Here is a 72089-nt window from a genome sequence, read left to right on the forward strand (position 1 = left end):
AATATAACAGAGGTAAGATGCATTCCTATCAATCTTCTTCTCGTCTGCTCCAATATTTTATTTACAACTATCGCGTCGAATAATGTTTTTTAATTTACTATGGTTTTATGTTTTATTTTAGGATACGGGATTTACGTAAATAGCTCGTCCGGCATGGCGCATATCAATAACTGCACGGTGTTCGAGAACGGTGCGGACGGAATAAAGTACGCGGATGAGCGACCGGACGAAAAGCTGGATCGTAACGACGTGTACGATCTATGCACCTTCACCACAACGGCCAGTCAGACCTTCCCTGTCACTATATCTATGGAGCAGAATAAATACGCGCCTAACGTAAAACGATGTCCACAAGTGAGTTGACGATGTTTGTCACTGGCGAAAGTAATATTACGAAATTTTAACGATAACGCAAGACATTTATTACGAGTGGCAATAATATTATTCAGCATATCTTCACGAGGCCAGGCCACGTCCTGACGGTGCATTTTCTGCAAATGAAAACCGACAGGAACGACAGCGCCGTCATGCATTTCGTCATTTGCTCATTGTCCTTTTACAAACATTCGAAAACACGACAAACGAAAATATGATCGTGTCTCTAAAAAAAGAAAATGTTTCTCTTTATTGGATTCTCACGCTTACAAAGTTACTTTTTTACTAAATGAGTCATCGAGTCGTTAACTGTGTCTAATTAATCGACGGCAGTCTTGATGTCGCGCAGCAAGCATCAGCCGTTTTTATGACAATAAAAAAAACAATAATAAATGAAACCGAATACCACGAGTAAATAGAGAAGTGCTTTCGATCGGGCTGGATATTTATCTAATATTTTTTTTGTATAAATTAATATAAACTTTTCTACACCCGCAAACTGCACGCCGATTATTTGTCGGCCTTGAAACACAGTCTCGTTGGAGTAGAAAATTCATATGATTAAATCGATGATTGATTTAAACAACGATGCTAATAAGCCTTTAAATCACCGCAAAGAATTTACGCGGAAAAAAAGAAATGTCAAGTCAAGTTTTATATACTCGTATATACGCAACAATCTATAATCTTTCTTGAATGAAGTAATTTATATAGTTCAACCAAGAAAAAAAATTTTAATTTTTATAAGAAGATTATAGATTGTTGTGTATATACGAGTATATAGGTTTTGATTTAACACTTCTTTTTTTTCTGTGTATCGTGAAAAATATCACCATATGTCATTTATCATTGAAATAAAATATTCTTATTGTACTCTTTTTTTTTATTGCAAGGCATTAAGCACTTTAATGCAATTTGACGAAGTCGCGAGATACAAATTCCACGGGTATTTTTAGATCGGCCAGCAGCAGAAATTGCGGAGGATCATGGACGCGGACGCTACCACCCTTCGCATATCGGCGTAAAGGACGTTCAGCAAAGGGACATCCACGAGGTTTCGGGAGATGTGGTACCGATAAATATGGTAAAGGGTATCGGGCACCTCCGAGATCCCCGACTGAACAAGGTACCGTTGTCCCCCTTGAATTTGTCTTCGGTAGAGCGGACGCACGATCTCACAGCGTGAATATTCCCTGATAATAACAGGGCTTGGCGTTCACCCTGAAAGAAAGAATAGCCCTCGGCATACACGGGCTGCAGCCACCCCGATTTAAGACGCAAGAGGAACAGCTGGCTCTGTGCAAAGCCTCAGTAATGAAATACTCGGAGTAATTTGAATCGATACTTGTATCTCGTGGAACTTCAGGTAAATATAGTACCTACTCGGCGTCTACTCGTCCTTTGGGGAATCTGCTCTTAATTTCTTCGGAATAATTTTTAGGAGAGGAACGAAAGATTATTTTTTTCGCTTGTTAAGCGAAAACATCGAACAGATGATGCCGATTGTCTATACACCTACCGTCGGTTTGGCCTGCCAAAAGTTTGGCGTGATATATCGTAGACCTCGCGGACTTTTCATTACTATATACGATAAGGGCCATATTTACGAGATCTTGAATAATTGGTTAGTATCAAAGGAGAGATACTACGAAATATTATTGCCGTATCTGTAAAAGAGACGAGAGAGTTATGTTTGCAACCTGTCTTTTTACCGTTCTTTCACACGATTGATTAAAATGTAATCGCTATTCCAAGGGAAAAACAGTTTTTTAAAAGACACTGTAGAGTTTTAAACGGAAAGTGCGCGTTTGGCGTTGGTTCGCTAAAAATAGAATTCCACGCATCATACGCATCGCACGTTTTCACATTATAACAAGCGGAGCAAGAGAGAAAAGATCAATGGCTTTATGTATAGTATAACGTATTAATTTATTTTCAATATCCACCATAATTTCCATCGTAATTTTTAGGTCGGAACAAGCGGTGCGAGCTATCTGTGTAACGGATGACGAGGCGAATTTTAGGTCTCGATGACCTCGGGGCATGCGGCATGGGTATCCCCGTTGGAAAACTGGCGCTTTATACAGCTCTGGCTGGTATTAAACCGCATCAATGTCTCCCGATCACTATTGATGTAGGCCCTAATAACGAGCAGCTAAGAAACAATCCTCACTACATCGGTCTTAACAAGCCTAGGAGCCAAGGTGCTGAGTATGACGAATTAATCGACGAATTTATGGCTGCCTGCGTGAAAAAGTACCGACAAAACGTTCTTATTCAAGTAAGCTAACATACGCAACTATCGTGTGTACACTTTTAATATATATAATTTATTATGTCTTTGATTTAAATCTCGTGAAATTCTATGATTCTATGATTCGTACAACATGATAATATTATAATACGCTTTGTGTTTCAGTTCGAAGACTTCGGAAACCACAATGCTTTCCGTTTCTTAGATAAATACAGAGATAAGTACTGTACGTTTCAACGATGACATATAAGGTACGGCGGGCGGTTGCGGTGGCTGGAATCTTAGCGTCGCAAAGAATAACTAAGAAAAGAATGTCAGATAATAAGTTTGTCTTCCTCGGGCGCCGGAGAGGTTTGTTTTTTGAGTGTCGTCGTAGCCAAAAAACGACGGCAGGCGGTTGTCACTATCAGCAGGTATCTCTTATTTAACTTGTTCTTTCTTTCTATTAAATAAAACATCTATAAATTTTGTATTTAATATATATTTGACATATACTTTATTATGTATTTTATCATACATATTATAAGCATATCGCATCAATGCTTTATACAGATTTTTATAATACTAATAGTTATATATACGGTGATATCGTCGCTCCATTACATACGAAACGGACACAGTGTATTTTTCAATGTGTGGACACACTGTATATTTTAACCGCTCCCTATAATAAATGAGGATCTGCGATGCCATTTTTCTTTGTAAATAAATGAAGTCTGGGGTGCCATTTTTCTTTTCATCTTCCGTCGGCGTCGGGTGCGTTTCACGTTTTCGTTGCTGCGAGGAAATATTTCGATTCGAAGAAAGAAAGGTATGTTAATAAGATTCTCAATATCTCTACAGTTCTTCCTCAAAATTTCTATTACTATACTACCTATAGATACTACCTATACGTTTATTGTCTCCCTTCAGGGTTGCAAGGCGTTTTGGAGGGACGTTCCTAACCCTTTACAAACAAATATATACGCCTCTCCTTATCCACACATCCGGCGTTTTATAGGGACGCACCCAACCCTTTACAAGTCTCTTTCGTGTCCCGGCTTGGCCATAGCGACCCTTAACATACTAGCGCCCTCCCACCCTCTCGATACCCGCCCCAGTACTCCTTCCTGTCCCACCCTTCCCCGTCCTTCTCTCTCTCTCTCTCGTGCCATCTCCGACCTCTCCTCCGTCCATAACTCTCCTTTCTCTTCCTGCTTCCTTTCTTCTCTCCTCCAGTCTGCTCCCTTCTCCTACCTTCCGTGCCCCACTCCTCAACTCTCCACCTCCTCTTCAATCCCGCTTCTCTCTGTCTCTCTTCCCCCGCTCCTGAGCTGCGCCACCCCGTCACCCTTCTTGTCTCGTCTCTCTGCTCTCTGTTCCCTGCTTCTGCTTTCAGTCCGTTCTTCCGTCTCTCTTTACCTTTCTCCTCCTCCTACAAGCAAACTTTCCTCAGCACTTTCCTCTCTTAACCACCCCTCTCTCTTCCTCTCTACGCCTCCTCTAACCCCCGTGCGAGCGTGTGTGTGTATAACCCCTGCCTCTCCTCCTTCCTTACCTTTACTCTCTGCCTTTTTTACTTCTCTCCGCTCTCTCCCCTACGCTCCCTTCTCTTTGCCCTCCATTCGACCCTTTCCCTCATCTATCCTTTCACCGTTCTTCACTCTCTACGTTCTCCTCTCGCCTCTCTTCGTTCGCCATCTTTCACTCTCCGTACCCCATCTCTCCGTTCTCCCCCCGTTCCCCTCTCTCCGTCCTCTTGCCGTGCGGCGGCCAACTTTCTCGTTCCCGCTCCCCCCTCTCTGCCCCCATAATCTTCCTAATCTTCTCCAACTCCTCCCCTACCTTCGCTACCCCCCTTGCCTACTCCTCCACCAACTTTATATCCCTCGTTCTCCCTGATGTTCCCCTTTACTATACTACCTATATATTTAGTTAATTCTTGCTTTTCGGCTTTGGCTTTATATTTATTTTCCAACTTGGGAGATTAACTATTGTATTTACAATTTTTATAATTATGTTAGTTTTTGTTTAGCATTTATTCATTAAGTTGTATCAATCTTTTAGGATGAATGTAACAAATGAACAAAAGAATATTCTACTTGACTGGATGAAATTGCATCCGGAGGTAGCCAGAGGTAGAATACGACAGAAAGGAGAAAGTAAAAGCAAAATGGTAAATATTGTCTACAATTCTTAATATAATATATAATTAACACTAAACCTACCGACACTTTATGTCTACCTATTTTTACCGCGACCAGTCAAATAACCGGTCTTAAAAAAAGATATATTTTTTACAATTAAATGTAAAAATAATTTGGTATTGTATTAAATAATAAATAAAACATTTTTACAAAATGACACAACAAAGGACCCTGCATTAATTATATATATAGATAGAAAATGGGATCTTGGTAAAATTAGCTAATTTTTTAATATGTTGTAGCTTATGACCTACTGAACAAAAAAATGTAATAAGCTCAAAGCTAAATTATAAACAATTTTTGAGCTATAGCCAGTCAAACATGAAAAAGAGCCCGAATTTTTCGTGTTTGACTAGCTATAGCTTATAAGCTTATAAGCTACAACATATTGAAAAATTAGCCGATTTTACCGAGATCCCATTTCCTATATAATTAGTGCAGGGTCCTTTATTTCTTTTTTTCATTAGTCGTAAAGTTAAAAAATGGCGATAACGTTGTATGTAGGAAACTACACAAAAGTTTGAAAACGGTCATTTAACGGTAGAATAACTTTAGTGTTAAGGCTCCTGTAGTGCGATTCTGTAACTCGAGAATTACAGAATCGCACTACTGAGCTTTCGTGATTGATGTTAGATCGTCAGAGGCGAAAAATGATATACTGAGGATTCTTGCGTGCCATATGTGTCTAAATAAAAATATACTTAATTTGCATACAGTAACACTTGAGATCACTTCAGCATACTTCAAAAATACTCCGAAGTCTATCTCTTTCCCTTGACAGTTAATAAACAGCCCTAAAGTGAATATAAAACAAAGCCTAGTCACACGCCTGCGCATAAAATGGCATGCTAAATGTGTGTATTACATTTATTTTACGGCTGTTTATTTAAAAATATATTACTCATGATGTTACATTACATAAATATACTGTAATTGTACTAAATGTAGCTTCAAAATTTTAGAAACAATTATTAGAGGACATGGCGATTACAATTAACATGGCCAATAAAGGTCCCATTAAATCCAGTTCCGAATGGTTTAAGGTATTTACTAATTTTTCTTAGTAAAATGTTTATTAAGAGAAATTTTTTTAAATATATATATTTTTACATTGTAATATATCTGAATGAAATTTCACAAAATTATATTATCTAACTTAACTCAAGTGACATGTATTTCAAAAAAAAAGATGTAAAATCTTTAATTTCTTCTTCACAAAATTATATTACCTAACTTAACTCAAGTGACATGTATCTAACCTAAGTGGTAGCTTTATATCTTCTTCACAAAATTATATTACTTAACTTAACTCAAGTGACATGTATTTCAAAAAAAGATGTGAAATCTTTAAATTAAATTGCGCCAATTGTAAAGAGAATATGTATATTGCTTTGAAAGATAATTGTTATGCAACTACTTTAAAGAAATAAAACCCAAGTGGTATCTTCGTATTCCTATTCAAGGGTCTTCCTATTCTAAACCCAAGTGATAATAGCTTCTTAATTCTCTTTAACAAATTTTTAATATTACAAAGAATCATTTTAATTACAAAGAATTAAAGAAGTAACAGTACAAAATAAAAATATTTAATTAAAACAAAATAAATAAATTTTTCTTGTAAAAAAACTTGGCGCTGCTTTTTTACTCCTGTCGCATTCTTCCCTAAATTATGTTTATTGTTTTTTATTCAATCAAAAATCTTAGTACTAATGTTTAAATTTTAATGTTTAAATTTCAAAGTCTAGCAGCGCCAAGTTTTTTTACAAGAAAAATTTATTTATTTTGTTTTAATTAAATATTTTTATTTTGTACTGTTACTTCTTTAATTCTTTGTAATTAAAATGATTCTTTGTAATATTAAAAATTTGTTAAAGAGAATTAAGAAGCTATTATCACTTGGGTTTAGAATAGGAAGACCCTTGAATAGGAATACGAAGATACCACTTGGGTTTTATTTCTTTAAAGTAGTTGCATAACAATTATCTTTCAAAGCAATATACATATTCTCTTTACAATTGGCGCAATTTAATTTAAAGATTTCACATCTTTTTTTGAAATACATGTCACTTGAGTTAAGTTAAGTAATATAATTTTGTGAAGAAGATATAAAGCTACCACTTAGGTTAGATACATGTCACTTGAGTTAAGTTAGGTAATATAATTTTGTGAAGAAGAAATTAAAGATTTTACATCTTTTTTTTTGAAATACATGTCACTTGAGTTAAGTTAGATAATATAATTTTGTGAAAAATATATTTTTACATTGTAATATATCTGAATGAAATAATAATCAACGAATATTGTTTTAATTTTGGAAAAATATATATGCTATGTTATATATATAATTATATTATTGTAGATTAAACAAGAATTGATTATTACACGTAAATAAGAAAGAAATCTCTATAAAACATAAATACATTACAAAAAAAAAGTTTAATATTTGTAGACATTTGTATTTTATATTTTGTAGACATGGAAAGACTGGAAGATGTATGTATTAAAAAAGGAGACAAAGCGAAGAAGTTATCAATCAGGAACGGGGGGAGGATCTCCGATGAAAATAGATATGTCCCCGCTGGAAGAAGAGTTATTAGATTTTTTAACGCCAGAAGCGGCAGGTCTCGAAAATATTCCACAAGGGGGATTAAATTTAGATCAAGACGCAAGTTGTAGTCAGGAAGACATGCTTCCTTATCCAGATAATCTCCCTGGTAAAAATTACCGTTAGAAACAGTTAGAAACAGATAGAATTTCTGATGGTATGTAACGGAATCCTATCCGCTGTAACTGCAAGCTTGTCTAGCTCTATCCGTTTCTGTAAGCAGCACTATTGTATCTGCAAATACAGACAGAAAATGTAACGACGTATAACTGTATCTAATGGAAATCTATCGGCATACAGCATCTATAAGCTTTTGCAATAGAAAAACTTGTCTGTTTCTGTCCGCATTCTGTACGCATCAGATGCTGACGGTATCTATCCGTAATTGCGGATACCGCATCCATCTGCATCTGTACGCAATGTCGACTTATAGGAATTTGTCTGCAACTACGGATGCGAATCCTGTCTGTTTTTGTCCGCATTCTGTACGCATCAGATGCTGACGGTATCTATCCGTAATTGCGGATACCGCATCCATCTGCATCTGTACGCAATGTCGACCTACAGGAATTTATCTGCAACTACGGATACGAATCCTGTCTGTTTCTATCCGCAGTCTGTACGCATCAGATGCTGACGGTATCTATCCGTAATTGCGGATACCGCATCCATCTGCATCTGTACGCAATGTCGACCTATAGGAATTTGTCTGCAACTACGGATACGAATCCTGTATGTTTCTGTCCGCATTCTGTACGCATCAAATGCTGACGGTATCTATCCGTAATTGCGGATACCGCATCCATCTGCATCTTCGCGACGACGCCGCTAGGCGGCGCATGATGGAAAGCGTTTCTCACATTTAAAATACAACCAGCCATAATATATAAGCAGGCGTTCTGTCAGGCGACAACCAGAAAAATTACAGTGTCGTAACTAAAGGAATCCCTTCTCCTGGCGTTTAAAGGTAGAATCTACCTGATAACTACAAACCTCCCACAATGTACATGTATTTGCAGTAATAAGAAATGAATAAATCCTGTACGTGAAAATTTTATCTTTGTTCCACTATCAAAAGCAGAATTTAATAAATATATTGGCAGTGTAGGGACTACTCCTGAGGAATGGTTGTGGCGAAAATTTCAATATGATGAATTGACGATCAATATGCGTCAGCAAGGAGATAAATCTTATCGTGAATTACTCTCGAGAGTTCGTATTGGTTTATTGACAACTTCTGATTCTGAGATTCTCGAGAAAAGAAAAATATCATTGAAAGGTCAGTCTTTCGATGCAAGATTATACGAATTGTGTAATTTTATTGATAATTTGCCGCCTGATACTGTTTGTTTACTGCCTACTCGTTATTTGTGCGATGTTCTTAACACTGCAATGCTAAGTCGTATTGCTTCGAAAGAAATATTATTAATTGCTGAAGATACGCTTGACTGTGATAAATATATTAAACGAACAGTACAAAAGCGATTGACGGATAATGAAGACGATGATACTAATACAGCTGGGCTTTTGAAACAAATTACAATTAAAATTGGAGCGAAAGTTATGATAAGACGCAATATTGATGTCACTTTGGGCCTCGTAAATGGTACAATTGCTACAGTTATTTCTGTTGTGCAGGATATATCTACCGATTCTGTAGAAAAGATTAAACTTCTTTTACCGTCTGGTTTGGAGTATTCTATTGAAAGAGTAAGTGTCAAGTTTAAAGTAATGGAGAAAGCATATGTTATCAGAAAACAATTTCCCATAACTCTCAGTTATGGCATAACCGTTCATAAAAGTCAAGGATTAAGCTTGCGAAACGCTGTTATGGATATAGGCAATTCTATATTTAGTTGTGGTCAGGTATATGTTGCGTTATCCCGAGTAACGTCTCTGGATGGATTGCATTTAATTAACTTTGATCCTTCATCTGTAACGGCAAGTGAAAGAGCTATTACCGAATATAATCGGCTAAAACAAAAATTTCTACCGCAAGCACAAACGATTACTATTTCGAAAAAACGTTTTCGAAAAGTAAAAGATGTTCCGTGGACATTGTCGAAAATAATCAATGCCGGTCAAGAGTCAGACCAACAAGCTGGAAAAAGTACTGCTGAGCCGATACCTGCTTTGCAAAATAAAGATGGAGTTTCATGCTACGCAAATTCAGTAATACAATGTTTCTTGCAGTCAAGTATTATTAGGAAAGTGTTGCTTAAAGTTGATAAAGATGATTTAAGTATATTAGCGCATAAATATGACAAACGATTACCTAATTTGAATGCTGATGCGATACGGACAGATTTAGGAGAGCGCTTTACGAGTCGTGATGAAAAACCGGCAAAACGAGACGCTCTTGAATTTCTTATTGCCATTTGCACAAAATATAATTATATAATGGTCGGACATCAAGTTACTTGTACTACTAAGTGCATTAGCAACTCATGTGGTTATACGACAAAAATTATTACTGATAACAACATAGTTGTTCCAATTTCTATTAATAATTTGAAGAAGAAAAGTTATAATCTTAATAATTTATTAAAGGATACATTTTTAAATTGGGGTCCATTATACGGAAAAACATGCCAATCTTGTGCAGGAAATCTAGTATTTAGAAATGAATTAACGTTGACGAAAGAAATAGTTATCATTCATTTAATTTTGTTCTCGTCACAGGATAATAAATTAGTGAAAATACCACAGACATTTAATTTAACTGCCATACCAACGACTAAGATATCGATAGCTAAACAGCAGTATAAAGTAATAAATACTATATTTCATCAGGGTACATCTATTGAAGATGGTCATTATACAAGTATGTGTAGAGAAAGGACATTTTGGATTGAATTTGATGATGGAAAAATTATAGAAAGAAAACGATGGCCTACAGGTGCTAAAGGTATTTATATATTATTTTTGGAAAAAGTTGATAAGAAATAATTTATACAAGCAACATAATATATAATTTATACAAGCAACATAATATAGATGCATATTTTACATAAAAGCAATGTCCGGCAATGCATATATATATATATATATATATATATATATTAACAACTTCAGACACATTTCTTTATAAGGTGTAATTTTTTTCTGTTAAGATTAAGATGCGTAACACTACAAAAAGGCGTGATATCCGTACAAAATTACCTTTTTCAAAAAAAGGTAAAAAAATGCGCCAAGTACACGCATAGTAGTATATATGTATTATGTTGTTACCTCGAAAAAAACAAAGTGGTAGTATTATACCTCGAAATAACACCCTGTACTTACTGTTTATACAATGCGTAATACTACAAAAAGGCGTGATATCCGTACAAAATTACCTTTTTCAAAAAAAGGTAAAAAAATGCGCCAAGTACACGCATAGTAGTGTATATGTTGTTACCTTGAAAAAAAAAACAGTGGTAGTATTATACCTCAAAAAAATCTAAGTAACAAGTGGTAGACGTAATCTTTGTATTTCGAAAAATCTCGAAAAAACCTAAGCAGTAGTATCTTTACCTCGAAAAAACCGAAGTAACAAGTGGTAGACGTAATCTTTGTATCTCAAAAAATCTCGAAAAAACCTAAACAGCAGTAGTTTTATTTCCAAATATGTTGTTACCTCGAAAAAAAACAGTGGTAGTATTATACCTCAAAAAAATCTAAGTAACAAGTGGTAGACGTAATCTTTGTATCTTGAAAAATCTCGAAAAAACCTAAACAGTAGTATCTTTACCTCGAAAAAAAAAACAAAGTGGTAGTATTATACCTCAAAAAAACCTAAGTAACAAGTGGTAGACGTAATCTTTGTATCTCCAAAAATCTCGAAAAAACCTAAGCAGTAGTATTTTTACTTCCAAAAAATTATTACTCAAGTGATACACATCACAAAATTACGTTACCTTATCAAAAATGAGTCGCGCTTCAAGTGATCTATTATTACAATTACAAAAAAGAAATGATATCTCTTTTTAAATTACAGCGCCAATTACAAAGAACATACACTGAGAAAAAAAATTTGTCAATCCCAAGAAATATTTAGTCCGATACGTTCAACAAAACATTTTAGTTAGTTAACTAAACATTAGTTGAATTAATTAATTTTTGATTAAAGAAACGAAATAAATTGTTGAAACAACTGATATTTAGTTAACTAACTAAAATGTTTAGTTGAACGTATCGAACTAAATATTTCTTGGGATTAACAATTTTTTTTCTCAGTGTATTTTTCGAGATACAAAGATTACGTCTACCACTTGTTACTTAGGTTTTTTCGAGGTATAATATTACCACTGCTTTTCTTCGATTAGAATAAAAGATTGAATCATGAAGAATTACACAGAGGTAACAGTACAAAATACAAATATTTTATTAAAATATTTAAATCCAACAAGGGAATACAAGGTATTTAAATACAAAGTTTATATATGTATTTTAAAAGATTTAATCGCATCGCAACGAATTACAGAGGTAACAGTACAAAAAATAAAAATATTTTATTAAAATACATAAATTCTTGTCAAAAAACTTGGCGCTGCTAGACCTCAAAATTAGGTCAGCCTAGTGTGTACGTGCGAGCGAGTGAATGTGGGTGATGTGTGTGTGTGTGTGTGTGTGTGTGTGTGTATGTGTGTGTGACGGTGAATAATGCGGCTTATGATTAAGTATAGAATAAGTTAGGATAAGTTTATATTTTTAAAGCGATTAGAATTAAGTATAGAATAAGTATAGAATAAGTATAGAATAAGTAATATTTACATTTGTAAAAGGTCTCTCTCTCTCTCTCTCTCTCTCTCTCTCGAATAATGCGGCTTATGATTAAGTATAGGATAAAAGGTCTCTCTCTCTTTCTCTCTCTAGCAGCGCCAAGTTTTTTGACAAGAATTTATGTATTTTAATAAAATATTTGTATTTTGTACTGTTACCTCTGTGTAATTCGTTGCGATGCGATTAAATCTTTTAAAATACATATATAAACTTTGTATTTAAATACCTTGTATTCCCTTGTTGGATTTATGTATTTTAATAAAATATTTGTATTTTGTACTGTTACCTCTGTGTAATTCTTCATGATTCAATCTTTTATTCTAATCGAAGAAAAGCAGTGGTAATATTATACCTCGAAAAAACCTAAGTAACAAGTGGTAGACGTAATCTTTGTATCTCGAAAAATACACTGAGAAAAAAAATTGTTAATCCCAAGAAATATTTAGTTCGATACGTTCAACTAAACATTTTAGTTAGTTAACTAAATATCAGTTGTTTCAACAATTTATTTCGTTTCTTTAATCAAAAATTAATTAATTCAACTAATGTTTAGTTAACTAACTAAAATGTTTTGTTGAACGTATCGGACTAAATATTTCTTGGGATTGACAAATTTTTTTTCTCAGTGTATGTTCTTTGTAATTGGCGCTGTAATTTAAAAAGAGATATCATTTCTTTTTTGTAATTGTAATAATAGATCACTTGAAGCGCGACTCATTTTTGATAAGGTAACGTAATTTTGTGATGTGTATCACTTGAGTAATAATTTTTTGGAAGTAAAAATACTACTGCTTAGGTTTTTTCGAGATTTTTGGAGATACAAAGATTACGTCTACCACTTGTTACTTAGGTTTTTTTGAGGTATAATACTACCACTTTGTTTTTTTTTTCGAGGTAAAGATACTACTGTTTAGGTTTTTTCGAGATTTTTCAAGATACAAAGATTACGTCTACCACTTGTTACTTAGATTTTTTTGAGGTATAATACTACCACTGTTTTTTTTTCGAGGTAACAACATATTTGGAAATAAAACTACTGCTGTTTAGGTTTTTTCGAGATTTTTCGAGATACAAAGATTACGTCTACCACTTGTTACTTCGGTTTTTTCGAGGTAAAGATACTACTGCTTAGGTTTTTTCGAGATTTTTCGAAATACAAAGATTACGTCTACCACTTGTTACTTAGATTTTTTTGAGGTATAATACTACCACTGTTTTTTTTTTCAAGGTAACAACATATACACTACTATGCGTGTACTTGGCGCATTTTTTTACCTTTTTTTGAAAAAGGTTTTATATACAAAAACATTTTTTTTACATCTTCAATGTATAATAAAAAGACCCCTTAAAGCCGATTTTCAATTGCTCTATTCCTTATATGTTAAAAAAAATCGTGAAAAAGAGGTTAAATTTCATGCTCAAAGGTGGTATACCCCCTTAAGCAGTTATACCCTGATCTGGCAATACTTTAGACCCCACCTACAGGTCTGGCAACATTTGCAAGTACTTTACAATATTATATAGTACACGCAAAAAAATTTTTAGCCGTACACATATGACGTTTTTCATCCTCGATATTTTACAGCTAAGGGCGTACGCCCCCGCTAAACGCACCACCGGCCAGCAGCCAGACTTGCGCTTTCTTGATTTGCAACATTGCCACAATCGTTTGAGGTTGAAAATTTCCTTAAACAAATGACGTTGGTATTTTCGTAGCCAGCTCTCGGTCTATAAGGCGAGACTTTCGTAAATTAACCCTAGGTAGAGATGCAAATAGAAAAAAAACCAAATGGTTCTTTTTGTGGAACTAAAATACGTTCTTTTTGTGAAAAGAAACAACAAATCTCGTTTTTTCCTAAAATATTGTTGTTTTTTTTAGATATGTATTTAATATCCATATTTTGGTTATTACAAGTTACTTTTTCATGATTTTTTATTTTTTAAATGATATATTTAAACTACCATTATTTTAAATGTAGATTACATTAAAATTTAACTATATAGGGTGATTCAAAACCTCTACGACAAATTCTGAGGAACAAATAGATCTCGCAGAGAGGACCATTTTTTGTGAAGCAAGAAGAAGCAACCCATGTTCTTTGATGCGTCGTTTAGAAGCTATGCGACCGCGCAGATAGATCTTAGACGTGACATTTATTACAATTATGAGATGAATTATTTATTTACTATTTCAAGTACACTTGCGGGCAGTTTACAGAAGGTGTCCAAAATATCTACCCTGAACCTGATGATCTAATTAGTTGATTGCATTTATGACACCGTCGTAACACTCACAACATTGATTTTAAACCAATATAGCTGCGTAAATGGCAGCAAGAGGCCAATTGTAACACAGAATACAATCAGGTTCAAGATAGACACTTTGAACACCTTCTGTAAACTGTCTGCAAATGTACTTGAAATAATAAATGAATTTTTCTTATAATTGTAATAAATGTCACGTCTAAAACCAGTCTGCGTGATCGCGTAGCTCCTAAACGACGCGTCACAGAACAAGGGTTGCTTCTGCTTCACAAAAAATGGTCCTCTCTTCTGATCTATCGTTCCTCGGAGTTTGCCGCAGGTCGCAAGTCTTGAATCACCCTCTACAGTTATGTAATTACTATTTTCAATTAGGTAAAAAAATTCTCCCTAAAAAAATCAAAATTGAACTTAGCATGAGGCATGAGTATTTATTATAAAATTTGTAAATATAAAAACACAGTTTGTAGTTATAAAAAAATGTACTTTTTTTATTTTTTTATGATAAGTATTATTAATCAATTTTCGTCATCCTCTGAGTCTGAACTCTCTAAATTTATTATAAAAGAATCTGAAATTTTATCCTCATCGACTTCATCAGCTAGACTAATTAGGAATGTTCAGTGAAAACTCGGGGCAGATGGCGCCATGGCGTCTTGTCCTGTCATGGCGGCGTCACCAACACTAACTCAATATACATGTATGTGTTGGTGTATCTGTGAGCACATCCGTGAGATATAAGGTCTGTTTTCTGTTACTGCACTGCTAAACTAGTGCACTAGAGTGCACTAGAGTGCACTAGTTCAGGAGTGCAGCAACAGAAAACAGACCTTATGTCTCACGGATGTGCTCACAGATACACCAACACATACATGTATATTGAGTTAGGGTTGGTGACGCCGCCATGACAGGACAAGACGCCATGGCGCCATCTGCCCCGAGTTTTCACTGAACATTCCTAATTTCCCTTGCTCTGGACTCCGATATTGTCTCAGAAATTTCAGGCTCTTTAGATGTGCTGGTGCTTGCTTGAGGAGCAATGAATTGTTGTGAACTTTGCAACTTTAAATTGTGTGCAATATAGACAATTTTTGCCGCTCTATCATTTGTTAGTATATTTCTTTTAGAAGTGTGTATTGCACCATATGTATCTACTGAAACTCCTCTCGCAGGCAGCTGAGGTAGCGGGTAGTTTAAAAAATCGTAAAGCTATTTTTGAAAGCTCTGTGCTTTTGCACAAACCACTCCACCATGCAGTTGATGAAATTTGATCAACAGTTTGCCAAAGAAACTGTTGACTAAAAAAGTTTTCTTTGGCTTGGAAGTTGGACAAATCACAAAGAACTTTGTTCTCATCCAAATCTGGTTTTTTTTTGTTGAATCAAAAAATCAGCTCTATAGCTTCAGTTTGAAAATGAAAAGAAAAATTATCAAAATTAATGTTCCTTAAATATTGATAATAGTTTTTAGTGAATTTGTGAAATTTTTCATAGAAGAGGAATGTTGTTGTCTCGAGTAACAGAAATAGTACATAAATATTCTGTTATTGCAATTTTGGGTAAATATGCATAAAAGGTCAAACCACACATATGTTGTCAAGGTCATCATCCTGAGTGACCTTCAAAAAGTTTTAGCCGGCGGTCGTTGTTCATTAAAAAGTTATTAATGAAAGAAGTCCCTTACGGAAAGAAACTACAGCCAGTAAATATTACACTTGTGTAGTTACTACAGGACCACCTGTAGTTATCACAGAAAGGAACACAATAATCTGTAGTTATTACACGCTGTAATTACTTAGTGCGTAAAATCCCTGTAATATGGAATACACGTCTAATCATGAAGGGTGAAATCCACTACACGTGTAATCCACTATATATGTAATATACTACACGTGTGGTAAGTGACTTGTGTAGTAGACTACACGTGTAATCCATTATATGTGTAATATACTACACGTGTGGTAAGTGACTTGTGTAGTAGACTACACATGTAATCTACAAAATGTGTAATACACTACTACACATGTGTATTAAACGTAATGCTACCAGTAATCCATAAAATTTGAAATAGCGAGTCTTATCATATATGGAGGGGTAAAAGCCACAGTGGTGTAAGTCAAATTTTTAAAAATATTTTCTCGTGTGCATAGATGCAATTTATATATTGTACAGATTGGATCTATGCACACGAGAAATATTTTTAAAAATTTGAGTTACACCACTGTGGTTTTTACCCCTCCACCTCCATATATAGTATACTTTTACTTCAATGCAGCTGTATATATATAAATTATTTCTATAAATATTGTTTGAAATTTATTAAATTTAATGTATCACTTTTTAACCACATTTTATTATTTTTTAATTTCATATTTTATAAGTAATTTCATAATGAGCCGGCACTGGTTTCTGACATTCACCCGACTTTAAGAAATATTATATCATATATCCAATTTAAAATTTTATTACTCTTTTTAAACTGAATTTGTTTCTTAAGATGATTTTTGAAAAATTATATATTTGTGCTGGTTATGACATATGTAGACTATATATAACACTTACATCAAATTAAGAAGTAGTCTACCACGTAAGGCAGTTGGCTCACGATCCAGAGGTCCCGAGGTCCCGAGTTCGAATCCCACCAAGGTAAGTGTGTTTTTCAAATACAAGAAAATATTTATAATCATAGACTGCATCTTAAGAAACAAATTTAGTTATAAAAAAGTAATAAAACTAAGAAAAAAATAATTTTTTTTATGCCGGGTGAATATCGGAAATCAGTGTCCTCTAGTATTAAGAGGACTACAATCTTGTAGTCCTGTAATCCTGTAATATTTTCCTGTAATCCGAGCGTATAGTACGAAAATATTACAGTATATTACAATACTTTAGTCTGTAATTTTGTGTAATACTTTTATGTAGTTCCTGTAATATAATTTTCTGTAATCCGCTGTAGTTTCTTTCCGTAAGGGGTTTGAGAAATATAGCAGTTATTTTGAGTTTTGAAAGGCATAAACGACTATTATGTATATGGAAATAGTACATATATGCACAAATGAAAGTCATTTAAAGTAGTAAATCATTAATATTAATATATTGAAGTCTTTTATTTAATAAGGAGAAATAAATAAAATTAATAAACTGAGGTAAAAACATGTATTTTATCTTTTATTACAAAGAAGATGGGTAATATTTTGTTATATTAAAAAATGCTTCTATCCGTTTTTAAAATGTAAATTTTCACTTAAAAAAAAATTCTGCAAGATAACTAGCATAATGTTTTTCGCAAGTACCATATCGTGGAATGTTAGCACGAGTGTCTCTCCACGCTCTTTCAATATACTGAGTATGAGCTTTAGTATCTGGATCAATGAAATTGTACGAATGATTAACAGTTAAATGTTTATATCTTTCATTTTCTAGACATTTATATGCTTTCCAGCAATCGAATATAATTGTTGTACCAGGCTTGATTCGTTTTTTAATGACCGTTAACAATGTAGTTACAGAACGATCTAGTACACACTCAACAAAGAATTTTTTGTTTCTCGTTTAAAACCGCCAAATATCCACTGTTCTGTAATCAGTCGACCTTTTTCAAATTTTCTCTTATAGGTACCTATTTTTGCTTCATCTATTTCTACTATAGTGCCTTCTCCACCTAATATTTCATTATTATCCTCTAGCCAATTAAGACAAAGCTGAAAAAGAATTCTTAAATACAAAAAACGAAAATATAATTAAGTATACAAATATGAAAGTACCTCGCGAAAAAAATTTGACCAATCGACAACAGTGTGATGAGTAATATTTAGTTCATCCATGAGAAATATATGTCGAGGCGGACGTATCATTAAGAAATATACTAATCTGCATGAATCTTGTATACTCAAATGTGAGTGCGGAAACCATGTCTTATGAAACGGACTTATTGAAAAATTGCACAACCTTTTCTGTCGTTTTTACTTTTACATTGTTTATATGTTACATTATAACACAGAAAAAGCATACGCCCACGATTTAAACTAATGTTTGCTTCACATCGTGGACATTTAATTTCTGTATGAATAACTTTTCGCTCTCCCAAAAAATCTATTAACTTATTCTCATCCTCAACGAGGCTCAGAAATTCGTGTAGTCGCATATTGAAAGCTTTCAACAAACTGTGAAGAATCGGTAAATCTATGTTGATAAAACGTCCTTTCTCATGTAGCTACTTTTCAACTAATGTAAATAAAAACTTGGAATGTCTCATAAATAGATTACTACGTCATACATAAACATGACTGTTTCTAATATCTACGACTTTCCTATACCAACTATTCACACATACACACACAACCCACCTCACCCCTGCTTACAGGGCGAAACGAGGTCTGTCATTGTACGGTTCAGGTTTTCAACTTCCCACGCGAAAGGAGATCCACCCCCACCCCCTGCTTGCGGGGAAGGGGCTACGCCCGTCTTCTTTATATTCGTGTCTTTTCCTGCCACTCTAACCTAACTCGTCTTTTGAGTTTCTTTAGTGTCTCTTAAAATAGATTCCAATTTCCTACAATTGACCTACCGTATGTCCCCTTATTCTCCTGCCTCCGCTCTTTCCTACTCCCTGCCTCTCGATCTCCTCTCTCTTCCTACTGTATCCGCTACATCCTACTGTCTATCTCCGCCTGAATAACCACGTCCGCTCTCCTCAACAGTCCAACTCATTCCCAATGCCAAAACTATTGTTGCGCTGCGCTCCGCTATCTTACAGTCACTCGCGTTCGCGCCGCGCACTCCCGGACTCGCGTAGTAAAAGAGGGTGAACACTTTATTAAGAAAGGAACTCAGGTTTATTAGGAATTCTGTACAAGCGTTTCAGGTGGAGAACACGTCCGAACGATCGGAGTCTCCCCGTAGATCTGACAGTCGTTGTAATTCTAAACCGATCAATACATCCCGTCGTTAGGGATCGCGCTTCGGCTTGAAGCTATTCGTGAGCGAAGTTCAGGCTTCTCATGAGCGAAGTTTAGCGCGCAACGGGTGTCTCAGCACGGGCGCAACACTGCCGTCTTCTTCCTATAGATTGTCCTCCCGACAATCTTCAGAAGGGCAGCGCCCCGACAACACGACTTCCCGGGCATCAGGCTGGTCCCTTGTTGTGTAATTAAATATCGTAGTACAATTCTTACGCAATATTAGCCTTTGTTTGATTATCTGTCGCTCCTGGCTTGGGGTGTCTCTTCGGCATCCTTTTTCGGAATTTTCGGAATTTGCTTAGCTTGATTGCGAGCCTTCCTTTTATTATACGCAGCTTTATTTGGAGGGGTAAAAACCACAGTGGTGTAAGTCAAATTTTTAAAAATATTTTCTCGTGTGCATAGATGCAATTTATATATTGTACAGATTGCATCTATGCACACGAGAAAATATTTTTAAAAATTTGAATTACACCACTGTGGTTTTTACCCCTTCATTTATACTATCAATAAATTTTTCTTCGGTAATCTTAGCACCGCTCCAGTCACATGCCCAGTCTAAAATTATAAATAATAGCATGGTAGGGAATGGTAAATTATAATATATACAATACACACACACACACACGCACACGCACGCGCACACGCACACGCACACGCACACGCACACGCACACACGCACACGCACACACACACACACACACACACACACAATTTACCTTGCCTTTGCCGGGAGATGTATAGAAATCGGAAATCTGCAACAACAAAAATGTTGGCAAAAAATTGTATTTTCACAAAATCTCAAAGTTTCTATCTTACCGTAACGAAATTATTAATCGACTCAACTGGCCATGATGTACATCTCTTCCAACTCAGTAACTACGCGCCGAATGAGTTTTCCGAACTTTAAAACATAGTTTTATTTCTCGTTAGATAGTGAAATCATTAAATTCAAAATCGAATTGTTATAAAGAATTTATTGCAAAAAATATCACCTCAGCCAGAATTCGAACCTGGAATCCCCAACAATCTGTGCGAGTATCGTAACCAATTAGGATAATGTGATTTTGATTTTAATGATTTAACTATCTAACGAGGAATAAAACTTTTAAAGTCTGGAAAACCCATTCGGCGCGTAGTTACTGACAATGAGTTGGATATGTACATACATCATGGCCAGTGAGTCGATTAATAATTTCGTTATGGTTAATTATTTACTGGCAAAGTAAAAGAATTTCTAATGTGTTTTCTATCTTACATTGTGTTTTTATTAAAAAAAAAAAACAATATTACCCTGAGAGAAGATTCCTTTAAAGCTTCAATATTTTCAGGTATATACGTCGACTTCATCGCGGTAACCACTGTTTAAAAGAATCTGATGTTTGTTTCAGTTACCGAGAAAAGAAAACATGGTTAATAATGAGACTATATACTTTTTTAAATAGCGCAGAAATTAGTAACTGCAATGACTGAAAGAAAAATACAATAATCTATTTACCTTCCGGAGCAAGAGCCATGAAGGCATCCATAAATCTTTCAAACTTGTCTTTTGAACGATCACTATTATTCCTAAGATCATTTTCTGGTGTACATTTGGATTGTGAAAAATCAGGAAGTTGTGAACAAGATTGCAGTGGCTCACTAGATTGCGAGGCTTGTGAAGCTGATCTGTGTTTAGGCTGCCGTAGTTCTTGTGCCGTTGATTTGTCGAAGTACTGCTGTGTTGGGAGTGGCAGAGGTGGTGTAGTCATTGTCGGAAACTATTGCGGACTTTCTGTCACTACTGGCGAGTATGTAGTCACTGGCTGAGAATATCTCGGATTTAGTGTCGCTGTGTAATTCGAATCTGTGAATGAGATACAACTGGAAGGGAGCAAAGCCTGGGTTGATTGTGCTGTTGGAGCGAGTTTGCATCCAAATTTACTTGCTGTTGACGGACAAGCAGATAGTAGCTCTAGATTCTGGGGACTTCGAGATTTTCTTGGCGAAAGTGGAGATTGTGCATAAGAATTATTCGAATATTTCACAGTCGCAGTGGAGGGCGAGGCACAGAATGCGTTGCTGGTCATGGGTGGTGGATGAGTTCCTTGCGAAGTTAATGAAGAATTCACAGTCGCAGTGGAGGGCGAGGCACTGAATGCGTTGCTGGTCGTGAGTGGTGGATGAGTTCCTTGCGAAGTTAATGAAGGTACGGTTTCAAACGATCGTGGACTCGTGTCGTTTACGCTTGTGTCATCAAAAATCGATGTGTCTTTCGCAATTTCTGCGGCAACCTGAGCACTGGCTTTGTTCTGAGCAGTCTTTCTTATTTTTTTCCCCTGTTGCTGCTCTTTCTTTTTGTCGAGTACTTCGGATGAGAATATTTTCTCTGAAGGATCTGATATCTTTCCCGTGTTACTATTTATGCATAATAGTTCCAGAGCCTCTTTATCACCTAAAATAATACTACTATTAGAATAGCTCCTTAAGTACACATTTTCTGATAGAGATAGAAGTTCAATAAAAATAAATGTCTACCAGGGAATTTTCTAAATATACCAGAATACGTTTACTTTTACTGGCTATAATTTACTAACATTTATTGTAAAAAATTCAAAAGTACTTTACAAAAAATCGTAAATCCCATAAAACAATTTGTATTTGCCACAATTTACAAGGAAGTATGTTGATCGATTTTAGTTTCCTCATAGAGGAAGTTTTTTGAAAAGTGGATAATTATGAGGAAGTAATGTGCAAAAGTTCTATCTTACAGACTTATTTAAATACTATATACACTAGCTTATCTTGCTCAAAATTAGCTTAAATCTGCTTAAAATTTATTAACCACTTAACCAAAGTATCAACCAATTTTAAAAAGTTTGAACTCCTCCATCGATTCTCACCAAATTCAGTCCTGATAGATCTATAAGTCTCATTAATCTTTTTACAGAATTTCTGTTCGATAAAATCATGATTAAAGGGAGTCTTAATTATTAGTTTTGTCCGAACTTCAGTCCAAAATCTTAAAAATTTTAAAAAATTTTAACTGTCTTGCTAGTCAAAATTAGTCAAAACAAAACTTTCTCTAAGAGGAAGTAAATAAAGAAACATTCGATTTTAATTAAAATATAATGATAATATATTGAATAATTTGTACTATTAAATGTTAATAATCAAAATATTAAAAATTAAATAAAAACAAATGTTTCTTCATTTTTATTCTGGCAAGCGCAAATTATTTTATTTTATTTATGATTTGCTGTAAAGTATTTTCGAAAAATTTAATTTGTGTGTGTGTGTGTTATAATATTACCACTAATTACTTCAAAAATGTTTTATTTAAATAAGAAAATTAAATATATATCAAACAGGCTCACAAGATTAAAAATAAATCACAGAAAAAGGAGCTTCAAGCCGCAACAAGGTGGAAGTGTTGTAAAATTCTATATTAAGGAAACAAATTGACAAACGTTTCGGGCCCTTATGGGACCATCTTCAGTGTCAAATAACAATTAAGTCCAAATTTCGAAAAAGTTTACACGTTACATACTCTTACACTAAAATTAACGCAACTAAATTTTTTTTGTTTACGCGGAAGAGGGGAAATGCCTCGCGCATCTTCCCGGGCCCCGGCCACCCGGGGTATGTGGGACTTGCACCCACTAAAACCCCTCTCCCTAACAATTAGCACAATGGACCATAGTCACGTTACGTGGAAGCACACGTGGTATTACGTCACATAACGGGACGATCCTCACGCCGAGGCGCTAGGAAACACGTAATCCGACAATTAGACGACCACCGTGAGTCTAACCCTGGGGGGCTTCGTCCCCGGGGGAATATAATTCCCTAGTCGAGAAAGGCCGCGCGCCGTGCGCACGAACATTCGACCGCCTCGGACACTTCTCATGATAACGACCGCGAGCAGTCATATCATTAAGGAGTCTCCTCATTGGCTGCGGGGGAATTCACCCGGGGAACCCACCCCCCAACAGTAAGACGTACATATCCACAGGACATATACGTACCACACAAACAGGAACTCCCTCTATCCGGAGAGGGGTTTTACATATTAACACGAGCCCGAATCCACGGGCTCGTAAACATAAAGGGACATATACCCACCACCAACATAAGCCGGGCTCGAATCCTCGAGTCCGCATCACGGGCCGAGGAATTTCACTCGGCAAAATTAAAGCTGTGTCCATCCCCCAAGCCCGCCACCCCCGTGGGGGGGGGGGGCAGGGGACCCAGGGGAAGGGCACGAGAACGTGTAATAATCGGCGCAAACCGCCGCAAGGCCCCGGGAATCCCCCGAGGGGACGACCAACCGCGCCCCACCGCCACGAAGAGGCTTCCAGCCCTCATTGCCGAGGAGCAATGAGGCTGGAGCCCCAAAGAGCGGCGAGCGGCGAGCCACGGCCGACCGACCCCAGAGGGACCCAGCAACCAGCCACGGCGGATGCACCAGAACCGAAACAACAAACCAGACGATTACAAACAGCACGAAGAAACACGGTGCCGTCCGACAGCCCAGGGGACGCCGGGCGCCGACCGGCCCCGGGCTGCCAGCCCCCCAGGGATCCGGAAGCACCGCCAGGAGCGGTGCGCCGGACCCCAGGAGGCAGACGGCCCGCCACCGGCCAGAGCCCGACCGCCCCACAGGAGTACCGGGACTAGTAACCGCGAGCGCACGCCGCAAGTTGTCATTCAAATACCGCACGCAAGTAATACAGAGATATATAATTTCGGAATGCGCATAGTTAACAAATTAGGGAGGGAGATCGTCATTCCCAGCCGCAATTCCCACGATATTCGCAGGATCCGCAATTCCCTGCTGTCTCCTCCTTTCGTCCTCTTCTTTACAGCGAAGAACTCGTTCGACGAAGGTCGAGAAGGCGCACCAAGCTTCTCGAGAATTACACATTTGTCCAATGACCGCGGCCAGAGAGAGGTCTTGCCCCACTACCGCGGTCAGCTCCCCACGCTCCAAGTCCCAGTAGTTACACGCAGAGAGTATATGATCAGCTGTATCCTCAGCAAGATTGCAATAACGGCAGATCGGGGTTTCCTCCTTTCCGATTTTAAACAGAAAAGCCCCAAAGCAGCCGTGACCAGACAGGAATTGTGTTATGCGAAAGGTGAGAAAACCGGTCCGACGGTCCAGCCATGACTCAAAGTTCGGGGAGATGGCTTCCCGTATCCTCTTACCCGACAGTCGTTCGTCGTCAATATGTACAGCCCACTGTCTTCGCAGCTCCAGCCATTCCACGGCACGCTCCCCGGCAGGCGATTCGGCGGTGTAAGTGCCCAATTCTTTCAATTCACGCAGTCTCAGATATACGCGCTTCAGATACGCTGCATAAAGGTACACGGGAGGAATCTTGGACAGCAGAGTAGCGGCCTCGTAGGAGACTGTCCTATACGCCATAACAGTTCTGAGTGCCGCAAGGCGAAGTGCGCGGCGCAGAATCCGCTGTTTGCTCCCCGAACTAGCGAGTTCGTCGCTCCAGATCGGGGCCGCGTAGAGCACGATCGACATCACCACACTGTAGTAAAGTCTCCTCTTACACTCGATTGGATCTCTCAAGTTCGGGAGAATCCCACACAGGGCCCTACTTACTCTAGTAACTTTGTCCGCTATATAAGTGAAATGCGTTAAAAGACCATGTCCCATCTGTTAAGTATTTCGCATGCATATATAACTCAAAAGAGAGAGAGGATAGACAGAGCAGAGTATGATAAAGCAGAGTCAAATTAATAACTTAGCAAACTTTATTATCGACCTCTCGTAAGCAACACTATCGATATATTCTCGACGCCAATGTCGCCCTTGTCGTTTCATCGTGACGCTCGCGCGTCTCTGCGTAGCGCATGCGCGCTATTATTCTAGTATCCGCGGCGACGACCGCACCCCACTTCCTCTTCTCACTCGAGAGCTCGACCAGTGAGCACATATAGCTGCGCAGATGCGCTTCCTTTCGAGAACGTTTCTTTACCGTTAAAAAGTATCGGTACGCTGCATCGACAATCAAGTCGATTCCATCCTCAAGGAGAGGATTAGAGTAGCCTGATAACTACAATCAGACGCACTACTACCTGATTCTTGTTTAGAATCAGCTCAACGATACTGCCATTGCGTTGGAAAGTACGCAATACTCATATTCGAGAAGATTCCATTAGGAATCGTGCACAATCGACAGAGGCCAGTCTAAAGTACGAGATATCTATATTCTCGAATTCCTCATAAGGAACTAGCATGCCCCGTCTCGGCTTCGCCCGAGATTAGAGTGTGGCCAATCAATATCATTTCCAAAATTTATTAAAAATTATGAAACTTTGTTTACGTTCTTTACCCGACAAATTATTTCTACCGTTGTCCGACTCTCACCGCGAGAAGCTCTACGTCGAGATCAGTTTAGAAATACGGAAATTCAATGAACTTAGAAAAATTAATATACATTTTTTCTTTTTTATTGAACGTGTTCATGTTCATCCCGAAAACATTTCAAACTGTTCTTCTAATTTTATTTATTTAATCGAGTGCTTGAGAATACACGATATTTTTTGTTTTTCCGTTTGATGCGTAAACGAATAAATCATAAGGTTTTCCGACGCGTGAGCAGCCCACATACAGTTGTCCATGTGAGAAGCACGGATTCTCCAAATATAGCCCACACACTTGCAGCGATTGTTCTTGTGCTTTGTTGATCGTCATTGCAAAAGCGAGTCGCACCGGAAACTGCAAACGTTTGAATTCAAATGGCATATCTGTTGGGATCATTGGAATACGTGGCAACAGTACATCTTCCCCCTTGAATTTCCCATTCAAAATTGTAGCTTCAATGACATTGTTCATAATTTTTTTCACCGAAAGTCTTGTACCGTTGCAAAGTCTTGGTGGATTGATGTTTCGGAGAAGAATGATAGGCACGCCAATTTTCAATGTTAAACTGTGCGGTGGCATACCAGGCAAATCTAGTGAATTCAAGAATTCCGTTGGGTAATTGACAACCTCGTTTTGATTCATTACAGTATCGATGGACTTATACGTTGTCGCTTCGCCTGGTATTCCGTTTTGAATGCTGAAGTTGATGGCATTTACATCGTTGTTCCTAGCTGCTAATATTGCACGTGCACTGAGCCAGTGATGATTTTTGTAATTACGCGCGATATTTGGGAAAACTTTTAGAGTCAATTCTTCTTTAGTTGATGTCATCTTACAAAAGTTTGTTGACAACGTGATACATTGTGTAGATCTATCGATTTCCATCTTCCCATTTCCAATATCCAACAATTGTTTTGCGAAACTTTCGGCGGATGCATCATTTTGTAATTGAACACGCATATTGATTTTTAAAGTCAATTTCTTTACATGTTGCCATAGAACTGATGATTTGAGACATGCATTAATTTCATCAGCGGGGGTTGAACGTGGTATAACTGGCAGAGTTTGTCGAAAATCACCAGACAATAAAATTAGTGCTCCACCGAAGGGCTGTCCATTTCCCCTCAAATCTTTCAATGTACGATTAAGCGCTTCCAATGCTTTTTTATGAGCCATTGTGCATTCGTCCCATATGATAAGTTTACATTCTTTGAGAACTTTGCCCATTCCAGAATTTTTTGTGATATTGCATGTTGGCGTATCAGTGGTTTGCAAATTCAACGGCAATTTCAGTGCTGAATGCGCTGTTCGACCACCATCCAAAAGCGTTGCCGCAATTCCAGATGATGCAATTGCCAGTGCAATTTTATTCCGTGATCGAATGGTTGCCAAAATGAGTGAAATGAGAAAAGTTTTGCCTGTACCTCCAGGCGCATCTATGAAGTACAATTCGCCGCTTTGATTTGTAATTGCTTGCATTATTGTGTCGTATACAATTCGTTGTTCTGGAACCAATTTCGGAAGATTCGTTTCAACAAATGTACCCAAATCATCAATATCGAATTGTGTTTCACGTTGTAAATCACGATCATAAACGTCATTTGCAAATCGATTCGAAGCACACATTCCCAAATTTACCAGTCCTTTGTTAGCGATTACTAAACATATATCCTCAATCAAAACCAACGCTTCATTATACACGTTTGGTGTGAATTGCATATCTTTATTGTGATTCGTTGATTGTAAACGACGTAAGATGTCTTCACTCATATAATCTTTGTATTTTTCCCAAAGATCTTTCGGATTTGATGGGAAACACATTGTCAATATTATCGCAAATAACATACGTATTTGTTGTGGTTGAGCAGTATTCGATGCATCAGCGAGTGTTGTGTCCCAATGTGCATCGTTTTCAAGAAGATTCAATTTTTGGCAAGCTTCTCGATAGGTCGTACATAATTCACCATTTACTGTTCTCAGTTCTTGGAACGATTTCGGTCCACGTACGTTAACTAACAGTAATCGCAAGTAAAAACATTCTTGATTGTTAGGATGAACTGTGTACAGACGGCCTAACGCGTTGGATGAATATAAATTCGAATGTCCTTCAACTGGTTTGCCTTGTTTACGACGTTGAAACTTTTTCGCTGATGCATTCCATGTGTAGTATTTTGGCACTTCTGAGTAAAGTAGTGTTCTTGCGAACAAATCGTCTATGCACAATGAGAAGAACGCAGTTAACGTTGTATGCGGTGGCGATAATGCTCTTGCATGTACATTTTCCGTTGTGAAATACACGCGCTGTCCATTTTCAAGATGTACTGCCAAATGAATAACTGTTGGATGACGTTCATGAATTGGAAATGAGAAAATACGCCAAACAGCTTCATTGCTACTAATGTAGCGTCCCAATTGATATCGTTCGATTTCATCGATTGGTGCAAATGCATTTTCCACTCCAAAAACTGCCATATCGCTTCCTTTGTTGACATATTTGCAAATGTATTTGATTGATTTCACCGAATTGCAGTACTCAACATTTATATGTGCTTTGAACGTTTTTGAGAGTAATGGTGAATACGGCACAACCCAACGATTATCGACCTCAATATTATTGTTACGAACTTTTATAATGATCAATTTGCCACCATCTTTAGTTGATCTTCGACGATATTGTGGATATCCATCATTTCCAGTGATAGTTTCGGGGTGTAAGTCTCTTGGATAGCGTTTCGTGCATTTTCCATCCTTCATGCACGGAGAATTGTTGTTGATCGCCCCACATAGACCATGAATATTGTTTTTGGTAACGACTTCGAATAAGCCTGGATCATTTTGGACATGTGGTATTTCTGCTGAGATGACTTCATCAATTTTGTCTGGTGTAATTTTGTCGATTAACCAAATCAAAATATGTGCATGCGGTAATCCTCTTTTTTGCCATTCAATAGAATACATCCAACAACGTGTCTCTCCAAAAACATGATGTTTAACAATAAAATCCATCATAGATTTCAATTTTTGTTTGAACACACGTGCGATGATGTCATGGCGATCCGCAGACGATTGTCCAGGCAACAAAAGTTCTTTAATTTCATCCCACGTACGATTGCATGTGAATGTGATGAATAAATCTGGACGGCCGTATGCGCGAACATAAGTCATTGCATCTTGTGCGTATTCATGCATGTGCCGTGGGCTTCCTGTGAATGTACCCGGCAGTATGACCATCTTTCCCAATTCATTTGGATTGCTATCAATAGCAATTGCATCGCGTAAATGAATATATTGTTCTGAGCGCAGCTTGGTTTGATTCAATCGAATGAAGAGAAGTCGCTCGGTCTCGATTTTTGCATACATATCAACAATGTATTGATGAAACAATTGGCGACATTTCAAAATGTGATTGTCTGCGTTCTCACGAATCATTAATCGATATGAATAGTAATTCATGGCACTAACTTTCTTATTGGTCTCCTCATCTGTTTGTGGATTTATCATTTTGATGTTGAAATGATATCCATCTTCTCCTTGCCAGAATAAAATTGGATATTGCAATGCATCGTATGGGCGATGAGTTTCTGAGACTCGCTGAACATTACCATCTCTACGATGAAGAACTATATCACGCGAGTTAAATTCTTCGCCAACTATCACGATCGCCACTTCATTAATTGTTGGTGCGTTGTATTGTCTTTCATGTTGGCCCGGTGGTGTTTTGTCAGCTCTAATGACAACTACGTAATCATCAGCTGGCATTCGCTCAAGTGCCGTCCTAAACATTCGAAGTAATTCGTTGTGTTGATCGAATAAATTTTGTAATGCAACAACAATTTCTGGATTTGTGCCGGTATTGAATCGACAACGTTGATGAACTTGTTCATCACTGGTCCCCATGAAATAAATCTGGAGAAATTTGTAATCTGCATCCGGCAGTGGTAGAAGTGATCCAGCACGATGGTAAATTTGCCCTTGCACTTTGAACGTTGGCATGTAATTGTCACATATAATTTTTGTTGCACCGAACGATGTCATTTGGAAACATGAATTATACTTGCGTATGTTTGCCAAGAAATGTTTCGACTCGTTTGTATCACCTGATACCAATGTTGATAATGGGTCGGGTGGTAAATGCAATTCTGGCAATTTCACTTTTCCACCTACGCAGCACATTCCTGGATTTTCATTCTTAAATTTCAATGCACGGCAAAATTCGCATAACTTGTCCATTTTTCCAAAAAAGACACTTCGATGGAGACTATAATCATAATCAGCATCGTAATTAAACGCAGCAAGATTCAAATCAGCATACAGTGTCCCTCTAAATCGAACATTGCGTTCTCGATTGGTTGCCAGTCTTGATTCTCGTTGCTTTCCTGTTTCATTCGAGCGGGCTTCAGCATTTCGTACTCGAAGAGCTTCCAGTCTTGATTCTCGTTGCTCCCCTGTTTCATTCGAGCGGGCTTGAGCATTTCGTACTCGAAGAGCTTCTAATCTTGCCTCCCTTTGCTCGTCTGTTTCTGAAACTCGTAATGCCTTTTTCTTTCGTGCCTGAGATGTAGATCGATCAATCGATCGACGTTTGGGAGGCATAATTGTCTACGATATTCGCAAATTTTCTGAGAAAAATTAAAAAATTCAGTATTTGATATTATGATAATTGAAATAAAATCAACTACGATGAAATGCAGCAAAAAAATATGTGTAAATGTATTTAGTGAGAACGATGATTTAAAGTTTACAATGAATACAAATTATTCCACGTCTCACACACAGACTGAACTATCATTGTTGATGATGTCGTCGACGATGGTCGCAAATTTTCGGAGAAAAATGAAAAAATTCAGTATTCGATATTATGATAATTGAAATAAAATGAACTCACGATAAAATGCACCAAAAAAATATGTGTAAATATACTTAGTGAGAACGGCGATTTAAAATTAAACAATAAATACAAATTATTCCACGTCTCACACAAAGACTGAACTATCACTGTTGATGATGTCCAAAAATTTACTTGGAAGAATCGAAAATGCCACTTTTGACGTTATTAAATTTCACATTCAACACTACTTATATCACCCACGAACTCGGGTGTTATTGTTTTCATGAATTTATTCACGATGATCGCAAATTTTCTGAGAAAAATGAAAAAATTCATTATTTGATATTATAATAATTGAAATAAAATTAACTCACGATGAAATGCAGCAAAAAAATATGTGTAAATGTATTTAGTGAGAACGACGATTTAAAGTTGACAATGAATACAAAATATCCCACGTCTCACATACAGATTGAACTATCACTCTTGATGATCTCGTCGACAATTGTCCCAAATTTTCGGAAAAAAATGAAAAAATTCAGTATTCGATATTATGATAATTAAAATAAAATCAACTCACGATAAAATACAGCAAAAAAATATGTGTAAATGTATTTAGTGAGAACTTATTTAGTGCCACCTTTGACGTTGTTAAATTTCACAGTCAACACTACTTATGTTGTCGCAAATTTTCTGAAAATAATCAAAAAATTCAGTATTCGATATTATGATAATTGAAATAAAATTAACTCACGATGAAATGCAGCAAAAAAATATGTGTAAATGTATTTAGTGAGAACGACGATTTAAAGTTGACAATGAATACAAAATATCCCACGTCTCACATACAGATTAAACTATCACTCTTGATGATCTCGTCGACAATTGTCCCAAATTTTCGGGAAAAAATGAAAAAATTCAGTATTCGATATTATGATAATTAAAATAAAATTAACTCACGATAAAATACAGCAAAAAAATATGTGTAAATGTATTTAGTGAGAACTTATTTAGTGCCACCTTTGACGTTGTTAAATTTCACAGTCAACACTACTTATGTCGTCGCAAATTTTCTGAAAATAATCAAAAAATTCAGTATTCGATATTATGATAATTGAAATAAAATGAACTCACGATAAAATGCAGCAAAAAAATATCTAATATTTTTATAATTTAATTTTTTTAATTTTTTTATCCTTATTTTCCTTCCTCAATATCCATTTTCTTTAGATTACTTTCCATTTCCATATATTTCTTTTGACATTTACTAACAACTGACATATACTGAGTGAAATCATCAACTTATCTATATAGCTGCATTCCCTTTCACCTAATGCGCGTATTTTATATAATGCTTATATATATATATATATATATATATATACATCTACTCCTTCTTCATGTATAATTTTTTGAGATTCAATCAATTATTTCCCGAAAAATTTGAAAAATTAAAAAAACCGGTTTCCAAAAAGATCGGCAACGAAAACTATACACATCATGGCGCTCCCCAGAAAATTCTACCGGGCTTCGCCCGGGAGTCGTTTTTCTTAAAACAACTTCATTTATGTTTCAATATCCTTATTGTGGACAAACATAAGGAGTGTTCATGGATTAAACATGTCGTAACCAATCTTTTTCTACTCGGTCAATTATTTCTAGAAAAATTGGAAAAATTTCTGATACCGGTTTCCAAAAAGATTGATAACGAAAAATTATACACTTTATGGCACTTCCCGGGAAATTCTACTCCTGTCTTATATACAATTCTTTAAGATTCGGTCAATTATTTACCGAAAAATTGGAAAAATTTCTGATACTGCAGGTCCCAAAAAGATCGGTAACGAAAAACTATACAGTTCATGGCACTCCCCAGGAAATTCTACCCTTGTTTCATATACAATTTTTTAAAATTCGGTCAATTATTTTTCGAAAAATTGGAAAAATTTCGGATATCGTTTCCCAAAAAGATCGATAACGAAAAACTATACACTCTATAACACTCCCCGAAAAATTCTACACCTATTTTATATACTTTTGATAAAAATTCGGTCGAATAGTTTAACAGCGTATAAAGGACATACATACATACATTCATTTTTATATATATAGATTGTGCACAATCAACAGCAACCAGTCTAAGGTAAATCTCGAGATGTTTATTTCGACCGGAAATAAAAGTCACTAATCGAATTTCGGCAGTTAACTAATGTCCTGCCCAACTATTCCTTTTGATTGCAGAGACAAATAACACGAGGCACTTATAGTGCGTGAGATACACTCAATTCATTATGCGAATAACTCTGAGTCAATTAATGCTCTGTTTATCGTCCATGGACAGTCTACACTCAATTCTAGTTACGTTAAGTAAATTTAGTAATTATTAATCGGCGCGAACTGAAAGCATGCTTACGATTCTTATCCAGTTAATTTCTTGCCTTTTGCGTTAACCTTCAATCGAATAATTCACGCCTAAGTAATTATGAAGGTGTATAAATGCGTAGTGTCTAAATTCCATTACGAATTCGATACCTGATTTCTTGTTCACCTTATCGTTTATGATTAACATGAGAGAGTTCTTGTTTTTTATATGAGCGCAAATTCTATACATAATTAAGTGTTATGAGACAATCTGACTTACCACAATTATATTTCTACGCCTAAGATTAAGTTACTACTGCTTGCGTTACTTTAATTACTGTGAATAATGGTAGCTTCTTTTCTATTCCTTTAGAATTATAACGAAGTGAATAATTGTATTCAGATATATTATTTCAATCATTCATATGTAGAATAGTTTTACTTACGATCTGTCATAATCAGATATACGTTTCAATTCATTTCTAAGTTATACGTTAAACCTACCTTTAGTTCTTCTATACTCGTATTAAAAAACGAGGAAGCTAATCCATTGTTCACGCTGAATTTATGCGAATATTGTAAGCTCAATTTCCAGATATTTGAGATATATTATTTTAATAACTATATGCACTATTGTTTTGTGATACATGCTCTGTGTTTACTATGTAATACTAAGTTCCATATTATCATTTGATGTTTTAATTTATGCTGCATATATGCGCAATTGATTATGTGACACGACATTACACAATTCAAAATTATATTCAAATTCTATCAAACCTAAATCTATGCACAGTTCTTTTCATTCTTCTGAGTTATGATATCCTACTTAGTTTCTATACACCATCAATATATACTCACCCCACAACAGGGGGCCCAGAACCGAGCCCTGTGGGACACCCCTGTTAACCCATCTGAAACAACGCTTGCCATTGCGCGTAAAAAATCTAATCCTTCTCCCGGAGAGGAATGCTTCCACAATCCTGCGAAGATAGAGCGGGAAATTCTTCGTGCGGAGAGGTGTTATTATTCCGGGTAATTTGACCGAATTAAACGCGTTTTCTATGTGCAATGAGAAGGCAAGTGCGACCTTCCCATTCGCGCGAGCCTCAGTGACGATCTTCTTGACCAGAAACAACGCGTCAGTCGTGGATCGCAGTCTTCGGAAACCAAATTGGTTGTCCGACAGCAACTAAATTAACGCAACGACAGTTAACGCAACAAGGTTGAATCCGAAGTGGACTACACTGTAAGAATTGTGATTGAGTCAAAATTAATTCAGCGGGTTTGTAGAAGGAATAATGATCAAATATAAGAATACGTACATCTGAGTTTGTTTCAATCTGTTGTGAATTATTTTGCAGGATCGACATTTCCGTGCTGATGTGTAAAGTTAAAATTGACTTATAAAATACTCGGCGGCGAGAGAACGAACCGTATACACTGAAAAAAAAATTTATTACAATCAACGAAATTTGACTTGATTCAAGTAAATGATTTACTCCAATAGTCCTAATCACATATTTATTTGAATCAAGAATACAATTTGTCTTTGGAACAAATAAATATTTCCTAGAAAATGAAAAATTATGAATTGAAATGCAATAAATATTTCGTTGGTTCAAGACAATCAGATCTTGCCTCAAGATCTGCATTTCTGAAATCAAATAAATATTAATCTAAAGAAAATAAATATTTACTTGAGAATACAAAACCATTTCGATTTATGAATTAAAATGCAATAAATTTTTGCCTACTTAAGTAAATATTTCGTTAATTCAAGACAATCAGATCTTGCCTCAAGATCTGCATTTCTTAAATCAAATAAATATTAACCTAAAGAAAATAAATATTTACTTGAGAATACAAAACCATTTCGATTTATGAATTGAAATGCAATAAATTTTTGCCTACTTATAGTAAATATTTCGTTAATTCAAGACAATCAGATCTTGCCTCAAGATCTGCATTTCTTAAATCAAATAAATATTAACCTAAAGAAAATAAATATTTACTTGAGAATACAAAACCATTTCGATTTATGAATTGAAATGCAATAAATTTTTGCCTACTTATAGTAAATATTTCGTTGATTCAAGACAATAACATCTTGCTTCAAGATCTGCATTTTTTAGATCAAATAAATATTGTAGCGGGGCGAAGCTAGGTAATTCGGACTTTGACCAAAACGCTTGGTTGTTTCGCGCATTGACCAGTCAATCCTAGGAACGCCCGCGCTACGGGCTTTGACCATAACATATATTATATTATTTTAATTGATTCTGATTGTAAAGGTGGTGGAACATTAGAGTCGGAAACGTGATTAAAACACTTAATTCTTTCGTTTAAAACATCTAAAGTAAAAAAGTTCTCTGTATTAATAAAATTATTCAAAATTTTAGCCAAATTGTATCTACATATCCCTTCAAATAAATCGTGCATTGGGTCCACTGAAAAATTTTGAGTTACGTGATAATTTGATATTACATGAAATACGCAATTTTCTCTAACTCCAAAAGTTTTTTCACTACAATGTGTAGAGTAGTTTGCTCTTGTTCTTAACATTTATGGTTTTTCTTTTTTTTGTTTTTGTAATTCATCTTTAGGAACTGTACAAACTCGACAACAATGTGAGGAATTAAAACTTTTTGAGAAACCAAGAATTGTATTTAGTCCTAAGTTGTCACCTACTATGTAAGTTAAAATAAAAAAAATGTTCTTTTCCTCTCCATCAATGTTAATAATAATTCCATTATTTTGAAGATCAATGATTTCCTCTATGATAAAATTAAAAATTTGTTTATTCCCTAAAGTGTTGTGATTCTGAGAGTTATGTAATTGCCATAAAAAAATATTTTCCAATTTACTAACATATTCCGTGGGCAAAATTGGAATAGAACAGTACACTGCTCCAATTTTGTTGATGGTTCTATGCGTCCCTAAAGGATTGTTTATTTCGATCTCATCAAAATACAAAATTATAGGAAAAATAATTTTTTTAGCTTGATTAGCTACGTTCGTGTTCCAAAAATCACCTTTCATTGCCGAATTAATGAGCACACTTTTATTACATTTTTCTATATGCTTCATTATTGTAGAAAAAACCATTGGCATTTCTAAAAATTTTTTTAACACCAATTTTATAGGTATTATACTCAATGTACTTTTACGGATTACGAAACGTCTTTTACTTTTTAATTTGCCATATTTTAAAAATGATTTAACAACGATTTTTTTCGGCGGAAAATAACAATTTATTTTACTCAAAAATGTTAACGTCAAATGTTCTGTTCTAAATGTGTTAAAACCATTTTTCATCACGTCTAGCATATTATGTAATTCAATATTTTGAAATTTACATTTTAAAAAATTTAAACAATTATTAATGTACGTTGTACATATATTAATAATAATGTCATGAATTACTTTTCTATTTAAACTTCCATAGGCATACAGCTGCGTAACCAAGCAAAGAGCAAAATTGAAAACTTTACTTTTAAAAGTATCAATAGTGAGTTCTTCGTTATTGCATAAAGCTTCCGGTACATCTTTGTCTTTCAATGATTCAGTCGGAATATTTAAATGTTGCAGTACTGCATTTGTTTCTTTAGTTAAATCTACAATATCATTATTCAAGTTACTTGGTACTTCAGCTATTTCACAAGGTAATGATTCTTCGGATAATTTTTGCACACAATGTTTATTTTTTATATGTCTTACTAATGAATGAACACGAGCGAATTTGTAAAAGCAATCTGCAAAATTGCATTGCACTTCATAATTCATTAGTGCTTTATGTTTTAATTTTACGTGGCTCATCAAAGACTCTAATGATAAGAATGAATGGGCGCAGAAAAAGCAAGAGAACATTTTTTTTATATTAACGCAAACTTAAAATGTAGCTTACCAACTTATTTTTCAATACCAGTAGTTACATGAATTATCGATGTATAATAAAATTAAATGGCAGTAAAAAATTATATAGTATCTTTTTTTAATTAACGCAAACTTAAAATCTAGTGCATTACATTATTTTTAAGTAATAATCGGTAATGACTCATAAATGTGTCAAATTTGATGAACACAAAATAATTATGAAAGAAATAAAATAAAATTTGGCAAATGAAAATCCAAAAACGCAGTTTTAATAACTAATCAGTCTAATCATGAGATTAAATATTCGAACAAAAAACAAGAAAATATTTTCTTTCTTTTATTAACGCCAACATAAAATCTAGTGTATCACAGTGTTTTTAAATAATAATCGTTAAATGACTCATGAACGTACTAATTGTGATTAGCACAAAATAATTATGAAAGAAATAAAATAAAATTTGGCAAATGAGAATCCAAAAACGCAGTTTTAATAAGTAATCAATCTAATCATGAGACTAAATATTCGAACAAAAACAAGAAAATATTTCTTTCTTTTATTAACGCCAACATAAAATCTAGTGTATCACAGTGTTTTTAAACAATCGTTAAATGATTCATGAATGTGCCAATTGTGATCAGCACATTACATTACTTGTTCCGATCCGACGTTTGCTCCTCTGCAGTATTCCTCTCAGTCAGCTGCTTTAGCACATGTTCAATGGATGAAATATGCGCATCGTAGGGTAAATTGATATTGTAGATTCCTTTTTGAATTAATATCCATAAATGCTCACTGGCCAAAGGATACTCGAGGTTGAACACATGAAAAGTCTTAAAACAGATATCTAAGCCTTGTAGAACTCCTTTAACTTTGTACAACTCGTTGTCAATACAGACATAAACGTCTTGTACATCTTCAATAGATCCTACAATGATCAAGAAAGGCTGGATTGGAAGATTAAGCTCTGCAGCTCTCGATTTTGTTTCTTGCCTGAGTTTCACCATGTCTCCAGGAATCTATAAAAATGTATAAATACGTGTAAATTTATATATACATAAAAAAGATAATTTTATTGAAAAATATGCATTGAAATGAATGTTTATTAATTCACTTAGTTGCATACATAGTTTAAATAAATTTATACTTAGAAATATTTCTAAATCACAATCCTCAATATTATTGAACTAAAAAGTTCCAATTAAATTTAAAAATTTGTTATAAATAGATGCATACTAACATTAGCAAATTTTAAGAAAGTATCTTTTGCGAGTCCGACAGATGGCTTGAAGTACTTGGTTTTTATCCTTTTCATTTGTCTTGGTGGAAACAAGTGAGGAAGTAAACTAAGACTCATGGCTATCATGGAATCTATAATATAAATCAATAACTTAAAACCTAATTATAAATTAGGTAGTTCGATATATTTTTATAAATAAATTTCATGTATTTACCATCTGAAACATCTTTAGACTTCATTTTTTCTATAAGAACCTTTGCTGTTTCATCTTTGGAGCTAATAGAGGTATGCTGCTGCAAAGTATTTACAAATTTTAACCAAATATCTTTATCCAAATTCACTTTAGATAAGTTTAAGCATTGAAAATCAGCATCAATTAATTCATGTCCATTAGGGTGCTTATACAGCTTCCATGTTTCAAATATATCCACCAAATTTTTGTCTGTTGATTGTTGTAACGCTTTGGTTTGATGAGCAGAAGTTTTTTTCCAATGATCTAAAACTAGATCCCAAGGAGCTTGATTCTTTTGTAACCAGTCCAGGGCATCTTGAATATCATCTTGTATGGTCTCTGTACGATGTAATATGTATAAAAGTTTTATTATTTAAAAAAAATGATAATGGAAGTTTTCAATATACAAGGCCAAAACAAGCTAACTGTTAAACAAAATAATTTTTACAGCTTATAATTTTTAGTGAAGATAAACTGAAATTTTTTTGTTATTTTTAAGAAAGTACTCATTAAGTTTTTTATTTAATATTATTTCTCTCTCTCTCTCTCTCTCTCTCTCTTTCTCTCTCTAGTTAAAACTTTTTGAAAAAAAATTATTGATTAGAATAAAATTATATAAAACAGAATGGTATAAATCAATTTCTACGAGGATATAATGCACCTTTTTGCTTCTTAAAAATATTTGTTGAAAATAAAAAACAGTTTTATTTTGACTCAAAGGCCTCTTTAACCCAGGCTATTCCTATATTTGTTTATACAAAAAATTACCTTACCGGGCTCAGTGCTTTGATCATTTGCAGCTTTCGCCTCATTGGTTACTTTAACTAGCAATTTTTTATATTGGGATTGACGGTTCCGCCACATACTCATCAATTTTCCACGAGCAGGTATGGATTTATTACTGGAAGAATCTTTTTTTGCAATTGGTGGTATGTAGTACGTATTTGCTGCTTCTGATGGGAAGGTATTAATAATCATTGTAACGATCATGTCTGCTAGCGCATTATTTAAGCTACAAACAAAAGTAAAAATGAAAATACATAGATATGTGTGACCTATCAAAAAATTTGCCTTGAGGTGAAGCTCTATTAAACAATTTAAAATTGTTTAATTGTGGTACAATTTGTCTAATAATTTTCAAGTTATAATATAAGTTCCTTTTTTTGTTGTAAAAAAGAGCTGAATCCTTATATGACCCATGCTTTAAACCTGTTGAGTGTCAGTATCAAGAATTTTTCAATTTTTTTACATCATAAATAAAAAAAGTTTGCTAGATTTATAATTCTCAAGTAATTATTTTGTTCTCGAGAAATAAAAAAATTGAAGTTAAAAAGCTGTAAAATTGCCCAAAAACTTTTGTTTGAATAGTTGTAACTTCATCAATTTTGAGAAATTGTATGGATCTTAAAATGTGCCTTCAATTATAAATATTTAAAAAATGCGATAAAAGAAATTGATTTTTGGCCAAAAATCAGTAGAGCTTTACCTTAATTCAGTACATATTTTTTCTAACATTTTACCTTATTGATCGATTTTCTAAATCTGTTATGATTATGTGACACAGCTTATTCCTATATTTATCATGCACCAAGTTGTTCTGTTCAAACGAGGCTAAAATTTCTTTTCCTATCATAGATTCCATGAGCAGGTCCTTCAGAGGTTTCAGTGATTGTTTAGCATAAATATTATTATATGAAACATTGACAGAACTTGACGAATTTTCTTTATCTTTTAGTCTTTTAGCTGAGTTCATTGAACTATTGGCCATAGAATCATCATCTCTTTTCTATACATACAAATTTTTTAAAAGAAATTTAGTATTTTAATGCCAATGATTTTTACACATAGGGAAGAACAGGTTAAAGGGAAAATAGTATGTACAATAGTTATTGTAGTTCAAATGTATTGCGTTATACAAATTTCAAATAAAAAAATTTCGTTTACTGCATAGCTTTTAAAAGAACATAATTTTTAGATATTTCTTATGTATTTAGTATAACTTTACAATACTTTTAAATAATTGATAATTGTATTATCACATAAAAAGGATTATAAAAAAATTATGTGCAAAAATTACAAATTATTTACTTTACCCCGTAATCTAGGTTAAAAAATAATTCTTTAAAACTATAGCTTACCTTTTTATTATTTGCATGATAATCATTACTTTCATCACATTTATCTTTGCCAAAATGTTTACGCCAATAGTTAAGGAATTTGGCTCTGTCACCAATAATAGGTATAAGATCATCTATCAATGCTTCAGACATTATTTCTAATACATCCATGCTGATTTTATTTTCTAAAATGCAGTTATAAATATTATTTTTAAATTTGGATAATATGCAGAAAAAGTTACTTTATTTAAATAAATCTTGAATTTGAACGTTTTTAAACTTTTGTTATAATAGTTTTAGTGGCAATTGTCTACCTGGATAAAAATTATTTCAATAAGAAGTAGACATGTATTCTAATGAAAATATAATTAAGAAATAATGAAAAAAATCTATATTTTTTTATTCAAGTACTTTTTTTTTTTTTTTTAACGTGAGGAAATCTTCTATTACCGGCCAGTTCCTGACCGATAGCCCCCGAAGGGGAAGACCCCCTTACCCTCCGGGGAGAGGACAAGGGGAGTGTGGGATTCCACACGTGCCCAGGAAAGTGCGACACGTGTAGCCTACCCACTAAAACCTCACGGTATCCTTATCTGCGCCGATTTGAAGGACGCCCGGGAACATTGATTATCGCATCCGGGCCGTCCTCCGGCGCCGAGCCTGACTGGCTCCCTTCTATAGGCGGTGACGCCTTTGGCTTTGTGAGCCATCTGATCTATTGTGGCGGGGTGGGGACACCGTCCGCCCCGCCACTCCTCTCTTTGTTTGGAGAGGATGTCAGACTTCCCGGATTCCCCGCCGGAGAAGTCGGACCTCTCTTCCTCCGGACCCCACTCTCGTCGGAGGGGGGGAACCCGGAGGTTCCAGACTACTCGTGTTATACTTGAGTATAACTAGATGGGTCGATTTGATCCATCTCTATCTTGAGAAGAACACTGACTGATTAGTGGGGGTTATATTCCCCTCTGCGTATTCTTTCTGCCTCCTCTTTGGAGCGCATGACTTGACTACAAAAAGCCATGAAAGCCCTCCATTTGTCTTCATTGACGACGATCGCCGCCACGATCGCCGCCAGGGATAAGTCATTCCCTAACGCCTCTTTTAGGACACGGCGCTGCACCTCCCACGCTGGACAGAATTCCAGCGTGTGCTGCGCCGTGTCCCTTTCCTCGTCGCAATGGTGGCACTTTGTGGTGGCCTCTTTCCCTATTCGACACAGATACTCACCGAAACACCCATGTCCGGCGAGTATCTGCGTCATATGGTAAGTCAACCCGCATCGCCGTCTGCCCAGCCACTCTTCCAGGCAGGGCCGGATGGCGTCGACGGTCCTTTTCCCCGCTAAGGTAGGGTCGCGCAGGTACTCCTGCCATTCCCTACGCAGGGCCGTCGCCTCCTGGAGCCTTATCAGCATGCGTGCCCTGTCCGGCACTGGTCCCCCAGCTCGCGCTGCCTTAATTCGCCGATGTACTTCGGCTCTGGCATTTGCCGCGAGATGTAGTGGGGGAAGTCCGGACAGGACTGTTGCCGCCGCATGCGACACCGTGCGATACGCCCGTGACACCCTTAGGGCTATCGGACGCTGCATTTGTCGCAGCGTCTGCTGCAGCTTCCGCGAGCCCTCCGTCACTGGCGCCCAAACAGGGGCGCCGTAGAGTGCCACGGCGTGCACGGTGTTTGCGTAAAGCCGGCGAGCATGTCCGCTCGCCCCTCCCAGGTTGGGCATAAGTCTGGCGAGCTTGTCAGCTACGCCCTTTACCCTGGGAGCCAGGCGAGCGAAATGCTCGCCGAAGCCCCAGGTGCCATCCAGCCAAAGGCCCAGTATCTTGATCTGGGCCCCTACGAGGACGCGGGTTCCCTCGACTCTTATGTAGACCCCAGGCGGTCTCCCCATCGCACGACGGTCGTAAAAATAGGCCGCCTGCGTCTTTTGGGGAGCCACTCTGAGGCCCACCTTCCTCATCGCGGCCACCACTGCCGCCACTGCGACGTTGGCCTTGTTTTTGGCCTCCTCCCAGTCATCGCCCTCAACCCCCAGGAAAGTATCATCCGCGAAGGCATTCAGCCAACAGCCTGAGGGGAGGACGATACGCAATACTGCGTCGAAGCCCAGGTTCCACAACAAGGGGCCCAATACTGACCCCTGTGGAACCCCGCGAACGACCAGCCTCACCCTTATACTTCCTTCCCGATCGGTATAAACCAATCTCCTGTCCCGTAGATAGTCGAATATTACGGCTATTAGGTAAGGGGGGATTCCATGGTGAATAAGTGCCCCCCTTATTATCGACCAGGGCAGGGTGTTAAACGCGTTCGCGACGTCAAAAGAGACGCCTAATAACACCCTGCCCGCCTCCGCCGCGGCCCTCGAGAGGGTCATGATGCGTTCGACAGCGTCTACTGTCGAGCGACCCCCTCGAAAGCCGTACTGGTCCGGCGAAAGATCCGGACCAGTCCGGGACAGGTGCTGGACGATCCTGTCGGCAATAACCCTCTCAAATAACTTGCCGACTTCGTTCAACAAGCAGATTGGCCTATACCCTGAGGGTGAGTTGGTGGGCTTCCCCGCTTTTGGGAGGAGGACCAACTTGGCCACTTTCCATTCTCGGGGGAACCGGCCCTCTTTGAGACACTTCGTATAAAGTCTCCTAAGCTGTTCGGCCAGTTCCCCCGTAGCCAAGGACCATGCTTTGCCTGGTATCCCGTCCGGCCCTGGAGCTTTACCTGTTTTTAGGCGCTTTGCCGCCTTTACCATCTCGTCCATGGTTACCTCGAGCTCCTCGTCCCATTCCACGGGCGGTGGAGCGGGACCGCCGAACGCCCTCTCCGCGGGATCATCCGGGAAGAGGACGTCGACGACCTCCTTGAGGAACTCGGGGTTCATGGACTCCGTCGTTGGGGGAGCCCAGGCCCTGAGTTTGTTCAGGACCATTAGATAAGGGCGCCCCCACGGATCCTCGTTCAGGGCCTGCAACAGGTCCGCCCAGGCTCGGTCCTTGGCCACCTTTATGGCCGTAGAGAGGGCCCGTCTGGCGGAGCGGTAACCCTCCCCGGCTGCCTCGATTCTATCCGGCTGCTGGCTGTGCCTAGCCCGCAGCCACTCTCTTCTTTTGCGGACGGAGGAGCGCCTCAACTCGGCTATCTCCTCCGTCCACCAGTAGGTCGACTTTTTTGGGCGGGGTCTGGACCGGAGCATCCCGACGTCGCACGCCGTCGTCATGACGCCCCGGATCCATTCCGCCGCCTCGTCGACGTCTTCCGGGAGGTTCACAAAGTCGTCTATCCATAACGAGGCCTGGATCGATGCTCTGAAGGCATCTCGATCCAGTTTCCTCAACGCCCACATGGGGAATTTCTCCCTCACTTTCCGGCGACGAGCCCTGACCGTCGGAGTGGTGGTCGAGATTGACATTTCTATGTACGCGTGATCGGAAAGAGTTTTTGCTTCCTCGACCACCCTCCAACCCGCGATGTGACGCGCGGCCAGGGGGCTTGCCCACGTGATGTCGACTATGGAGCCCCCATTATGTCGCACACACGTCTGCACGGACCCCGTATTTATCACGCAAAGGCCAAGGCTTGCCGCCCATCTCTCCAGAGTTCTGCCCCTGGCGTTGGTGACCGGGGACCCCCACAGCGCCGATTTGGCGTTGAAGTCCCCGGCCACCACTATAGGATCGGGCAGGACTCTCGTTATGCGCCCCCAAAGATCCCCGAGGAACCTGTCGAAGTGTGCAGCGTCTACACTAGGGGACGCGTACACGCCTACAACGACGATGTGTCCCCATTTAACAATTACGAACCCATCCCCTGTCTCCAAACGGGAGCAGGGGACAGGTTCTTCGGTTAACCTCCACGTTATCGCTACGGAGCCGCCCGGGTTGCCCGCCCAGCACGGATGAACCGGCGGCACCCGGTACGGCTCCGCGATTATTCCCAGGCCACTGCCGCGCTCCGTCATTGTATGTATAAACATATCTTGGGCGGCACGGCAGTGGTTAAGGTTTGCCTGTAATATTTTTTGAGGCATTTCTATTCTTTCGAGATAGAGGCCTCCTCCTCCATCCTCTCTTTCCCCCCTTCGTCATTAAGATGGGTATGGGTCGACTGTTCCGCTGTTTGTCCCTTCTCGTTATTCTGATCGATGCCTGCCAACTGAACGGCAGGCAGCTCATCCTGAGGCATTGTGGTGATCACTGGTACGTTCACCGTTTCGTCTTTTCCTGAGGCTATAGCTGAGGTTCTCTGCTTTCTGGTCCTCTGTGCCTTTGGTCCTTCCGCGCTGTCCTCGCTATTATTACCCTCAGTGGGGGTAGCCCTTCTCTTAAGTGCCCTTCCTTGCGGGAATTTGAATTGGACCACTTCGTTCCCGGTTATCGTGGGCAGACTGTTTCTTCGCACGAGGGGAGCTTGAGTCGAATCGAGTTCGTACTCCATATCCTCTTCGTCTCGTTCCCCACCCGGGGGTTGGGTTACGTGGACGTTCCACCTTCCTGGTTTCGTCTTTTTCCTACCTTGAGAGCAGGCTTTACTGCCCGCTCTGTGATTGTCCGGTTTTCCAGCATTATTTAAGTACTTCAAATATTCAAGGTGATTTATATAAAATTTCATTGCGATGCAGAGATTAGTTCTTTCAATAAATAAAAATTATTAATTTATTTATTTCAGAATAACTAAACAATCACACTGATACATATTTTTCAATAAATTACAATTAACTTTCAAGTAAGCGGCCGATTCATCTTAACAATTATTTAATCCAATAAAAACTAAATGAAAAAACATTGTACATCGATAAAAATTCTAAAATAATACTCGTACAGGCATTTTTATTTCGAGCATGTAGGAATTCTTTTACTTACATTCTATTTTGACTAATCGACCGCTAGCTTCAGTCATCAAAACAATTTTTTGCCGAGCTCTGATCTAAACAAAACAACACTTACTTTCAAAAGTTTTCACCAAGTGAGCAAGTTGTAGGTCGTGTAATAAAGTCTTCGTAGTCTCATCAGCCATGATGAAAAAATTTCTTCCTCCAACACACAATACACAACAATAATATGATGTCGAACAAAAATAGAATCTGCAGGCGTTATGCGAGAAAATGCGGGCTCGCGTCCGGATCTGCTGGCTCGCGGTCTTTCTGACGCGGCGCATTTACGAGGTGCAACCGTGTGAGACCCAATACAGTGTAAGACTTGCTGAAAGACTCTGGCTTTTACCGCTACGAGCCTTGGCGATGGAGATCCGTGGTTTAAGAGTCAGATGGAGAAGGCAGAAATAACACAGACAATACAATTAGTTCACAACTGTTTCCTTTACACGAGCGCGTATGCTAATCAACGTATGCGACCACACTCGCGAGTCTCGCGAGCCGTCCTTCACTCACACGTACAAACCCACACGTATATCTCTGAGGCTTGTAACTGACTGCCGAGTGCCGCTTGCATCATCTCACGCAGACGCAGTACGCACACATACACTTTTCCGCGCCAATTCCGTGGCGCTACTTTCGAACATCGGCCAATCGGAGGATCGAGAGACCGACGCGCACGCCATCCATTCTCGACTGTTCGGCTCGCGTCGCGCCTTCGAGATCTTTCGCCTACAACCAAATCTTTGATTTGAGCAAATATTTTCTTAGAAAAAGTAAATATTTGTTAAACATATTTATCGATATTAAGTATAATGTATTTTCTGGTTTGAAGTAAATATTTTCTGATACCAAGCTAATGATTTCTGGCATTTAAGTAAATATTGTTCAAACATATTTATCGATACTAATAAGTAATTTATTTACTGGATAAAAGTGAATATTTTCTAATTCCAAAGTAATGGTATCTTTGATTCAAATACATAATTATTTACCAATTATAAAGAAATATATTTTCAGTTTTCAAACACCAACGCTTTGATTCAAGTTAACATTCTCTCAGATCAAAGCAAATATTATCTTAGAAAAAGTAAATAATTGTTAAACATATTTATCGATATTAAGTAATGTATTTTCTGGTTTGAAGTAAATATTTTCTGATACCAAGCTAATGATTTCTGGCATTTAATTAAATATTGTTCAAACATATTTATCGATACTAAGTAATTTATTTACTGGATAAAAGTGAATATTTTCTAATTTCAAAGTAATGGTATCTTTGATTTATTTACATAATTATTTACCAATTATAAAGAAATATATTTTTAGTTTTCAAACACCAACGCTTTGATTCAAGTTAACATTCTCTCAGATCAAGTAAATTATTTTGAAGTTGAATTTTTCAAAAACCAAAGTTTTATTTTATTTATTCAAAATAATATTTATTTTTATCAAGTAAATATATATGCCTAAAATATTTAAAGTTTTTACTTAGGGGAGACCGGGGCCTAACCGTCAGTTTTTTTTCGGTGCCGATTTTTAACAAGAAAATAAATAATTGTAGTTAAATGTGGTATACCACTGTAAAGAGTGAACCTTTAGCTACAAAATTTATATAGGAAATTTTTATCTACGTCGCTTTGTTTAACCGGTATAGAGAAAAAACGACAACGGTGGAAAAATTGAAATCTCAAAAATGCCGGGGTTTAACCGTCACACTGCATTTTCAATACATATACGTACATCTAATCCTGAAAAATGATAGGATACATCTTAATAATTGTTTTTTAAGAGAAAAATATAAAAATTTATTTAAAATTTTTATGCGAAACGTTATCAAAAAATAGTTACGAGGGTTCCTCTTTCCGCAGAAGTCACTCGCCCGACTTGTTTCACTCCTCGACGTCCGATGACTCTATTCGGTGTCTGAACGGTTGTAATTCCCGTCTCATCCATATTCCATATGCAGTGAGCCTGGAAATGCCCGGAAATGCCTTGGAAATGCACCCGGACTGCTTACTGACGGATTAACCCCAAACACAAGTTTCAGGTTTGATCGCCCACGAAATATTAGACATCAACGATAATGAAAAAACTACACTGGATTCGTGTTCAGCATGCATTACTCTTTATAATCACGTACCTCGAGATTTGGAGAGCAAATATTATTGCAGATATTACAAAATTTCCACGCGCAGAAAATGTAACTTTCACCTTCCGAAAACACGTTTGCCCTCGTAAAAATCATAACACGGCAGGTAACCTGCCGAAACTCCGTTGGTCACATGGGTACCATAAGCAGCGTTTACAATGTTAATAGCGAGTTCGCACAATATACAGGTTCCGAGATATTTGATTTGACGGTTCAACCCCGGCGACGGTTAGGCCCCGGTCTCCCCTACAGATATGAATTGCTTGAGTCAAAGAAATATTTATTAAAACAAAATATATATTTCGTTATTGAAAGTGATTATTTGTTTGCTTTTAGTATCCCAGTATTACTAAATTGGTTTTCTTGAATTAAATAAATATTTTTCAAGTAATTTTAAAACTTAAATTAAACAAATATTTATTTGAAATTGGCTACTACTTTTAAGTAAATGCATTTATTACATGTAAGAAAATTATTTCACAGTTTTAAGAAAATATTATTTGATTTAAAATAACGATTTCTTCATGTGAGTAAATATTTATTAAGGACATAAATTACTTTTACGCAAATAAATATTTCTTAAAAGTAAAAAAGTTTGCTAGATTTTAATAAATAATTATTTAATTCAAGTAAATATATTTCAAGTTAATATATTTACTTAAATCAAATAAATTTTTTTTTCAGTGTATATACAAAAAAGGGGAGGAAGGAACGGGAGGGAAAGAAGGAAAGGAAGGGGGAGCACGAAGTTACTAAGGTGGGAACAAATTAAGAACAGGAAGATAGTCTACTGAGAGAGATTCCGTATCTTTCTGTTTGTTTAACGGAGATGACTATCGCTTAATGTGTACCATCTCGGAATTAATCTCTTACGGAGAGATGGCTCAATGTCCAGAATCTCTACGTTGTCCCAATCAAACTCATGGTCAGTTTGTATATGATGGCACGAAATGACAGAAGGGGAACCAGACTTTTTATTGATGTCTAATCTATGTTCCTTAACTCTAGTTTTCAATTGCCTTTTGGTTTGTCCCACATAAGTTACCTCGCAATCTTTACAGGGAATTTTGTACACAATGTTACTGTGGGCAAGCTTATCGAGATTGTCCCTTCCTGTTTTAATAAATTTTTTAAGAGGGTGCGCGACGGAGAAGGCCATTTCAAGATAAAGATCTTTTGCGATACTTTTGAATTTATCTGACGTGTATTTTACGTAGGGGACAGTAAAAGTATTTATTGCCATTAGATTCAAGTGAAGTATCCTCGCTCTTCTTTTTGCAAAGAAAAACTTGCCTTAATCTGTTTTTTATGGTCGAGAAAATAAAAGTAACGGGTAACCATTCTCTAAGAGCACTTGAATAATTAAATTAAAGTTTTTACTGTGAAACTGTGGATGTGAAACCGACACAATCTTGTCAACAAGGCCATATATCACGCCCCTTTTATGGGAAATTGGATGGTGTGAGTGGTAATTGAGGTATCTCCCAGAGAAGGTGGGCTTATGGTACCAGTCAAAAATTAATTCTCCATCTCTCACCATCACAGTGACATCGAGAAAATCAAGCTTATTATTTTCACTAATTTCCATAGTAAATTGTAGTCTCTGGTGAAAAGAGTTGAAAATTTGCCCAAAAAAATTAAAAAAAATTGTTTTTAATTAATTTCTTTTATATTTCTGTCAATTATATGAACTAATAAAAAATTAACTTTGCAGTAACGAAAATATATTGACAGAAGAATGATTACAAAGAGTAAATTTATAGGTTTATAAAGACAAAGAAAATTACTTACTGCTGATTTTAAGCATTTCGGCTTTGTGATACGATGTTTTGCCTGTCGATGTGTCTATCCACTTCAGAGACGCAATACAGCCTTCTGTGCGATACTTCTTCGGCACGCAAGTGAGATCGACAATGTCACAGAGGCTAGCTCCTCCCTTCTTGTTTATTTCCTCGCTCTTTTTCGATTTCCAAAGTATAGCAGCCCATTGCTCCTTTATCTTGGGTTTCGGAATTATGTATGTGAATAATATCTAAATAAACAAAAAATTATAACTCGGAAATAATGATAAATGGCACAGTATCCATTGCATAAATAAAAATAAATCGCACGAAGCGACTACATCGGCATCGACCTGTTGCCGCTGGAGATCGAAGGACGGTTGCGTGTATTAAAACGCACTTCTCGATCTGTACAATGTTGTAGCGTATAATATTTTGCTGTCACTATTGTATCCGAGGGACACTCAATTCTTAATATAACTTTCACTTATCTTAGAGATGTGACGAAGATTCTTGCGATGTTCTTTCTTAGGATATATATTGCGAGTCTGCGTGAAAATGCCCGGCCAGCTACCATAAAACTGACCCGAGCCAAAAGTTCGTCACGCAGCTGAACCAGTTTATTCTGGGAAAATTCCTGTTTCTCATATATTTTCTGGACTATGCTGAGCAGCATAAACTGATCGGCCAAGATCCGTACCTGTTTCACAAACGCGCCCAATATAAGGAGAGCCGCGAGATTTGTATCAAAATTGACCAAAATTGGCTATTGTTACTTTTTGTTAGAGGAAGTCCATTAATATGTATTGATATGTTTACTTCATCTCCTTTGAAATTGTTCTGAATTAATTTCATTAATAACTTTGGTTTCAATCCAAAGTGATAGTACTTTCCAGGAGGTAGATTAGTTATTTTATTACTCACATCTTCGGTTTTTAATATAGTGCGTGCATCTGAAGGCAATGAGTTCATTTTTAGATGTAATTTTAAAATTTTTAATGAATCGCTAACAGCAGTTATAGCAATATGATGGCTAATAGCCCAACATCTAAGATTCTAAGATAGTTTATAAATATTTCTGTTGATAATTTCAAATTATGGCATAAAATTTTAGCATTTTCAGCAGGAGCACGAGAGGGGCTGATACATCGAGATGATACATTGCTTGAAATATTATTGGTTTCTACATAATTTTTAATAATTGTAAAATTATTGACATTTGATCGCTCCAATTCGACAGATGAGGAAGCAGAAGTTTCAAATACTATTTTCTTCTCAGGGCATATTCCATTTTGCATATTTTTTCTAACATTTTTTGTAACATTTCTCTTTATAATTCTTTTTAAATATTTTTCATTATGATATCTTTTGTAAAACTGAAAATTGCAAACATATATACATATATAAGGAAAACCGGGGCTATCTGTGTCCACAGTACTGCTATCTCAAGTTTTGAGAGACAGATGTCTCTACCATTGTAACAAGTAGTTGAAAAATGCCCTACGTAAGAGATTTAAATGTTGTTTGTTTTCTTGCGATGCCTCTCGCAGACGCTATATACGTTAAAAGAAAAGCGAAAACAAAAAATTATTCACATTTTTTGATGGTCGAAAAATTTGCAGTGCGACAGTAGTTTAACTCAAATTAAAGTAAGCAATTCATAATATTATCAATTAATATATATTAGTTATCAGGTGTGAGAAGCGTCAAATCTTAATTCCGCATAATCTAAAATTGGCAACATATTAAAGACTGAAAAACATGGTCGGAGCTATCTGTCCTATTTTTGATAAGGCACACTGAAAAAAGGTTTTAGTTATAATAACCAAGGCTTGGTGAAATAGCTTCAACTAAAGGGTTTAGTGATTATGACGAAATAATTTGGTTAATGTTAACAAATTTGGTTAACATTAACCAAATATTTTGTCATAATCACTAAATCCTTTAGTTGAAGCTATTTCACCAAGCCTTGGTTATTTTAACCAAAACCTTTTTTCAGTGCAATGTCCACACTTCAATGACGGATTGTTCTTTTATTAATAGATAATGGTGCGTATCTACAGGGCGATTAAAAGAATAAAAATCGAGCGAGAATCTTTTCGTAAAAAGCGTTAGACTTTGGAATAAATGTTCGGGCTCTCACTCACTACTGTAAAAAAGTGACCTATGAACAGCTACTTGATTTTGCGATTCAAGAATCGTCACCAAATTTTTATTTTAAAAATACACGTCAAGTTAAATATATGAGTTTGTCTTAAATTATTGAGTATTTTCTATTTCAAACGCTGCCGAGGATAAAGTAAAGGCCCCAAATACAAAAAAAAAGATTAAAGAATTGAGGGGACAAAAGAAACTCATCACATTGATTTTACAACGGGCTAAAAATCAGTTTGATGCCACCGTATATAAAGAAAAGTCAGCTTGTTTGAGATCGCGAGTGCATCATAGCGTGCTTCGATTTCGTCTAATGAAAAGGCACAATGCGTGTGCCTTCGCTGTAGCATAAGTTCATTCCGTTAATAAAATGATTATCCCTATATGTAATTTCCCTGTGTGTTTTGCGTTATAACATGGGCTTTTCCAAGAACATTCCTAATCGATAACGTTCAAGACGTTTCCAGAACGCTGTTCTTATGTTCTTGTGCGATAGAAAAACCCACGTTATAAACAATGTTCGGCGTGACAAACAACAACACTTGTCAACGGCCTGTCAACTATATTTCGGCTCGAGACGGCACATTGCGATGACGTAGGCAGCCGACTGCGAATCGCGCGTTACAATACGTGCCTCGCGCATGTCAGGTGCGACTCAATGCGTGTCGGGCCCTTTGGCCGCCAATCGCACGCTTCGACCTGAAGTCACCTACAACCCGTAAACTTAATTGGTGATTGCCGAGAAGAAGCTCCCTTATAAAAGAGCTTGCTTCGTCGCGCACCCGTCTCTCGCTCGCAGATCACCCGCAAGTTTAGTTGAACCCGCTCATTTCGCACACCGCCTAGAATCACGCGCTTAGCGTTCGCACGATTACGACGATCTTCTCGCTTCTTGTCGAAGTTCACCCGCTTCGAAATACCGCTCGTTAAAACCGCTTTGCACACCGCTTTGAGTTCGCTCTTCGCTACACCGCTTCGCGAACACGCTTTCGCCGCTTGCGTGCCGTACTAGCATCAGTGCGCGCTTTCACGGCTTATTCCCGTTCTGGAAATCAAAGAACTCTGTACATATTGTAAATATAGACGCCTTTATTTAGTAACATACGAATTGTTCTGAACTTATTCCGTTTGGTGTGAACTGCTCTTCTTCGTGCTTGTCTTCCTCGCGCTATCTATCGCGCACCCGCGCACTCTCGCACACAGCTCTACGAAGGAATCCTGTCAAAAAATCTACACAAAGTGCTACTTATTGCACTGACTCCAACGACTAGGCAGTTTTTTTAAATATTCCATCAGCCTTTGCCTCGTCCACTGCTGGACAAGGCTTCGTCCACTGCTGGATATAGGTCTCTCTTTTAACAATTGCATTGTTTTTAGAGGTTTTTAGCCATTTTTCTATCACGCTGGCCAATGCGGGTTGATAGGGGTAAGATTGAGGTGGTATCTCATAGCGATCGTCGGCCATGAGTGGACCCACTGCTTAACGTCTCTTCCGAAAGACGGAGCCCAGTTTTTTTATCTAGGGTTACCTCTCTGTTCGCTAGATGAAGAATGCGGCGTTTTTACTGGAACAATTTCCAATTAATGGCCTAGCGGGATTCGAACCCGGTTCTCCGGATTACGAATCTGGCGCTCTACCCACTAGACCGGCCGCTCCCTTTTTTTAATATCATATATTAATAATAAATAATATCATTTTTAATATTTTAATTAATTTTTAATATCATATATTAATATAAATAAGTATAAAAATTAATATAAATAGTGTGTTTTTTATTATGTGAACAGATAGCCCCTCGAATGTGGACAGATGGCCTTATGGGGCTATCTCTTTACACTTGACTTGCCCACTCAAAAATTCGCCTCTTTAAAATGTTAAAAGATTAACGATTTTAATTATGTTTTTTTTTTAATAGCAAGGTTGAAGGGTTATATCATTAAAATTTTAGCCAAATATCTTTATTAGTTTTTTAGTAAGCCTAAAGTTGAAAAAAGCCTAAAGTGTGGACGCAACCCCGGTTTCCCCGTAAATATATATATATGTACTTTTTTTGTCTTGTTTATTTGTAAGGATAATTTTATCTCTCTAGTACTTTGTTTATTTAAAACGAATAAGAGTCGGTTGTTCCAACCTTTTGGTAAACTAACTAATAGTTGAATAATATATATATCTTTGTTTATCCTTTACATTAAACAAAGATAGACATATGATTTAACTATTTATTAGTTAGATTACCAACAGGTTGGAACAACCGGCTCTAAGACCATAGGCTTTCAATTTGTTTATATTCCAATTATAGTTCTATTTATAGATTTGAAATTGTAAAATATAAATGAGAGAAGAATAAAAGGAAAACATTAATGTATGAATTTTAAAGTAGTTTTTACTTGCAATAAAAAGAAATCTTACCTTATGTGATGAACCTTGTTCATCTGCCATCATCAATATTAGAAATATTCGATTCATACGCTGAACCAGTATGTCACACCTGAAACATTTTGACACAGTGTTGGATATGAGTAAAGCAAAATCTGTAATTGTGTGTGACTCGCTACGAAGATTAACGACTTTCCATGAAAAACAAAGTCCACTTCTATCATATCAGTTTGTGATTTCTTCGCAAAGAGAGGTCTATAATTATATGATTTTACATAAGTAATTAGCTTTCAATATGTATAAAGCAAAGTACTCCTGCAAAACAAAGGCTATAAGTGTATACAGGTTTTTAATCTTACACAAAAAAAATACATTTTTCATTATTTTGTATTTTACGTTGAAAATTGAAATAATCTATATCATAATCTATGTCAAACTATTTAATTGTAAAAAATTTTTATCAGATTAATTGATAGACTTTGCTTTACATGAAAAATTATAAATTTATGTGTAGTAATTTATTAATACACAAATACTACGCTGTAAATAATGTAAGAGAATTTTAATAATTTCTTTTAAATATTTTAACTATTTTTTTTAAATATTTTTACAATTAATTTGATTAAAAAGTATTAAAGCTATAGATTCCTAGTTGAGATTGCTATCACACCATTGCGTTTCTGATCGCCCGATAACTTTAGCAGCGTGTAAACTACGCCGCGTGCTTTGACGCTTCTTGTAATTTGTTGCGATTCTTTTAGTTGTATTTTAAAATTTTCAGAATTAAGAATCGAAATCTGGTCGCACAATGTTGTCCGAATGTATTCTTTTATCTGAGTCAGTGCCGATAATTGTATCGTACGTATCTGAAGTTTTCCTTCATTTGTTTTGTCGGTTCCTTTTTCACTTACAACACAGTCGTCGCCTTGGCGGACCACATTATAAGAAAATTTCACCTCTTCCCTTGCTTCCACTTCCATTCTTCTTCTTTTGCTTTCCATTCTTCTGGTTTTCTCTTTAATTCAGTAAGGAGGTTCCGGGGGCGACGCCCTTCATCATATATAGTGTAAAATCATTATGTATAATTAGATGGTATAAGGAAAAAAACAAAAGTAAAGACAAAAGTGATAAAACATGTACATCTTTAACCTGTCACTCTTTGATAAGTTTTTAAGTCTATATTTGTATCACATTAATAATTTATCGAAGATAAATACATTATACATTTCTTTTCTTAACCCTTAAAGTGTATATGTTTTTTCGGTATCTTCTTAGTGTATGATACGTGGGTCTGTCACATTTAACGCTATTTTTCTCTACCTTAAAGTATTTAAAAAATAAAAAAGCATCGCGAGTAATTATAGCGAATTGAATGTGTAAGAGTTACGTTAAGCGGACTGAATAATGCTTGTGCAATAAAAATTGCATGCTGCAATTTTTTTTTAAAGAACTTTTTATTTGGAAATTGCTTCGCGCCAAGAAAATAGAGATTTTCGATGTCAGGTCTGCGTTCAGGACAAACAGCTTACCAGGGAGCGGTTCGAGCAGTGCCAATAATAGTTTGGGCCGATCCTTAAGAAACGACTTACTGGTAGCTGCCGACAGCGTTACTAATGCCATGTCAACGCTTGTGAGGGAATTAAATTCAGGTATGTTAAATAATAATGCGCTATAAAATTGATTAGTATCAATAATAACGATTGATAAATTGGACGTAGATGTGTAAAAGCGGAACTTGATTTGAAAATATTCCTCGATTAAGAATGTGTTGGAAAAAATTGGGAAGAAAACGTGCGTTACAGTTAAATAATGTACGAGAGAGATTTTTAGAATTTTCAAAATTATTGTAAGAGTTCCATCAAACCGACGAAAATATATCTGTTTTATATGTTTAGAACGATTAGGTGAAGAAGAAACGTTTCTTATAAAATGGCATGAAACACGCAAACTAGTTAATATGTACATCTGTCAGCAGTGTGGTAGTAGTGAGAAAATTCGTCTGACAAAGCTACGTCCAGTTGTGCTTATAGTTTTAAATAGTATAATTACACGATACCACTCAGCCTTTCCGTGATAGTATGTCAAACTCAATACATAGTTGGTACACAAATTTTGCAGAATATAGGTATTACTATCTCACACAATCAAAACTGAAGGTAATTTTTAAGAGGCAATAGTGCCTCGTCGTGAGTTGTACAGATCAATTTGATATTGCAAGCTTTTAACTACAAAGTATGTTAGCATTTATCGCCGTGTTTTAGCTGATGGCATGTTAGTAATACGGATTATTAAGCGATTTCGTTATCAGTGGACCCGTAAATATGTCAAATTCGATTGTCTCGGAGGCGAGGTGAGCAATAGATAAACTGATCTGCATTTACCATATTATCGTGAAGTAGTATCTTTACAACAAAGCCATATCTATATTAATACTACACTGTTTATTACTATTATTGCTACCATTTTTGCTCCTGCTACTCTTTTATTGTTATTACTCTCACTACTACCACACTGCTGACAGATGTACATATTAACTAGTTTGCGTGTTTCATGCCATTTTATAAGAAACGTTTCTTCTTCACATATATAAAACAGATATATTTCGAATTTTTCAACACGGTATGTTAACTTCTCGCACACTGTATGTATATCATTATTTTATTATTTTTAATTCGATTTAAAACTGCAAGAAACAATACGACAAGATTTATCTTTCAACTACTTGCTAACATTTATCTCTGAAATATTCTCAATCATCGCATTTGAGCTGAATGTACAGGCATGCCACGTCGCATTTATATTCTCTCGTGTCATCAAAGGATCATATAGCATGAAAAAGATGCGACTCTTCATCTGTTCCTAGTCTTGATATTCATAGATGATCTATGAGATGATCCATATCAAATGCTGTCTATACGTAAGAAATTCCATTGGATATACTTGAATCGAACTTGGATGCACCTGTATGTATATACGTTCGTATTCTGGAAAATCGCGTTAGTACAACATTCATTGCAGGAAGGTGAATAATGATCGACGTGAATCCTATCGTTTCGATCGTAAAATATTGAGATAAGTGACTCTTGAGTCTAGTTTTTCACAACATCTCTTGCATTATACACAATTTTTGTAAATTTTTAATAATATAACAATGACTATATACGCGCGAAAAGCATAGATCTTTTGAAAAGATGTAAATACAGAAATATACATATGATCCCTTATTAAAACTATTACACGTTCTTCCTGCAGTTATGTTCGTTTTGATGCAAAACCTTTTTTCCTACTTAAACTTGATTGGAAATCATTATTTAACAGGAACTCGTTATTTACTTGCACATTTAAACTTTAGTTTTAATCTTAAAATACTATTATTTTTTCGAGACTTCAACGATTTTCTTTATTTATATTCTAATATCTAATGGTCGAGGGAAAGTACAATATGGGATACTGTGTATATTTTCTCTGTACGGTTGGTTTCTAAAACGTTTGGTATAATTTAACCGCATTCTACTAAACAAAGTAACGAGAAAAGTTTATATGAATAAATGCCATAAACACGTCTTCAGATACAAACCGTACGCACGAACTTTTCTCATTACTTCTGTTCATAAAGCATCTGCCTACATTGTAATCGACGATTTTATAGTCATTTTGATAAACATCGTTTAATTAATATCTTCTAACAGGCTTGCAAGTTTTACAGTTACAAGCAGATATTACTTATTTGGCTCGGACGCCGTAAACCCACAGGCTTTAACTTACAAATTAATATTAAATTCTGATTTACAGGGCTTTAATTTGAATTATTAATAATTCACATCTGAGTTGTTAATTAGAAGTGATATATATATAATCGAAATTGAAGAAATGTTAACTTCGCGAACCTAGTACGATACTCTCTCCTCTGAAATATCAAAACACGTTGAATATTATAAATTAATATTTGACAAGAAAACTTACTGTAGACGACCTATCATTCAAGTATCTAATTTTAGATTAAAGATCTACTTAGGATTATATATTTTTTAAATATATGTATGCGTTTTTAATATACATGTATTATGCATACGTCTACTACATACGTGTTAATACATTTGTTGTGCCATAAATTTAGTTACTAAAAAAAAAAAGGATTTACTTTATAACTGAAATAAAAAGTAGCATAAACTGTATGCTTATTTTATTGCGTTTATCAATTATAATATAAAAATAATTAATTATTAATTATTTAAAGAAAATCCATCTTTTACCTTCAGAAATTTCTTCAAACGATCGAACTTGAAACTTTCGTGGCACGCAAAACCTCAATGAGTATCACGATGCTGCTCTCGCTAAATCAATCTTTAGAACCTCGATATTTCGGTGAGATTTACAATAAGATATCTCCTTTTAAATTTAGAGAAGAAAGAATTTAGGAAAGACTCGGTCTGAGCCTCACGGAAATATCGAGATTCTAAAAACCAATCTGGTAAAGCCAGCACGCCAGCAGCATCGAAATTTTGTGTCGCGAGAGTTTGAAGTTCGATCGTTTAAAAAAAACTGTGAAATAAAATTATAGGTATAAAATATTTTATTAATTATAATTATTTTTATATTGTAATTGGTCAATGCAATAAAGTATACGTTTCACGCTGCTTGTTACTTTAGTTATGAAATAAATCCATTTTTCTTAACAACAGAATTCATGCCGACTATATTAACACGTATTATTATATTGTCTAATTATTTAAATGCTTTATTATATATTACACGGTACGTAAAGTGCTAAATGGAACTCTATCACGAATTATACTGATCGTTTAAAGCTTCATATATTAATTACGTTTCCCACAAGGTCTTAGTTCGCATATCGCTAAATGTCTGCAATTAAACGCAACTAACATACAGCTATATTACGGGATTAATGATTAATGTTTGCTTCGAATTTTAATACCGTCCCAGTGGTCGTGCGGTCGAATCTACACGAAAAAATCTACATAAAAAAGTCATATATACATATAAATTTGCGGAAATTGCTGTATTTTTTTCCTATTTGCCGTTTGCGTTCGTCGCCAGGGAGCTTTTCTCGGAATTCAAACGCTCGAGGATCACCCCATTATTTGGGCCAATCGCGTGTTTTCGTTATCGCGCGCGTAGTAATTTCGGCAAGTACGCCGCGCCCCGCGCCCGGCAGGGCCCGGCTGCGCGAAGGAATGTAAGATGTAAGGGGTGGTGGACAGTTCCAGACAGTTCCCATCAGGACACCGCGCGGTACGGCTGCGACGTCGCGACGCGGCGTGGATCCTTCCGACCTTCGATCAGCTTCGATCGTAATCGGCGTAATCGTATTCGGTCGCGAACGAGCGTGATGTGTGTGATGTGGATATCGTATTCGTCTCTATTGAACGAAGGTACGGAGGGGACATGGTGTTCGCGAGTACGTTCGACGATCTCGCAATAAGAATAACCGAATGGCCGCTTATCGCGAAAAATGAGGGTTAATCGTCGTCCAGCATGGTGTACGCGACGCTTGCGGAGCCTGCGTTTTCTCGTCGCCGTGTCTCGCGCATGACGGTGGAATTCCTGGAATATCGACCCGCGATCGAGGCCGGCGTTCGAGACAATTTTGCATCGAGGTACACATCGGAGGCATCCGAGTACCGTGCCTCGCCTCTCCTGTAAGTACGCAACGCTTCATATTCGTTCGGCGCGAGTAATTGCGCTCGCGAATGCGATTGCCATGTCGATGTCGTCCCGTCGAGAAGCTCGCGCGGTTTTCGTCGCGAGCGCGATATACATCCGCCATGTTTCCCGTCGGCGGCGTTTTCCTGGAAGACGCTCGTCGCGGTCGTTTTTTTCAGGTGACGGGACAAATATTTATACGCGAGCGTTACTTCTGTATATATATATATATATATATATATATATATATATGACATGCTGACCAATATCTCGATATTTGGAAAAGATCAGCTCTCACCCTGAAACCTTTAGAAGCGAAAAAAAATACTTATATAAATTGGTTTAAAGTACTATGCATGAAGGTTGCATTTTGATCGTCCAATCGAATTTACATTACGCTTAAAGATACATAAAATAATTCTTGTATTGTAAATGCGCAGGTTTCTTTAATATTAAATATCGAAATTATTTAAAAGAAAATGTCTGAAAGAGATTTTTCTTTATTCGTTCTTCTTTTAATTTGGATATTTTTAATTAGATATATTATGTGAAAATGAGAACCTGTTGTAGAATATCCCAAGAGAAGCTATCCCAGGGGATAATAGCGCCACGATGCATACATACACCAGAATGTTTCATTACGTTTCCGTAATATCTGTCCTTTCTGTTTTGCGGAAAATACAGTTGACGTCATTGTGTTAATTACGGATATTTATGCAGGAATTCGTTGAATTACTAACGCAATTTTTTTAAATTATAGAATCATGAAAATAATTTCTCAAGCTCTTTATCTTTATATTTTTATTTATATTTTATTGTAGTTTATATCAGTATAAAAAAAGTTTCTATTCAGCGTTATTAATTATCTTTTTTTACTGTCGAAATTGTTGGAAACATTCTTTACATATTTTAGTTGCACTACAAGTTACACTAACTAACGTTAACTTTGGCCTTAATTCTAACGACTTTTTTCCTTTGAAAAAAGAATATAATAATAATAATTCTCTTTTTACGTGTATCGAATCACCAGGTAAAAATCAGCCAAATTAAATATTTGCTGATGGTGCATATTCGCAAATAGTAAATGTACAAACTCCTTTTTTCTTTTGACATTTGAAAGCTATAAACGCCGCTTGGTCAATTTAAACAGCAGATAATGATAGTAAAAGTAAGAAAAGGGATATAAAGAATATAAAATCTGAGCATTAGTATTATACATGTATAATTAAAACATTTTTAATACATTCTTAATGGCTTTCGATGAAGGTCGGAAAGATACATTATTATAAGAATAGTTCATAACTGCTCTTGAGGTTTAAGTTACACAAGATACCTGGATATTTTACGAACATATTTAAAAGACTAAATTACATGGTCACTTGTGATTAATGATTCTTAACAATAGTTAACTTCTTAGCAATACTTTTAACTATTAACACACAACAAAATAAAATTGCGTTATTGTCCCGAGCACTATCGGTCAACATTTATCACTGACGTGAATCGCAAAATGCGATTCATTTAGAATCTAGTGACAATAGATCCGAAATTCTGCATAATTAGACAGGCATCCTAAATAAATGCGAGAGTGTGTATTTGAGATAAAAATCTGCTTGAAATACGAAAATGTTTCAAATAAGGGCGCGCACCAAGAATCTTTAAAATAAATCGTCGTGTTGATCCAACAAAATCGAAAGAAAATTTACAATGCACGAGTCCTCAAATAACCAACGATGCTTTCAAAAGCCTCTCAAACAAATGGAGTAAACATTTTCCATGCTGTCGTACGATTGTGCCTTAACTCTTTGCCGCGTGGCTTAGTAACCTGACACCGGGTAATCTTTGCCCTCCGAAAATTATGCAATTCGACTATTTCCTTTTCCTCACATCACAAGTATTTCTTTTTATGTCACATATGCCCAGCTGTGCCCCGCTATTTTATACATATAATTTTTAATCAAATTATTTAATTCATAAATTAATACTAATCTAATACTAATTAATACTACTTAATACTAATTAATACTAATTAATTTATGAATTAATTCATAAATTAATTCATAAATTAATACTAATCTATCAATATTGGCGTTTAATTTTGCGGGCATGCTTATAAAAATATGGATGACAATATGAAAATCTTTCGTAACATCAGTTCTGTATGCACTAAGTGCAGTTAAATACAGATATCTCCACTGTTGGAGTGCATAATGGAATTACTCCTGTCGACCCTTAACATATTTTTCATTGATAATAGACAATAATTCCATTATGCACTCCAGGTGCCTTTCAACAGGCACACCTTTTTCGATGACCTTGTCAATGGAGATAGCGCCAAGAATTGAATTACTAGGATTTATAGAATGACTTAACTTAGCTGTCACTGAAGACAGCTGCCTCGTTTGGTCTATGATTGCCTGACTGAGCAAATCATCATCCCTCTTCTTCTTAACGACAAAATTATCCGGCTCAGGTACAGTCCTTTTTTATTTAAAGCCGGCTTCCTGTATGGCTTGTAGAACAGCGATTTCAGATGGCGAGCTCTGGCTCGCACCTGGCGAGACTGAAGCTTCCTCTGCAATACGTGAGCTCCGACTATCTGAAGTATCAGATTCATCTACGGAAAAAATCAAACATGATCAACAATTAATGTTAATTTTCTTTCATAGTGGCTTAGTTTACACCAACCGTTTGGTACGCGTACCAAACGATCGGTGTAATCTAGGCCAATTATTACGAAAGAATTCTGTACTTTGAAACAAATCGTTTTCACTGCTCCACGGTGACCCCGAAGCTTCAGGTAACCTGAATACAGGTGGCGAGGGTGAGGGTGAGGGTCGTCGCGCAAGAGACCTAAATGCAGGTGGCGAGGGTGAGGGTGAGGGTCGTCGCGCAAGAGACCTAAATGCAGGTGGTGAGGAAGAGGGCCGGGCAAACCTTGGTGCGGCTCCGCCAGCTTGAAATTTGGTCACAGCTGCAGCCTTCTGAATATTGTAGCTACTTGACGTTCTGGAAAACAGATCAAAACATGATGTGAACCAGTTTTGTCAAAATATTTGTATACTACGCACATGAAACAAAACACATACTTGCGTGCAACGATGTGGTCTGCCAAAAACAAACAGTATTCGTATAACGGCCATGTAGGCACGTATGGTGCCATCGCTCCTTGGCCTGATTTACCCTTTAATGAAACAGCCACCTTTCGCCTTTCTTTCCCAAAACGTTGGCGAATATTATAAAAGAGTTTGGAAGCCTCTGGTCCTAAAATCAAACAAATATCAACCTGCTGGCAGAGCAACCTAACTAATCTCTTATGTCACAAAATATAAAATGCTCAGCTACCTGACATGGGCTTTGAGAGACACGATCCTAAGCTCTGCCATGCCAAATCCTTGTCAAATCCTTTCCCAGAATATTCCTTGCTTGATTTGGCGTACAAAGCCGGGTTATTTTTTACCAACAGAATCAGCTCGCGCTGATCCAACCACAACAGATCCTCGTCATCGTCCTCGACATAGTCGACATCTTCAAAGTCGGCGACGTTGACGTCAACTTCTTCATTCGACATGATTATCTGACTGATGAAAATGAGAAAATAGAGACGATAGCACACTGACGATACAGAATAGAGCAACTCGAGCAAAGATTACAGACAGACACGATGAACAATGTGACTTGTATTCAGATTCACATGTGTACCTCTGTCTGTTCCGATTATTATTTGCTATTTACGTTTTAACAAATATATATATATATATATATATATATATATGGGGCATTCTTTCTCAACGTTACACCCCCCCTGCCCATTTTAAATTTTGGTTAAAAACATTTTTTTTTGGGCTTAAATTACAGCAAATTTTATCTATTTTTCCATGCCGTGTGGCAGTTTTAAAAAATTCAACATGGCTAACCAAAAATGGCGGATAAGCGTAAATGCAACTTGAAATACGAGATTAAAATATGTGGATTTTCATGACACTTGGTACGTAAAGGTTTTTGGGGTCGCTGAATACAAATCTGAAGTTAGTTGTTCAAAATTCAAAATGGCGGATCCAATATGGCAGACGATTTTTTTAAAAAAGCGATCCGATTTGCTTAAAAGTTGTTTGCGGCATCAAGCGACCACGCGGCTGTACGCAATCGTTACGCTCGCACGCGTCGAAATCTTGCAAAGTGTAATTCGTAGTGATTATAAGGAGATATAAGACTGTGAAGGTATGTGTGCGTGCGTGCGTGCGTGCGTGCGTGCGTGCGTGCGTGCGTGCGTGTGTGTGTGTGTGTGTGTGTGTGTGTGTGTTCAAAACTCAATCCCATACACATGTCATGAATTTGCAAGATAAGAACATATATTTTGGTAACCAAAAAATACTACTTTTAGCGCTACCCGGGAACAACGACGTGGACGTAGTAGTTTTCTGTTCCCATTGGGGTGCTTGATTAAAGTGAGTCCCCTTGCCTCTCACTATTCGTGGTGCTTGATCCTGATATCACTTGAGCTCTTACCCTCTACCTTTTAAAATCTCGATATGAAAGAGTCGATCTATCTCTATCATGGGAATATCTCTTTATTACCATTTCTTTGTTGATTGGTACGAGATTTTAAAAGGTAGAGGGTAAGAGCTCAAGTGATATCAGGATCAAGCACCACGAATAGTGAGAGGCAAGGGGACTCACTTTAATCAAGCACCCCAATGGGAACAGAAAACTACTACGTCCACGTCGTTGTTCCCGGGTAGCGCTAAAAGTAGTATTTTTTGGTTACCAAAATATATGTTCTTATCTTGCAAATTCATGACATGTGTATGGGATTGAGTTTTGAACACACACACACACACACACACACACACACACACACACACACACACACACACACACACACACACACACACACACACGCACACGCACGCACGCACGCACACATACCTTCACAGTCTTATATCTCCTTATAATCACTACGAATTACACTTTGCAAGATTTCGACGCGTGCGAGCGTAACGATTGCGTACAGCCGCGTGGTCGCTTGATGCCGCGAACAACTTTTAAGCAAATTGGATCGCTTTTTAAAAAAATCGTCTGCCATATTGAATCCGCCATTTTGAATTTTGAACAACTAACTTCAGATTTGTATTCAGCGACCCCAAAAACCTTTACGTACCAAGTGTCATGAAAATCCACATATTTTAATCTCGTATTTCAAGTTGCAGTTACGCTTATCCGCCATTTTTGGTTAGCCATGTTGAATTTTTTAAAACTGCCACACGGCATGGAAAAATAGATAAAATTTGCTGTAATTTGAGCCCAAAAAAAATGTTTTTAACCAAAATTTAAAATGGGCAGGGGGGGTGTAACGTTGAGAAAGAATGCCCCATATATATATATATATATATATATATATATATATATATATGTATGAATATACTTACTGTGATAGCACGAGGACTTTCGCATAAACGAAAGACCAGCGAAGACCATGCAGGCGATGCAGGCATGACGAACGATTTCACAATGTACTTATTCACGTGATTCAAACTTCTAGCAACTGATGACGATAACCTCTCGAAAGCAGCGCCTTTCAAATTCAACCGCCGTTCTCAATTCTCATTTCTGATTGGTCTTCTTCTTCTTGGTTTGATTGGCTCCTACCTCTTTTCCGAGGACAATATGGCTTTTCTGATTGGTTAATCTGCTACGCCGTACGACCTATGTGAACCTAGCACCCGACTTTCGAAAAATTAATTTTTTTTACGGAAAACGTTAGCATTTTGTTTGTAGTTGTTTGTAGTAACAAAAATTTCGTTTGTAGTTCAATACATTAAAAATTATAAACATTTAAAAAATGACTCGCACCCCACTTTGAGATATCTCAAATCCGCTTACGCCATCTTCTTCAGAATCGTTTGTAGTTGTTTGTAGTGCTTTTCTTTTCGTTTGTAGTTGCACCGTTTAAAAGTTACAACAATTTAAAAAAATAAAAAAAACCTAACTGCCAATTTTTGAGATATCTCAAATCCGTTTGCGCCATCTTCTTCAGAATCGTTTGTAGTTGTTTGTAGTGCTTTTCTTTTTGTTTGTAGTTGCACCGTTTAAAAGTTACAACAATTTAAAAAAATAATAAAAACCTAACTTTGCCAATTTTGGAGATATCTCAAATCCGCTTGCGCCATCTTCTTCAGAATTGTTTGTAGTTGTTTGTAGTGCTTTTCTTTTCGTTTGTAGTTGCACCGTTTAAAAGTTACAACAATTTAAAAAAATAAAAAAAACCTAACTGCCAATTTTGGAGATATCTCAAATCCGCTTGCGCCATCTTCTTCAGAATCGTTTGTAGTTGTTTGTAGTGCTTTTCTTTTCGTTTGTAGTTGCACCGTTTAAAAGTTACAACAATTTAAAAAAATAAAAAAACCTAACTTTGCCAATTTTTGAGATATCTCAAATCCGCTTGCGCCATCTTCTTCAGAATCGTTTGTAGTTGTTTGTAGTGCTTTTCTTTTCGTTTGTAGTTGCACCGTTTAAAAGTTACAACAATTTTAAAAAATAGAAAAAAACTAACTTTGCCAATTTTTGAGATATCTCAAATCCGCTTGCGCCATCTTCTTCAGAATCGTTTGTAGTTGTTTGTAGTGCTTTTCTTTTCGTTTGTAGTTGCACCGTTTAAAAGTTAGAACAATTTTAAAAAATAGAAAAAAACTAACTTTGCAAATTTTTGAGATATCTCAAATCCGCTTGCGCCATCTTCTTCGGAATCGTTTGTAGTTGTTTGTAGTGCTTTTCTTTTCGTTTGTAGTTGCACCGTTTAAAAGTTACAACAATTTAAAAAAATAAAAAAAACCTAACTGCCAATTTTTGAGATATCTCAAATCCGCTTGCGCCATCTTCTTCAGAATCGTTTTTAGTTGTTTGTAGTGCTTTTTCTTTTGTTTGTAGTTGCACCGTTCACAAGACACGATTATTTAAACAATTGCAAAAGAAAGGAACTTTGATTTTGAAATTAACCCTTCGTCTGAAAACGTTTTTTTCGGGACCTTCGGTCTGAAAAGGGGGGTCATTAGAGTCCGGCGCGTTTTTGAGGGTGTTGAACCGCTTAAAAAAATCTGCAAAAATTCCTGGAGCTTCCTAAACTTTTGAACTTGAAGTACCAGTCATGCAATTATAATATAAAAAATTTTTTATATATTTTGCATTAAATAAATAGGGGGCACCTATGGAAAAATCTTCCATAGGTGCCCCCTATTTATTTAATGCAAAATATATAAAAATTTTTTTTTATTATAATTGCATGACTGGTACTTCAAGTTCAAAAGTTTAGGAAGCTCCAGGAATTTTTGCAGATTTTTTTAAGCGGTTCAACACCCTTCCATAGGGGGGTACTTCGTGTCCTGAGCAATTTTCGTCCGGCTGCCACAGCTGTCTGACACGAACCGGAGATCAGGCAGTTGGTAGAAGGGTCCTCGGTGATACTAACTAAATTACCAGAGGCACACTAGCGCCATCTAATAGTGCGTTCAAAAGTTATAGCGATGATTCACTTTAGGCCGGACACAAACGACCCCCGTTTTCAGACGAAGGGTTAATGTTGAGACGAACAACTACAAACAGTTTCGAAGCTTGAGCTCATAGCAGATTCTGAAGAAGATGGCGCAAGCGGATTTGAGATATCTCAAAAATTGGCAAAGTTAGTTTTTTTCTATTTTTTAAAATTGTTGTAACTTTTAAACGGTGCAACTACAAACGAAAAGAAAAGCACTACAAACAACTACAAACGATTCTGAAGAAGATGGCGCAAGCGAATTTGAGATATCTCAAAAATTGGCAGTTAGGTTTTTTTTATTTTTTTAAATTGTTGTAACTTTTAAACGGTGCAACTACAAACGAAAAGAAAAGCACTACAAACAACTACAAACGATTCCGAGAAGATGGCGCAAGCGGATTTGAGATATCTCAAAAATTGGCAAAGTTAGGTTTTTTTATTTTTTTAAATTGTTGTAACTTTTAAACGGTGCAACTACAAACGAAAAGAAAAGCACTACAAACAACTACAAACGATTCTGAAGAAGATGGCGCAAGCGGATTTGAGATATCTCCAAAATTGGCAAAGTTAGGTTTTTATTATTTTTTTAAATTGTTGTAACTTTTAAACGGTGCAACTACAAACGAAAAGAAAAGCACTACAAACAACTACAAACGATTCTGAAGAAGATGGCGCAAGCGGATTTGAGATATCTCCAAAATTGGCAAAGTTAGGTTTTTATTATTTTTTTAAATTGTTGTAACTTTTAAACGGTGCAACTACAAACGAAAAGAAAAGCACTACAAACAACTACAAACGATTCTGAAGAAGATGGCGCAAGCGGATTTGAGATATCTCCAAAATTGGCAAAGTTAGGTTTTTTTTATTTTTTTAAATTGTTGTAACTTTTAAACGGTACAACTACAAACGAAAAGAAAAGCACTACAAACAACTACAAACGATTCTGAAGAAGATGGCGTAAGCGGATTTGAGATATCTCAAAGTGGGGTGCGAGTCATTTTTTAAATGTTTATAATTTTTAATGTATTGAACTACAAACGAAATTTTTGTTACTACAAACAACTACAAACGAAATGCTAACGTTTTCCGTAAAAAAAATTAATTTTTCGAAAGTCGGGTGCTAGGTTCACATAGGTCGCCGTACGACCTATCTACGACCTACGAAGCCATTGTAGACGAGCCTGGCCGCAAGAAATTGCGCTACGGCTTGCGGCTTACAACCAGTACCCTACTGCCACTGCACTAAAACCTCTATGTAGAACAACCTTTATACAACACGTTATCTATACAAACATATGAATAAGTAATTTTAGAAATTTTGGGTCCTACTACAATAATATAGGGTTGAACGGATATGTTCAACGCTTTTGCTTTATTTATGACTTCTTCTTTCATGTCTTGAATGTTATTAGCGTTCTGTAAAAAAAATATGAATGAATGAAAAGATATGTTATACATTTTATTAATATTGTTGCGCCCGTGCTGGACACCCGTTTGTGGGCTGAACTTGGCTCCGCTGATCGCTCCGCGGAAGCTTCGTGCTGAAGCGCGTCCCTTGACGACGGAATATTGATTTTATTGATTTCACGACGACTGTCAGATTCTCGGGGAGACTCGGAACGTTCGAACGAGTTCTCCTTCTGTATCTTTAAATACGCTTTTCTGTACTAATCTCGAATAAACCTGAGTTCCTTATTTTGATAAACGAGTGTTCTCTTTCTCTCACGTGAGTCCGGGAGTGCGCGGCGCGAACGCGAGTGACCAGTGACAGCAGAGCGCGCGCAACATTTTGGGGGCTCGTCCGGGATTCGACGAGCGAGAGCGGACGTACGGAATTTGATGGCGAGCACCGAGCCAGCTCCCACGTTGAGAAAGAGAGCGCGGATGGGGACCCCGAGGCCGAGAGTCCCACAGCTCGAGGCGGAGACGGAGGTTCAACGAGCCGGCCCGAGCGCCCCTCAACTCTCAGCGGAGGCGGAGATCCTACGGGCGATGCTGCAAGAGATGCGGCAGATGCGTGAGGACCACGCAGCGTTGTTGCGACAGCGGGATACGGAGCCTCAGCGTCAGGAACACTCACAGCTAAGTCCTTCTATAAATAGAGCTCACGGAGATTCGGGGTCGCGAGTCGCGGTAGTGAATCGCGGAGGGGAAGACCCACGTCGCGAAACAGAGTGGGGTCAGAATATAAAATTGAAGCCTGACACATATGACGGGACAATTCCATTACGTGAATTTTTCTCTCAGTTTGAACTGATCGCTCGGGCGAATGCGTGGAGTGACGCTTCGAAAACGATTATCCTAGCTTCTTGTTTAAGAGGAAAGGCGCGTTCTGTCCTTGAAAACGTGCAGAATTTAGACAATCTAGATTATGTGGAACTAAAATCGAAATTGGAGTTGCGTTTCGGCGAGGGGGGTTTGTCGCAAAATTTTTATACGCAATTTACGGGCCGAAAGCAGAGAAATGGAGAAGATTTGGCTTCTCTTGGCGCGGAATTAGAAAGACTGTCGCGATTAGCTTACCCCGAGTGTTCTTTTTCGGTTCGAGATAAGATCGCGTGCGCGCAATTTGTTTCTGCAATATCTGACGGCTTTCTGAGGAGGACTCTCCAATTGGAGGGAATTACCTCCTTAAAGTTAGCGGTAGAAAGGGCGAAAGCTGTAAAGGCCATTCACGGGGAAAATTTCGGAAGTGAGAGGGGTTTTGAAAAAAAAGAAAGACGCATTTCGCGAAACTCGGAAGGGAAGGTGGGAGAAGAGAAGGAGGAGGAGGATGGAAAGGACAGCGCGCCTCGAGGAGGTTCCAGGACCAATCGCGGGGAGTGTTGGTCCTGCGGAGAGACGGGGCATTTCCGTTCTGAGTGCCCCAGTTATGAGAAAAATTAGACTTTTTTTATTTTTTTTATAGAAGCTTAATCGTTTTAGCAATGTTACTGCGAGTTATGTTACTGTTTTTGTTGAAGGAAAGTCTTTGTTCCTGGTAAATAAGAGGAGCTTTCTAAGGAATCCGAAGCGGTTCGTCATCCAACCAAAGAAAGTCTCGGCTCCTTAGAAGAAGCCGCCTGCCCACGGTTTTTGACCCGTGGTTTTTCCGTGGGCCGTAGGGCAAATGCCGGGCGGGGACCTGGGGAGCCCTGCGGGGCGCAGGGTCCACGGGAAGTTTCCCCCCCCCATGTCCGAAGATTTAGAAGAGGAGTCAACGCCGGAAACAAGGAGGGGTCCACGCTGAGCCAGATAATAGCGGTGTTCTAAGAAGAGTCGTCCTGAAACCGGCAAGAGGGACCAGCCTGGCCAGCTCTCCCTCGGGAAAAGCCAAGACAGGAGACCCAAAAAGGAAGAGGTCGGGGTGACCGAGCTTCCTGGAAAAGGGAACCTAAGAAGACGGAGCCCGGTAACCCGCAGCAGCAGCTCGGGGTAGGGCAGGAGTCCGTCACAGAATCCCGGGAACAAAAGCCGCCTGTTCACTGCCCTTCTGGATTGTCGGGACGACAATCTTGAAGAAGGAGGGCAGTGTTGCGCCCGTGCTGGACACCCGTTTGTGGGCTGAACTTGGCTCCGCTGATCGCTCCGCGGAAGCTTCGTGCTGAAGCGCGTCCCTTGACGACGGAATATTGATTTTATTGATTTCACGACGACTGTCAGATTCTCGGGGAGACTCGGAACGTTCGAACGAGTTCTCCTTCTGTATCTTTAAATACGCTTTTCTGTACTAATCTCGAATAAACCTGAGTTCCTTATTTTGATAAACGAGTGTTCTCTTTCTCTCACGTGAGTCCGGGAGTGCGCGGCGCGAACGCGAGTGACCAGTGACAGCAGAGCGCGCGCAACAATATTAAAAAAATATATATTTACTATAACGTACTGTTACGTGTCTTATTATAGGGGAGACCGGGGCCTAACCGTCAGTTTTTTTTCGGTGCCGATTTTTAACAAGAAAATAAATAATTTTAGTTAAATGTGGTATACCACTGTAAAGAGTGAACCTTTAGCTACAAAATTTATATAGGAAATTTTTATCTACGTCGCTTTGTTTAACCGGTATAGAGCAAAAACGACAACGGTGGAAAAATTGAAATCTCAAAAATGCCGGGGTTTAACCGTCACACTGCATTTTCAATACATATACGTACATCTAATCCTGAAAAATGATATAATACATCTTAATAATTGTTTTTTAAGAGAAAAATATAAAAATTTATTTAAAATTTTTATGCGAAACATTATTAAAAAATAGTTACGAGGGTTCCTCTTTCCGCAGAAGTCACTCGCCCGACTTGTTTCACTCCTCGACGTCCGATGACTCTATTCGGTGTCTGAACGGTTGTAATTCCCGTCTCATCCATATTCCATATGCAGTGAGCCTGGAAATGCCCGGAAATGCCTTGGAAATGCACCCGAACTGCTTACTGACGGATTAACCCCAAACACAAGTTTCAGGTTTGATCGCCCACGAAATATTAGACATCAACGATAATGAAAAAACTACACTGGATTCGTGTTCAGCATGCATTACTCTTTATAATCACGTACCTCGAGATTTGGAGAGCAAATATTATTGCAGATATTACAAAATTTCCACGCGCAGAAAATGTAACTTTCACCTTCCGAAAACACGTTTGCCCTCGTAAAAATCATAACACGGCAGGTAACCTGCCGAAACTCCGTTGGTCACATGGGTACCATAAGCAGCGTTTACAATGTTAATAGCGAGTTCGCACAATATACAGGTTCCGAGATATTTGATTTGACGGTTCAACCCCGGCGACGGTTAGGCCCCGGTCTCCCCTACTGACTTTACAATCTCCTATAGATGCTTTATAATATTTTTTTTTACTTACAGGAGGTACAAAATATGTACTTTGACATTCTGTTGGAAAATCTTTAACAATGAGATTGCTAATTTTTTCACAAAGTTTGTTGCTTCTCCTATCATAAAAAAATGTACTGTTATAATATATAAAGTTTATATAAATTCTTAAGAAAGTACAGCAAATGTATATTTGAGAGAATGTATTGAAATTTTACCTTGCATGTTTAGTCTCAAGATACGAAATAACAATATCACATATTTTACTGCGATTTTTTTCACTAATATCACCGCTTTTATCGTACATTTTTTTAATACGTTGTCC

At 37.0% G+C, this 72089-nt stretch overlaps 3 protein-coding genes and 2 pseudogenes across 3 annotated transcripts; 2 read left to right on the plus strand and 3 right to left on the minus strand.

Moving 5' to 3' along the window:
* The window catches only part of LOC139783598 (NADP-dependent malic enzyme, mitochondrial-like), a 4000-nt pseudogene extending 427 nt beyond the window's left edge, over positions 1 to 3573 (plus strand).
* On the plus strand, positions 3225 to 8475 carry LOC139783605 (uncharacterized). The gene is made up of 4 exons (XM_071722760.1): positions 3225 to 3440; positions 4676 to 4784; positions 5778 to 5858; positions 7289 to 8475. The coding sequence occupies exons 2-4, from the start codon at positions 4677 to 4679 to the stop codon at positions 7544 to 7546; spliced, it is 447 nt and encodes a 148-aa protein (XP_071578861.1). The 5' UTR covers positions 3225 to 3440; position 4676; the 3' UTR covers positions 7547 to 8475.
* Positions 8476 to 25920: 17445 nt separating this feature from the next.
* On the minus strand, positions 25921 to 30366 carry LOC139783599 (uncharacterized). The gene has a single exon (XM_071722757.1). It carries the CDS (start codon positions 30364 to 30366, stop codon positions 25921 to 25923), a length of 4446 nt encoding a protein of 1481 aa, XP_071578858.1.
* A 4858-nt stretch (positions 30367 to 35224) lies between these two features.
* LOC139783600 (uncharacterized) lies at positions 35225 to 36801 on the minus strand (annotated as a pseudogene).
* A 1433-nt stretch (positions 36802 to 38234) lies between these two features.
* On the minus strand, positions 38235 to 40639 carry LOC139783601 (uncharacterized). Its single transcript, XM_071722758.1, has 4 exons — positions 40447 to 40639; positions 39829 to 40094; positions 39082 to 39320; positions 38235 to 38647 (listed from the first exon to the last, which is right to left on the minus strand). The coding sequence occupies exons 1-4, from the start codon at positions 40594 to 40596 to the stop codon at positions 38235 to 38237; spliced, it is 1068 nt and encodes a 355-aa protein (XP_071578859.1). The 5' UTR covers positions 40597 to 40639.
* Between the last annotated feature and the right edge of the window lie 31450 nt (positions 40640 to 72089).

Source organism: Temnothorax nylanderi, unplaced genomic scaffold (assembly GCF_030848795.1).
Source record: "Temnothorax nylanderi isolate EJ_2023f unplaced genomic scaffold, tnyl_v1.0 TNYL_tig0520_pilon, whole genome shotgun sequence".
Taxonomy (NCBI): Eukaryota; Metazoa; Arthropoda; class Insecta; order Hymenoptera; family Formicidae; genus Temnothorax; species Temnothorax nylanderi.

Excerpts from the sequence above, each read along its gene's own strand:
- LOC139783605 (XM_071722760.1), top strand. The coding sequence starts at position 4,677 with ATGAATGTAACAAATGAACAAAAGAATATTCTACTTGACTGGATGAAA. Across the intron at positions 4,785-5,777 it reads GAGAAAGTAAAAGCAAAATG|AAACAATTATTAGAGGACAT; the intron begins GTAAATATTGTC and ends TCAAAATTTTAG. Across the intron at positions 5,859-7,288 it reads CCAGTTCCGAATGGTTTAAG|ACATGGAAAGACTGGAAGAT; the intron begins GTATTTACTAAT and ends TATATTTTGTAG.
- LOC139783599 (XM_071722757.1), bottom strand. The coding sequence starts at position 30,366 with ATGCCTCCCAAACGTCGATCGATTGATCGATCTACATCTCAGGCACGA.
- LOC139783601 (XM_071722758.1), bottom strand. The coding sequence starts at position 40,596 with ATGGATGTATTAGAAATAATGTCTGAAGCATTGATAGATGATCTTATA. Across the intron at positions 39,321-39,828 it reads TTAGAAAATCGATCAATAAG|CTTAAATAATGCGCTAGCAG; the intron begins GTAAAATGTTAG and ends TTTTGTTTGTAG. Across the intron at positions 38,648-39,081 it reads TGATCAAAGCACTGAGCCCG|AGACCATACAAGATGATATT; the intron begins GTAAGGTAATTT and ends TACATCGTACAG.